Source organism: Chenopodium quinoa, unplaced genomic scaffold (assembly GCF_001683475.1).
Source record: "Chenopodium quinoa cultivar QQ74 unplaced genomic scaffold, ASM168347v1, whole genome shotgun sequence".
NCBI classification, from domain to species: domain Eukaryota; kingdom Viridiplantae; phylum Streptophyta; class Magnoliopsida; order Caryophyllales; family Amaranthaceae; genus Chenopodium; species Chenopodium quinoa.
In genome coordinates, this window is record NW_018742206.1 from 169,190 (window position 1) to 233,798 (window position 64,609).

The 64,609-nt window shown below is 37.1% G+C and overlaps 2 protein-coding genes across 5 annotated transcripts; one reads left to right on the forward strand and one right to left on the reverse strand.

Moving 5' to 3' along the window:
• The first annotated feature begins 83 nt into the window (after positions 1-83).
• Positions 84-819, forward strand: LOC110733171. Its single transcript, XM_021913186.1, has 2 exons — positions 84-359; positions 490-819. The coding sequence occupies exons 1-2, from the start codon at positions 84-86 to the stop codon at positions 817-819; spliced, it is 606 nt and encodes a 201-aa protein (XP_021768878.1).
• Positions 820-9,614: 8,795 nt separating this feature from the next.
• Positions 9,615-43,480, reverse strand: LOC110733352. Of its 4 annotated transcripts, none has more exons than XM_021913400.1 (3): positions 43,131-43,480; positions 10,404-10,752; positions 9,615-9,931 (listed from the first exon to the last, which is right to left on the reverse strand). In XM_021913400.1, the coding sequence occupies exons 2-3, from the start codon at positions 10,749-10,751 to the stop codon at positions 9,791-9,793; spliced, it is 489 nt and encodes a 162-aa protein (XP_021769092.1). In that variant the 5' UTR covers position 10,752; positions 43,131-43,480; the 3' UTR covers positions 9,615-9,790. The 4 variants fall into 4 exon arrangements, with proteins under 4 accessions (XP_021769092.1, XP_021769085.1, XP_021769100.1 ...); XM_021913393.1 differs by having other exon boundaries at positions 10,404-10,755; positions 43,131-43,479; XM_021913408.1 differs by lacking the exon at positions 43,131-43,480 and adding an exon at positions 11,771-11,805 and having other exon boundaries at positions 10,404-10,755.
• Between the last annotated feature and the right edge of the window lie 21,129 nt (positions 43,481-64,609).

Here is a 64,609-nt window from a genome sequence, read left to right on the forward strand (position 1 = left end):
CAAGGAAGTTCTATTTGCTCCCAAATGAACCTAATCCATATAGGTGCCAACAGTCCAAAAGATTCAAGGTAAAAGGCATGTTCATGGCTATCATTGGCAAGCCAATTTTTTACTCCCAAGGTCAAGTGGTACATGATGGAAAGTATGGAATCTTTCCATTTGTTTATGAGACAATTGCAAAGAAAAAAAGCAAGAATAGAGAAGCTGGAGCTGTGGAAATTAAGGCAACACAATATGTAAACAAGGAAGCAATAAGGGAAATGCTGCTTCACAATGTGATTCCAGCAATCAAAAGTAAATGGCCATCAGATCTGTCCAAGGACATTTTGATTCAGTGGGATAATGCTCGATCTCATCAAGTTCCTAGCTAAGGATGAGGAATTCCAGCATGCATGTCAGTCAGATGGGTTTAACATACAATTCATTTATCAACCAGCCCAGTCACCAGATCTAAATGTGTTAAATCTTGGATTGTTCAATACAATACAGAGCATCCAGTACCAATCATTCCCTAAGAACTTGGGGGAACTCATTGAGAAAGTGAAAGAGGCTTATGACTCTTTTAATCCAATACTAAACAAGCACACATGGATAACACTACAATGCTGCATGGAAGAGATACTGAAGCATTTGGGTGGCAACAATTTCTCCCCACCACACAAAGGGAAGAAAAGGCTGGAAAGACTAGGCCTGCTGCCTGAACAACAAGAGGTGGAGGGGGCTGTGGTTGAACAAGCTGTTGAACATTTGAACACTTTATTCATACAAACAGGGGAAGTCAATGAAGAAGATGAAGGCATGCAAGTTGATGCAGATTGAAGAACATGTCAAGCACATGGGACAGACTGCCACATATAACCATTGAAGAGCTATTAAGCAAGTGGTAAAATTGCTAGGTTGTTTTTTGTGTTTATAGTTTTACCAGTTTAAAAAATTCATTGGTTATGTGTATTTTGTGAAAATTCAAGTCATATGTTGTAAGGCAGTCTGAACTAGCTTAATTTGACAAAAGTACTACCTTTTGAAGGCTTTATTGCTTATGTTGTAAGGTTGTATTTAAGTGGTGTTGATTTATGTGCATAAATTGATGACAATATGTTTACCAAAAAAAAAAAAAAAAAAAAAAAAAAAAAAAAAAAAAAAAAAAACAAAACCACATGTAAATCCATCAGAAGCTGTGGTTTATGACATAATAGTAAATTGCATAAGTGATTTCCTCAACAACAACTTGCATATGAAGTTGTTGGAGCAATTCCAACTTATGAATTTCAAATGTCAAATGAGTCCCTTCATCATTTGGATTTGTTACACATTAAGGGACTCACACATTTCCTCACTCACACATAAAGAGACTCAGGAAAGGACTCATACATATAGGCAGCATTGTTTTTTTCTCTCTTAAAATAGTTATTGAGAACTAAACAAAAGGGACTCATAAATTTAGGCAACTCTAGGCAACACTGGTGAGGTTCTCTCTAAGCATAGTCCTTGAGAACACACATAAAGGGAGTCATACAAAAAGGGACTGAACTGCATAAACATCTTACAACATTCAAAGTAGGCTACTATTGTTTCATCACTCATCATATCACAATTCCCATTGCCAATTTGCATACATATCATCATATCATCATCAAAACCAAAACAACCAGTACATGCCTATTTATAGCAGAACAGCCATATATTCTCCACAAAACAACCAATAATCTCACAAAACAGCCATATATTCTCCACAAAACAACCAATATACTCACAAAACAACCAATAATCTCACAAAACCAACAATATACTCACAAATCAGCCAATTTTCTGACCAAAACAGCCAATACATGCCTATTTATAGCAGAACATAGACTTAATACCAAACCATATGCCCAAGTGTATGATAAATATCCATATCTTATCGTAAATAACCAAAGAGTATCATAATAGGCAAAGATCATCAGAAACAACCAATACAAGCCAATAATCTAACAAAACAGCCTATAATTAGACCAAATACAGCAAATAATCTCACAAAACAGCCATATATTCTCCACAAAACAACCAATAAACTCACAAAACAACCGATAATCTCACAAAACCAACAATATACTAACAAATCAGCCAATTTTCTGACCAAAACAACCATATATTCTCAACAAAGCAACCTTTCGACTCACAAATCAACCAATAATCTCAAAAAAACAACTAATTGCAAGCAATTAAATTAAAAAAAGTTAGGTTAGAATAGCGTTACGCTACGACATTAGTTAGGGCCAACGTTAGAAGGGTTGTATTCCCCCCCAACAGCATCATCGGTGTCCTCAAAGGAGCCAGATCTGCTCCTTTTTTTTCCAGAAACACCACCGTCGCCCTTTTCTCCAGTCACCTCTTCAACCTCAGCAACAATTGCTTTTTCATGGGACTTACCATCTTCGTTCTTCACAACATCAGCAATAGTTGCTTTTTCATTCAACCCAACCTTATTTTTGCCCAGATCTGCCAAATTCGCAACCTCACGTTTTTCATCGTAAGTAGGATCTGCAAGCTTCGCACCACCACCGAATTTCCTCTTCCTCTCAATGAAAATTACCGTCTTAACCAACTTCATCTTCCCAGTACGACGCTGACATTTGTAGGTCGCAATAACATTGTCATCTGGAATCTTCTCATTTGGGGGATTCATTTTTGGTAAAATGAAGAAAGAAAACAGTAGATCTAAAATTAGGGTTTCGAAGAACAGGAGAGAGAAAGAGGATTACCAGATTTAAAGAGGAGGAGAGAGAGAGAAAGTGACAAATTCTGGAGGGATGCGTACATTTAAAAGCTTCATCAACCATATTAATGGCAGTGGTTGAAGATGTATTGATGAGGGTAGGTGAGGAGTTGAGGTGATTCAGATCTAATGAAATGGAAAGAGGGGATGTAGATCTTTAATTTTGGTGGGAGTCATTAAATTAGATGTTTAGATTATACAAATGATTACGTTGAGTATTAGAGTAAGTTAGGATTTAATCAGTTTTTAATAAGGGCAAAACAGTCATTTGGTCAACCAAAAAGTTACCAAAAAAGGAAAAAAATAAAATTGTTGCAAATAATACTAAGCACCTATTTTGGGTAAATGTTGCAAATAACCGTTAACGGAGGTAGTACTATAAACATACTCATTGTTGCAAAAATATATACAAAACCCATAATAGAAATATACTGCTTAATGCTACAATCAATATATAATTAAAATAAAGAGTAAAGTTAAGTTACTCAATTTGAGTAACATGAATTGTTATTCAAAGGGCACGTTGGTAATTTCAGGTGGAATTAGTAAGGGCAAAATAGGGAAAAAATTTATGTACATCATTAATTGTAGAAACAGAGGGTTTGCTATTGGTGTTAAGATGTGATTTTCAATGGAGCTCACAACCAAGCTAAGGTTCATCAATGGAGAAATCTAGTGGAAGAAGACAACACCCCTACCATTTGGGGTTAACATGCCATTCTAATCTTCTATTGTTCTTAGGGTTTTTGTTTAATTCGGCAGCGAAGCCGCCGAAAATGGTTGCGGAGGAAGAAGATGATGATGGTGATCCGGTGACTTATCGGGCTTATTGTTAACCTTCACCTGCAAATTCGTACACCGTCGCTCCGTCGCTCGTGGTTTCCCTTCCACATGCGGATTCGTCAACGATGTTTTTTCGGCTGACCATGATGGCGACTCCGATGTTGGTTTGTTTGGCTTCTTGGTGAAACTTTCACGCAAAACGGTAATACATTGCTTCGCCGGCCGTGGTTCTCTTTCTTTCGATTAATGGCGGTTGTGGTTGCTTAAATGGGCTTCTTGGTGAACAATTGCTTTCTGTCTCCTGGATACTAATAAACCTAGTGATAAACTCCGTCAACAAATCGTTACCATAAAAAATTATTAATCGCGTTTTTCAAGGCAAATATTTACCACATTGTCATTTGAGTAACAGCCTTTGTTACTCATTATGAGTAACCTGGGCCAACTTGTAACACCCCCCAAATCTTCCTCTACGGAAATACTAGTACAATATGTATAATTATACCATCACTATTAGAAAAAATGTTATTTGTAACGCCCTATTAGTAACTGGTTTGAATTATGTCAGTTACAATTAGAGTATTAGTAACTGACACATGTAGAGCGGGTTACAAATAAATTAGTATTTATAACTAACATAATCAAGGTCATTTACAAATAATAAGTCAATGATAGATTGACTAACTATAAGTAAAGAGCATAAAAAAGGTCAATTATAAATAATATGTCAGACTTTATTGACCTTATTAACTGTAATGGGTTTCATCAAAGTCAGTTACTACTCGCCATTTTTTTTAAGGGTACCCGTATTCTTCTGTCTCCTCCAACCTTGTCAAACATTTAAACTTAGCCCATTTTTTCACACACCCCCTTAATTTTTCTCTCTCCGCTGAAATTCCTTTGAAGCTCCTCCAAGGCTCTAAATCTCTATTATCAAAAATATCAGCTTAGTTCAATCGACGAATGGTCGGATTTCAGATTACCCCGAAAGTGCAAGGCTAAATTATTCACCGTGCAAAGCATTATGTTTTATGAAATTTTATCGATTTTTTTTTTTTTGTAAATGTGAATTTTTTTAATTGAAATTCTATTTCTTGTTAAATTTATTGTATATGCCTAATTGCCAATTTTCTGAAAATTTATTGGTTTTTTCCTAGTTTATGACATTTCAGTGGTATCTTATCTGCTGAATAATTATGTTACTTCTTCTGAGTTTAATTTTTTTTCCTGTTAAATTTCGTGAAATTTGGGGTTGGTTTAACTGTTAATCTTATTGGAGATATCTTATTTTGTGAAATTTCATGGATTTGGATCTAATTTGAGAGATTTTAGCAAATTTTAATTCTAATTTTCTGCAAATTTTGTAGAATTTAAAGTATTAAGATGATAAATCTGATTGGATTTGCATAATATGTTAATTTAGAGTATCATCCTGATGTATGCAGAGGAGATAATTGAACCATCACTGAGTCTTCTAGCCGATGTTGATCCTTGTGCTTTCAGGTTTCTTGATGATTAAACAGAAAAATCTTAGAAGGTTTTGCATTAATACTACTACAGACCAGGGGAGGGGAGTTAAAAACATTCAGCTTGTACAAAAGATCGATTACTTTCGTGAAATGCTTTTTCATTGATCAACTCTTGTGTTTTATCTCTTAAAAGCTCTTATTTCTTCTTTAGATCTTCTTTCTTCTTTCTCTCTCTAAAACTCAGTTTTTAATTGTAATTTTATTATGATTTTCTGAGTAATTTTATACAAGTATGAATTCAAGGGAAAATCTCAACATATATATATATATATATATATATATATATATATATATATATATATATATATATATATGAACTTCAATTCCCATGTATTTTTTTTACTTCTTGTTTAATTTCCTTGCAATTTTTTTGCAGGTGGGGCTATTAAAAAAACACTTGCAGATGACTACATGTAAAACAGTGAGATGATATTAGCGGAATGGTAAAAAAAAACATGCAAAATGAATCGTCAATAGCAATATTGATCCTTCAAACGAAACCGCCACCAACGATTGCGGTTCTACACTTAACCAATAAAATAATAATAATAATAATACCCAATCCTACGTGGACACTATTTAGGGAATAAATTTTTAAAACAAAGCAAAGTGGGAATTAATTTTGATTTAAACAATTTCTAGAGAAATGTTCGAACTCTACAATCATAAACTAATTTAAACCCTATTAATATTCTAAAACCTTAAAAGATATTTTATATATATATATATATATAAAAGAGCCGTCCTATACCTTTGGTTGTGCGTGAAACGCACCAAACCAACATTAGATTTGATAATGATATGAGGATGATGATGATTTACATCATTACTTGGTGAGATGAATAGAAAAGCTGCGCAATTTTTTTAGGGTGAATATTGTAATTCCAGTGTACTTTGTCGAAGGTAATCACACGATTTATTATCTTGGAATTGTTTGATTAATTTGTTTACATTGATCTCACACTATTTTTAAAATGTTTGTGTTTTCGTATTGTTATGTGTGATATGATTTATTATTTGTACTCTTTGTATAGATGATTAATTATTATGGTATTATATGATTTTATTAGATTTGAGTATCGTGTTATTTATTTTTGTTGTATATATTGATTGTACAATTATTGCAAGAGTTTTAATGTTGTTGTTATAGGGAGCATTGTTTTATCAAGGTTTTAGGGTTGTTAATGCAGAGTATTGTTTTTGGGTTGAGATTTGATTATATTTGGGTTATTAGTACTTTTTTAGGAGTTAGATATATTGTGATCGAATTGTCATGTTATTTGGGAACTCGTGCCATTATTGAGATACTATTTATCATCAAGTTTATGTTTATTTTTGATCAAGTATGAGATCAAAAGGTTGAGAATTATTATTTTATTCTTAGTTTGAGGCTCGGCGTTATAGACCTTAGTCCTTGGCATGTTGGTAAGGAGATGGTAATCATGAGTTAAGAATGAGGTACAATCTTTATTATTTTATTTTTCTATGGTCCCCTACAGTGGGAATTGACCCGTATGTGGTCTGATTCAAGGTGTTTTCTAGTTATTGGGAATATTCAAGTTTTTATACTTGTTGGTTTTATTCGAATTACCCATGTCCAAGGCTAGGTATAGAACAAAGAGCATGGCACACTATTGGTTACGAGTTGAGTAAAGGATTATTATTATTTGAGGTTGAGTTGACAAATGTTATTTTCAGAGTACAATGTGTAATGTAGTTTCGAACTACATTGTTTAATTGAATTGATTATATTACTCTTTGTATTTTGATAAGTGGTGATTACTCAGCTTTTTGCTGACGTGTGTGTATTGTTTTGTTGTGCTACTTGTGTTTACGGCCATGTCTTTTTCTTATGGTGGCCCTGCGACGATCTATTTTGGAATTTATCCTTAATGGTGACCAGTCAAGTTTGTATAAGCAGGTTTGATCAAGTGATCGTAGCTAAAGGGAGCTCAAGTGATCGATTAGTATGCTATAACGAGTTCGTAAAGTTGTAAATAGCTCACCTAGATTTATTGGGATTTGTAAGCCTTAACACTTGACAGGTTGTTGAGTGTGGCAGTAATACCTTCGATTTAGGAGTATGCTTCCGCAATTTTATTTAAAGGTTGTTTATTTTTCCTTTAATTCTTATCTATTTTCAGTTAGTAAATCGGGGGTGTTACACCAAATGCATGCAGCCTTACCACTTGGTGATTTACTAGTTCAGAGGGAGGGTCATCTAGTGTTAGTATGTAGTTTGATGAAAATTTTAACAAGCTTTGTCAGAGTCCAATCAACATACCACATCATAGGATCGAACAATAGGTAAAGAAATGTATCCCTCTTTAATACAGAGTATTATTTTCATGTGAAGAGTAAATAGTTCCTCAATGCAACAATTAGGTATATTAATCCTTGCCTTTCAAGTAGCATTTTGTTAATGACAGTGAGAGATAAGGCATGACTATTTTTTATATTCTGGCCATGGTTATTGATTGAGTAAAAGTTGAACTAGGCTTCATAGCAATTCCATCTCATTTATTGTTCTTTTTTACTTCGTAAATCTCAACTTGCTTTGTCGTGGGTTGTAATTGTAAGGACTGTTATTACCTACTTTTACAATGATTAAGGTTCAATTAATTTGCTATTACATTTAGCTTGTGAATGCTCTATTTATAGTTTTTTGGTTGATACCTATCTAGCATGGATACTCATTCTCTAGGAGCTTGTCGTTTCTAGCACTAACATGATTAATTTCTTTCGTCTAAAAGACAGAGATTAACTTAAATTACTATTTCTATATTGGTTTCCTTTGTTTTAGAGGAATTTTAATTTACAAAAAGTTTGGCACCTATTTTTCCTTCTTGTAATTAGCAGGAAAGTGATGGTTTTATTTGATACTTTTATAGTTTAATTTTGCATCTTCCTTGGCTGTTTCTATAATTTCTCTTAGTGAGGTGAATGCTCTTGGAGTTGGGTTCTATTCTGCTTATAGCAATAGCTCTTGGTAGAACTTATTATCTATCGTCTTTGTTGGGTGCATTTGGGTGATATCCCCTATCCCACCCAACTTGATTAGTTTCATTCCGTTGTTCCTTAGCTTGCATGTATCATGAATCGTTAACCTGATTCTATTCACATAACATTTAGACACTTTTAATACTCAATGTCTTGCAATCTTCTCAAAATTAATAAGTTAAGAAATCCATTATCACTACTTGAGTAAGTCAAAACTTTTATCGGTAGAACATTTTATGATATCCCACAAACTCATATTTTGGAAATTATCTAAGATTGGTCTTTGTGATAACAATTTGGCAGGTTGGTTTTGGATGCAGGGTTCAATATTATTTCAAGCTTATTCTACAAGCACCTTCAAAAATGGTAAACGACTTATGAGAGGATGATTTCTACAAGCAATTCTCAGATTGTTCCGTTTTAGAAATCACAATAATGTTCTATTTTGTTTATTTCAAATCACCTCTTATCGCTCTGTTATTTTAGGATGACATACATTTCCTTTGTAGTTGAAAGTTGGTGACATATTTGTAATTTACAATTACATTATTTTCTATATTTTATAATTGATGATGTAGATCAATGTCGATTAAATTGGACCTTACATGGTTTAGATTAATAATTATTGTATTTATAACTGTATAAAAGTTGGGTTTATAATTTATGACGCTTCACATTAAAAAAAATGTAGCGTGGGTAATGGCAATAGGGGCATCTAGCACAATTGCCATTTTTATTTTTTTAAAATAAAATAAAATGCTATTCGTAACTGGCGTTAAGATTTGTCAGTTACTTATAATACCCTAAGGGGCCGTTTGGTTCGCAGAGAGGAATCAGAATGGAATGAAGAAAGGGAATGGAGAAGAAAGAAATGGATTCCCCTGATTTTTCCTAGTTGTTTGGTTGTGTCCAGGAAACGGAATGAACTGCTCACTGATTCCCTTTGTGACTGTTTGGTTCAAGCCAGGGAATCAAATTTTGAGTTTTTAAATTCTTTTAATTTTTGTTCAAAAATAACTTGTTATTATTTGATAAAACTTGTTTCTTCAGGAAACTTAAAGAACCTGTTTTTATTTTTTTTTTATTTTTTTTTAAAATATACCACCAAACCTGTATCGTCTTTTCCTGCAATATGAAAAAAAAACCAAAAAAACATAATATATCTCCAGATAACACCTTTTTAGCTCCATTGATTACAAATCCAAGTAATCACCTCTTGGTGAAAATAATACCAATGCAAAGTACTTGTTCCTAAATAAAAGTTCATACCAAAAGTGTTATAATAAGATTAACATTCAACCCAAGTCTTTGCTACTAATCCTTTCTAGATAAAGTTCATACCAAAAGTAGTAGCTTGTGAATAACACCTAATTGAAAACCATACATGAAACCACCACATAAGATTTAAGCATCACCATTTCCACTTCCTCGTAGAAGACTCTTAACATAAGCACTTTTTATAGCGTCGGGACACTTTGAAAATACCATGAGCTTGTTTGATTGTGCGGTTAGAATGTTAGTCACTTCAAAAACTTGGGCCGTGACACCTTCTAAATTGAAAGAGAGTAGTTCCTCTAGCACTTGCTCACTCTTTTCAACTAAATTTTGCTCTCTTTCATCCGCTCGTTGTTCACGATCATCAATGCGTGCCATTACATTTGCCATAGTGGAAAGATGAACATTCATGTCTTTCATGAATGCTTGTAAGCTAGCCAACTCATTACTTCCAGCACCACCTTTTTCTTTCTTTTGTTTTGGAAGTTTTTTCAGTCTTCATCTTTTTTGAAGGAGGAGAAGTAACGGTCTGAGTGACATTACCACTACCAGCAACTCCCTCATCATCACTTGAATCGAGTAAAACCTATGGGGGGGGGCAACAGTTTGCAAATTGTTGATTGCTTCAACAAAATCTTCAGCTGGTTTTCCAGTTGCATAATCCTTGCCATAAACATTCATGAGTTCATGGAAGTGGGGAAATGAAACTCCATACAAGTTTTTGCAGCTTGGATTTTTCTAAAAAGCACAAAAATTCCCCAAATGCTCAAGTATACAACATCATGAGGTATCTCAAACATAATTTAAATGACATTCCACATAGGTTTTTTTTTAGCTAGCACTACAAACAAAATCCTGAAATTAGATTTTTTTTTTAAAAACTAATGCACTTGTATAAATAGTTCCTGCTAACTATAGTTCCTATGCTTGCTTGTATAAATAGTCCTTCAAATCTATAAAAAATAGCAAAAATGCTAAGCATCCATAGCCATAGGAATATAAACAAAAATAGCAAGTATTCAAAATAAAAGTTCATGACCTTAAAAAAGTTATCATACCTTGCAAAACTCATCATAAACAGCCCGGTCCACAGAAACCATTTTTTTGGAATCATCCCAAACGAATCCACTACTATTTAACATAGTAGAAATAGCCCTAAACTTTGCTCCAAGTGTCTTTAGTCGAGAATCGATGTGTGGCATAGCCTTCAACCCACAACCAGGAAGAGCCTTACCTATGATCTCCTCTAAGCGAACCATGTAGTTGCTTCTGAACCCATTTTCACACTTCCAATGAGGATCAACAACTAGCTCTGACAATGCTTCTACAAGAACTTTATCTTCTCGAGCGGTCCAAAATCGTTTGTTTTTTCCCCTTCCACCTCCACTTGCACTACTTTCATCCATCCTACTAAAACATTTGAACCATATTAACATGTCAAAATAACATTGCATGTATATAAAAGTGAAATTAACAAAAAAAAATTCAATACAAGTACATAAAGGAAATTATTATAAGTCCAACACAAAATCCATGACTTGATACAACAATAAAAAAAAAACACGAAATTGAAACAAAGATACAAGTCTCAAGTTCAAATAACAAATACAATGTTGTTTAACAAACAAGAATAATATCACAAAGTAACTCTGTGGTGTCTAGCCCTCCAATCATTGAACATATTTTGGGCCATTGTATTTCGAAAATTAGTCCATGGATCGGTTACAGCAATGGAGGTTATGTATTCCACATCATCTTCATCACTAGCATCACCATCATCATCATCATCACTATCACTTTCCTCAAACAAGTCATCATCATCAAATTCTTCAAGCATGTATCTTTTTACCAAGTTATGTAATAAGGCACAAGCAAGCACAATTCGACCATGTGTTTGTAAACTAAACCAAGAAGGACTTCTAAGAATTCCCCATCTTCCCTTGAGTAACCCAAAGCATCTCTCAATCATATTTCTAGCTTTTGCATGCCTTAAGTTGAAATATTCTTCGGCAGTTTGAGGTTGACGGGGGCCATTATTCCATTCTCTAAGATGATTAAGATGCCCTCTATAAGGTGGAAGGAATCCCTCTACATTAGTATATCCTCTGTCACATAGATAATAACAACCATGACACATTTAAAAAAAAAAAATTACTCTCTTACTAAGGGCCTGTTCTCTTACGTTGAAGTTCAGTTCAGTTCAGTTCAGCTCAGCTTAGTTTAGTTCAGTTCAGCTCCTAATTTCCTTCTCTTATAAAATATTCAGTTCAGTTTAGTTCAGTTCAGTTCAGTTCAGCTCAATTCAGTTCAGTTCAGTTCAGTTTAGCTCAATTCAGTTCAGTTCAGTTCAGTTCAGCTGAGTTCAGTTAATGAGAACAGACCCTAAGTCAATTTCAAATAACGTCTACTACATCAATCAAATTACCTTTTGGAACTTTCAACCCATTAGGCCTAGAAATAACATCTCGAAGAATCCGACCATCATGTGCCGATCCCTCCCAACCAGATAAGACATATATAAATTCCATTTCAGGTGAGCATACTCCTAGTACATTCTTAGCAAGGGTACCTTTTCTAGTGCAATATTTGGATCGATCTTCACTAGGAACATTAACTAGAATCATTTTACCATCAAGGGCACCTAATGAGTTCTACAAAATAAACAATATCACTTTAAATTATGTAATAGTCTCTCTATTTTATCTCAAATTAAAGTGTTGGTTTTTTAATTTACCTTGAAATATTTCCACCTTTCATCATCGCAATCCTCTTATATTGGAGTTGGTTTCTTAAGAAGAATATCATGTAACTTTAAGATTGCTAAAAAACAACCATGAAATTGTCTACTATTAGTTTCACCACTTCTATAAAAATGTGCATCAATCATGCTATTTTTCTTATGGTGAGCTAATGTGTATAAGAAGCCCGCAACCATCTCTTCCAAACATGTGTTTCTTGTTTCATTTAATCCACCAATATCTCTAACCATTTCTAAAAGTACACCAAATGTGTATCGATTTATACGAAGATAGTTCCTACACAAAGTGTCACTTTCTCTAATCATTCTATTCAAGTTGTGCAATATCATTTTCCTTCTAGTTTTTTTTATCTAGCTTAAGATAATGGGAATTGTATATAGTTTTTCTCATTGAGTAACACATCAAATGTAGCAACACAACACAATTAATCATAGTAATTATGAACCGAATAAAGTCCCAATTTCTCTTCCTTTTCAAAGAAGTACCGATTCGAGTCATTTTCTGTAGAAAATAACATCAACAACAACATATCACTAACTAGTTTACATATCATTTATACTCAAGATATATAAAAATTTCAAGCTAAACAAATATATACATATACATGAACATTAGTATATATAAACATCAAATTAGCATTCATTCAAGGAGGAAAAAAAAATCAACAAATATACACTGTTTTGTATTTCCCAACAAAAAACAATTAAAAAAAATTAAAACCAGTAAACCCTTCTGTAGACACCTAAAAATGTCTCCCCAAAACCAAACCCGATGATGAACAACCTTTCACCGCCACTATTGGTCAGGTTCAGTATTTAATCCCGAGTGTGCTTAAAAAATTGTATTTAATTAAATTCGTATTTTTGAATAGTCTATGGATTAGTCTTGATGTGTGGTCAAAGCATAGTTTTAATTTTAGCCCAAACCTTTTTTTTATTTTACTGTTTTATTATTTATTTTGGCCCAAACTTTTTATTTATTTACTTTAGCCAAAATAATAATAAAAATCAGAAAATGGCCCAAAATTATCAATCGGCACTTAAAATGTTGAACGAAATTAGGGTTAAAAATGAATTTAGACGAAAAAGCGGACTGAAAATTCCCGCGTCACGGCAACAGTCCATCGTGTCACGGGAAACTTTCCCGTCTGACGGTGGGATTTCCTGTGACACGGGAAACCTGCTGTGACACGGGAATTTCCATGTCCTTTCCGCGTAAACCCTTAACGTGTTTTCTCCCCCGTTCATTAAATATTTCCCGCATCACACAAAATATGCACCGTGTCACAGGAATGTTTCCCGTCTGACGGTGGGATTTCCCGTGTCACAGTACACTTTGCCTTGTCGCGGGATACTTTTTTTTAGGGTTTTTATCATTTTAGGGTTCCGTGTGTTCTATCAGCACATTTTTTCTATAAATACCCCCTCATTTCTAATGTACGGGGCATCAATTAATTCTCTAGTTTTTTCTCTCTTCTATGCTCTAGCCTAAACACTAGCCTACCCTTATTCTTTCAAAATTCCTTCTTCAAGCACTCCCAGGAGTCCATACTTTACTCGTGGTTCTGTCCTTAAGCCAAGGCGTGAAAGGTAGAACTGTTTGAGGGTTTGGCCCCAAATAGATTTAATTTAATTTAATTTAATTATTGTTTTATTATTATTTCCTTGAAGTTACTAACTCGTTTATTATTTTGTAGTTGCAAACAAATAGAATCAAAGTAAGAATTATGTTCCTTTTATTTCTATTATTTTTCTAACGATTTTGTAATGTTAGAATTATTGTTAAATTGCTTCCAATATTGATGTTATTCTATTATTTTTTTATGATCACCATTTTGCATGTTTAAAGGGAATATGTAATTGAAATCACGCCTAATAAGATAATTTGGACAACCGGTTTAGGTTCCTTTTTAATCTTGTTGCTTAATTCAAGTGATTACAAATTTTATAGAATTATGTGTTGCATTAATATTCAACCAATTTAGCTAAATAATAGTTTGGAGCAAATTGAATCTTTGTTTGTATGCCTTTGAGATCGCAGGAATCACTTTTCACTATGAGAATTGAGTAGAGGCCAATACGGGCTAATGTGACTCCATGACTCACTTCGTACCATCATCCCCGATCCTCTTTTCGTGGTTCCGAACCATATGGAGTTAGTAATCTCATGGATTATGAATGGGGTGTAACCTTCACGGGTCAATCGTTGTTGCCTATCGTTGTCCCTTTATCGTGGTTGCCTTTTATGATCCGTGAACGGTTTACAAGTTCCTTAAAAACTTGTTGGCGGCTCCCTACTTTCCTTGTCCCTAATCGTATATGTCAATTCCCACTACCTATGAGTGCCAAGCATATTCATCACATGCTTTGACGTAGGCGCACTTCAAACGACGCCTACAATTTGGCGACTCCACTGGGGAGGATTCTTAGTTATTTATCGATTTGAGTGATCGGTATTTAATTAAGATGAGTGGATGAGACTTGAAAGATTCTTGAAAAATATTCCTGTGATTAATTTGGCATTTTTGCATATGCATAGACGTTTTAACGTCGCATTTAGGTCTGTCCCGTAGGAAAAATTGAATAACTTGATTGCGTACGAAGGAAAATAGGGCACCAATCAGATTTTCTGACTGCCGTGCCATGGAAAAATTTGCCGTGTCACGGTACAGTGCACCGTCTGACGGTGTGCCATACCGTGGCACGGGAATCTCTGCCGTGTCACAACAGCCCTAAAATCAATCCGGTGGCTTATTTTCTCTTCTCACAGTCAACTTCCTTCGATTTTCTAAAAAAACGTGTGTGTTCTACATGCGTCTTAGCCCCGGGGGATTTAAGCTCTATCAACCCAAAAACGCTCATGGAAATAAGGGTTCATCTGAGTTATTAAATCCACCCAAACTATAGAGTCGAGTTCGATTTCATCACGAACTCGCGGAGCCGCTCGTTGGCATACACTCTCAAGGGAGGTTGCCTTGCTAATGCGTCCAAACTCTTAACCATGGTACCCTTTTGACACCTAAAGCTTGACCAATAGTTGAACATAGATCTTGACTCTAGGTTGCGAACTTTTTTTTACATCATCGTGACTAAATGCTACATGGTTGTTTAGTGCTAACCTTTATGTGTTTACTCTTTTTGTTTAACCCATGACCGAGGGTTTTTATTTCCACATAGTAATTAGTACGGACCTAAAATCGACTAAAATCTGGAAAAATCACGAAAAAGACCTGGAACTGCGCACCGTGTCACGAAAAGTCCTGCCGCGCCAGGGTGAATAGTGCCGTGACACGGCTCTTTCTACCGTCAGACGGTAGACTGCACTGTGTCACGATAGTCAGCACCGTGACACGGTGCCCAGGAAAAGTGTCCTGTTAGTCTTTTTTCAGTTTTTGTGCGTATGTATGTGTCCAGTTTGGTGTACGGTCATAACACACGTTCATAACCTCACTTAATCACTCACATGTCGTGTTCACACACTTTTTTTCATTAGTCGTGCACCACTTTTTGACCGTATTTTTGGGTAGTCTTTTTTTTGTGTCGTTTTTTTTTTTCGGAGTAAGTCGGATAGTATCCTCCCATATTTTTTTTAAAAATAAATAAATAAATAGAATTTCAAAATTATAGATTTTTAAAAGGAAAAATTGCTCCCATTAATCTAAACTTTGCCTCGTCCGCCGAAAATAATCCTAACTTTCGTTTATTATCTATTGCACCGAACTGGGGGGGGTATTAATTTTCGTTGCTCCCAAATACCTGCAACCGGTAAATCAAGTAAACATTTCTGAATTATTTTTTTTGCACACGTGTCAACATGTAATTGGTTGAAAAATAGAAAAAAAAAATTAAAAACATAATTAAAAAAAAACCTAACAGCCAGTCCCCTTAGACAGCCCAATTCCACCACCGCCACCACCTGTGCCCCCACCTCCGACAACCCTACCCAGGTCGCCGGTACCCCTGCCCACCAAAACCGGCGAAACCTTCCTTCCCTCTCCCCGAAAACCACCCCAGCTCCGCCCTACAGCTCCAACAACATCAGATTCGCGCCGAGCAACCCCCGCAACCACCATCGCCACTGCAGTCCGAATTCCTACACCCCCAGCCACCGAAAACCTCCTCTAACACCACCCCAACCACCGAAAACCTCCTTCTAACACCACCCCAGCCACCGAAAACCTCCTTCGACACACCCCAGCCATCGAACTACTCCCCTCATTTCCCCACTCAAAACCCACATCCACCACCATATTTTTAGGGTCGAATTGCGAGATCGGGAAGGGAAGGGGTGGCTGGGCGGTTTTCGGTAGCGGGGGAGGGGTTTTCGGGGAAGGGGTTGTTTTTCCGGCGGGGAGGGGGTGGGGGTGTGGTGTTTTCCGGGATAAGGTGGGGGCTGGGTATTTTTCTTTTTTTTTTAAAAATTTTTGTTTTCATTTTAATTTTTTTTTTGAACCTATCACGTGTTGACACGTGTCTAGGTAACCTGCTACATCAGGTTAGATGACCTGTTGGGTGCAACGAAAATTAATACCCCCCAAAGTTGGGTGCAATAGATAATAAACGAAACTTGGGATTATTTTCGGCGGACGAGGCAAAGTTCAGATTATTGGGAGCAATTTTTCCTTTTTAAAAATTCATTTTTTTTTTATCCGGATGGGTTAAGGATAAGTTTGGTCATTAAAGGTGTGTTTGTTTCGGTGTCACAACACTTGGTCAAGAAGCAGGGGTAGATTGTTACGGTTCGAGTCAATACCTCAACAACCTCTTATACCAAAGAGGCGTACAAGGAAACCACCACAATCATCTCCACAAGATCCATCTCTAGCCTACTTTCAACCAATGGCTACTAAGGAAGATATCGAGAACATCAACAGGACAATTGAAATGTTGTCTAACATGATGCAAACACTCACCACTAGAGTCAACACGGTAGAGCAAGACAATCAAAACAATGTCACTGCCGCTGCAATGGACAAGATTAAGGAACAGATGAGTAAGATTTCTGAAGAATTCACTTATGTGGAACAACATGTCGCCTCTTCGTCCATAAGGGACAAGCTTCCTGAGGATTTTTCCACTGCTGACATTCCGAAGTTCAAGCCTACTGATAATCCGCTTTTCCATTTGAAGGCTTTTTCTGCAACCATGGCTCTTAAGGGAGTATATGTGACACTCTTCCCTACAGTGTTCCCTCTTTTCTTGGAGCATGCATGTCAACAGTGGTTCTACTCTTTGGAATCCAAACATGTCGCGACCTGGGAGGATGTTGCTGAAAGCTTTATGAATCATTACAAGTGTAACATTCAGGCCAAGACTTCTGAACGTGAACTCTCCATTCTCAAACAGAAAGAGAATGAAGGCTTCACCACTTACTTAAGCAGGTGGAGGGAAACAACCGTGCTCTTGGTGGATCCCCCCAAGGAAAAAGAGATGGTTCGCTTGTTCATTGCAAATCTGACTCATAAGTACAAGCAACACTTAATTTTTCTGCCTCTGAGTACCTTTGATGTTGTATACGATATTGGGATCAATATCAAGGATGAACTGATGAAGACTGCTGGTAGCAACAATAATAACAACACTTGGAAAAACAAGAAGAACGACACTCCTTCTTCTTCGTCTTCCAAGCCTAATAACGCTACCAACAATATCAATATCAATGATGTGCTGGCCCTTAATGCTCCTCCTCAAAGATTCCAAAGGCAAAGGAGGGTTTACACGCCTTTGGGAATGACTTATGATGCTGCTTTTGACTGTTTGCATGGTCAAGGACTGATTATGCCAATTGGACCATTTCCAGAACCTCGACCAGAGAATAGAACCGCTAGCTATGACCCCAATGCTTATTGCAAGTTTCATCAAGGCAAGGGTCATAATACTGAGAAGTGTTGGAGGTTGAAGGATGCGATCCAAGACCTAATTGATGCTAATCAACTTCCTGTCCCTCCAGGGGGCAAGAAGCCTAACATTCAAACAGGTCCTCTCTCTGATGCTTTGGATATCATGGGAGATGAAGTCTCCTTTAATCCATCAATACTTATTCAACCTGTGAATGAACCTCTCCCGGAAGTTGTATTTGTCTCGAGTTATGAAGAAGTGAATGGAATTTGGGATAGTGAAGATGAAGATGTCTATCTCAAGGATATAACCTGTTCATCTCTTGGCACAAGTGAAGATATTTGGGGAGACCTTGAGGTCAAGGTTCTCACCAGAAGTGGACGGTTGCAACAACCTATTCCACCGCAATCACATCCAATAGTTAATCCCATCGATCCTGTACGTGAACAACGATGTGGTCAAACAATTACAAAAGATTAAGGTGGAAATGAATGTATGGAAGCTTTTGGCCACCTCTCACGAGCATCGAAAGGCTGTGATGAATGCTCTGGTGAAAATAGGAGTTGATGATGATATGACTCCTCAAGGATTGGTTAACTTTCTCACTACTGAGTTGCCAAGTACCAACAATTTGATTTCCTTTTCTGACAAGGATCTACCCCCGGAAGGGGACCAACATAACAAGGCCTTACACCTCATTGTGGTGTGTAGGAAGATGAATGTTCCTATGAGCCTGGTTCATAATGGCTCTGCAATCAACGTATGCCCACTCTGCACTGCAAGGAAGTTGGGCATAAAGAATGAAGAACTGACTCCCTCTACTCAAGGGATTCGCGCTTATGATAATACTTGCCGTCAATCCGTGGGTACTATCATACTAAACATAACTACTGGGGCCATTGAACATCACACCAAGTTTTAGGTGGTGGACATTAAGGCCTCTTTCAATCTGTTGTTAAGACGTCCTTGGCTTCATGAGCTAAGGGCGATCCCATCATCGTTGCACTTGAAAGTGAAAGCCATAGTTGGAGGGGTTCCAATTACCATTGATGCCTCTCCCATGCACATTCAAGTTATCGACACTCCTATCGTCCATGTCGAACATGACGAAGAAGATGAAGATCTTTGGGGGTTTCCACTCGATGATGTTCTCATGATCGAAGAAGAGGAGAAGTGCCATCTCGACTTCGATCCCTATTCAAACACCAGTATTAATGCCATTTTGAAGAAGCAAGGGCGTTTCCCCGGAATGACCCTCGGACTCAAAAAGAAAATGGCTGAACTTTGGGGCCATCTTGGTGCACTCAAGAAAGATACCTTTGGCTTGGGATTCAAGCTAACAAAAAAAGAGGTGAAACAAGCCCTCTTGAAAATGAAGGCTCGCAATAACGCTCGAATCATGAAGACGGAAATGGCCATAGATCCATATCCATTAACCCTCAATGGCCAGTACATCAAAGAAGGGGAAGACTTCCCATGCTATGAATTTCCTGAGCCTTTCGTCCACGATGGGAAGCGTGAACCAGGATTTGAGATGTTCCTCGATTGTGACTTTGTCGATGAAGGCGAAAAGCTCTTCACAACTGAGAAACTGGCTAGCCCAAGCTCTAATGATCTAGGCATTAACCTTCTTTTTGGAATGGAGAAGAATGAATCTAAGCCTGTCTGCAATGATAATTCCGAGCTCATTCAAGCTGTTGTAGCAATCAAGGATTTTGACCCCTCTGAGTTAATCGTCCAGGCTGATGATATTTCAAAGGGATGACGCAAGACATTGAGGATCACTACACCAAGCGGAGAGAAGTTGGAAATAACCGCTGGCGAAGTTCCTATGTTTGATGAGTTTGAGTCGTCTGGGTCCGAGTCCGAGTCTGAGTCTAAGTCTGTAGACGAGTCCTTAGGGTCTAAGGCCGACCCTCTTTCTGCTATAGAGTCCAATCCTGTTGAGTCTTCTCTTTCTAGCCCAAATAATTCCGGTGAGGTCGCAGCTGACCTTGCCCCTCTTGATGTATTCACCGATGAATTCAATGAAATGAGTACCTTTGCTTACGATGCGTGTCATTCCCCTAGCCCTGATCAATATTGCTTTGCTAATGATAAAAATGACAAAGAAATAATAAAAGCAATGGAAGAACACGAAAATAAAACGACAGTTATCGAAGATACAGAAACAGTTAATATTTCCAATGATACGACTATTAAAGAAGTAAAATTTAGATTAACATTAAGTCAAGATGAACTCAAAGAGCTAATTAACTTGCTTATTGAATTTGTTGATGTATTTGCTTGGTTTTACCAAGATATGCCAGGAATTGACAGGGATATAGCTCAGCATACGATACCACTCATTCCAGGTATGAAGCCTGTCAAACAAAAGTTGCGCCGTATAAACCGGATGTGGCTCTCAAAATCAAAGAAGAAATCAGAAAGCAGTTGGCCGCAGGTTTCATCAAGGTATCCAAGTATCCAGAATGGATAGCAAATGTGGTTCCAGTTCCAAAGAAGGATGGAAGGGTCAGAATGTGTGTTGATTACAGGGACCTCAATAAGGCAAGCCCGAAAGATGGGTTCCCTCTACCTCACATTGACATTCTGGTCGATAACACAACAAACCATGCACTCCTATTGTTCATGGACGGCTACGCCGGATATAATCAAGTATTAATGGCTGAAGAAGATATGGAGAAACCACATTCATCACACAATGGGGTACATATTGCTATACGGTAATGCCATTCGGGTTGAAAAACGCGGGTGCCACCTACCAAAAAGCAGCCACAGTATTGTTACATGATATGATGCACAAAGAGGTGGAGGTCTATGTCGATGATATGATCGTTAAGTCTAAAGATCACCCAGGCCACATCATTGCACTTCGAAAGTTCTTTGAAAGACTCCGCAAGTACAACATGAGATTAAATCCAGCAAAGTGTGCATTCGGAGTCACGTCAGGAAAATTACTGGGATAAGTGATCAATTCTCGAGGGATTGAAATAGATCCAGAAAAGTGTGCATTCGGAGTATCATTCGTACCAACCATCCTAGTAAGCCTCCACCAAGGCACCACCCAACGAATGGAAAATTCTCTCTTTGCAAAGAAATTCTTCCAGTCTTTATACGACATGTCTACAGAGTAATTCTTCTTCATGCGGACTAGATCGTTAGGGCCATATTTTTCAATATCGTCGGGGGCTTCAAATAGTTCTAAACGCTCCATCAACCAAATCTAAAAAAAAATATATCAATCAGTCGAAAAAAAAATTGCAGATTCCACCTTGACACGGCAGAGTTCACCGTGTCACGGCAGAAGGCCACAGTGCCTGTTTTGTGTCACGGGGGCTACTCGGAGCGTGTTTTTACCTGCAGCAGTACTAGAGAGCCCTTACTGATGGCTTTCCGGTCAACTTTTTCTTCGTCAAGGCCACGAAATGTTTCTCCAAAGCACGTAGGCATAGGAGACCTCCCAGATTCTACATGTTCAAGCACGGATGCTAGAAAAGCATGTCCTACCCTACCGTTAGCAAATAAAAGCTTGCTAAAAATGCAAAAAATATATGCCCTTCTACGGTATACATGATAAGACTCAAAGACAGGGCGATTGAAATATAAATTTGCAAGTTTTTTTTCTAAGTCTACCTCATTACCACACACAATTCTATTTAAATCTGGATCTATTAGATCCAGATGGCGTTCAAAGTCTTGGTAATAAACTCACGTAAGGTAGGCATGGCATTAAGATTCCTGGCAGGAAATCCAAAGATGGCACCGAATTCCTCCGGCAGGGGACAGATTTCATCATAATCAAATTTAAAACAATGTGTTTCTTGACTCCAATAGTCTAATGCTGCCCTAAAAAAATCATGTTCAATCGCTACATGTCTCAGGGCTAGTAAACCCCTGACATGAAACAATCCCAACTCTCTTTTGTCAGCATTGGTCAAAGAATAAGACCAGTCGCGCAATGTATTATCAAAATTCTAAGACATTATTGTTGAAATATGAAATTCTAATTATTTTGTGTTTTGTAATTATGCATATCACGAATATACTGGTCCTATTTTATAGCAAAAACGCTCGGAACTACTCAGAATCTATCTTTTTATACGCGTAAACCTCACTGTTGAAGAATACGCGCCCCTTGAGACGGGAATTCCCATCGTGTCACGGGAATTTTTGCTGCGACACGACAGATTTTGCCGTGACACGGTGTACAGTGCCGTGTCGCGGCGCACACGCGTTTTTTTTTTTTTTTTTTTTTTTATCTTTTCCTGTATCTATCCGGATTTTTTTTATTGTTTTATCTTCACTGTTTATTTTTTTTTCTGTTTTTTCAAGAGTTTCATTCCTAATAAAATTCTCAACTTTTTTCTATTAATATTAATATTTTTTTTTATTTTTATCATTTTATTTTTTTTATTTTTTATTTTTTATTATTTTATTCATCATTATTATTTATTATTTTATTTCTATTATTATTTTATTTTTCTTTGGGGAAGTTATAAACCTCGTCCCATTTCGAAACATATTTAATTTGGAGTAGTTGTAAAACTTATTCAGATTTTTCTTTTCTTTTTTTTTCTTTTTCTTTTGGGGAAGGTCGGTACCCTCAAGTCCTTCACTTACTCCACTTACGTTTTTTTGTCGCGTCATTAATAACTACACGATCACACACAATGAGTCTCAAGCACACACTAACATACACTAATAAATACATAAACTGTGAATAATGTATAAAGCAAGTCATAATAAATAAGCAGCGTCAAGTGTCATCACAATATGTACAAATACAGACCCTCGGTCAAAAATCTGCAGAACTAGAAGAGTTAGGATCAGTGTCATCTCGAGCCTGTGAATATGGGAACGGTGAGCCAAAGAGTCCCGCCATCATCCGAGTACGAGGAGTAGTATCCCTACTAGTCCCTGTAACTCCAGTAGCAGTCAAACTCAAAGCAGGACCCGTCCAACTGGAAAAATGGTGTAGACTGACTCAAAGAAACAAGAATCGTCGGTGGAGGCATCGTCCCATACACTGGAACTGAAAACAAGCCCGACACTGGTGGAGGAACCCTAGACGATGGAGCTAAAAATAAGCTAGGATCCACGGGAGTCATAACTGGCCTAAACTCAGGCTGTGAAGGCTGTGAAAACGACTGTCGCTGCCACTAACCCTGACCCTGAAGGCGCTGGGAAGACTGAGGCTGCTGCCACTGAGCCTCCTAAAATGGCTGATAAATCTGAGGCTCCCATTGAGACTGAGAATGCCGATGAGCCTCGGGAGATCGTCTACCACGACTAGGCTCTCCCTCGTCCGAGCCTCTATGCCTCGAGCGCGAGAAGGACCTCTGTTGCTCCTGAAGGATACAAAATCAAAAGACATCAACAATGCAAAATAAAACAAATGGTAGAAATGGAAGAAAGTGAACATACCTCAAGAACATCGCCAGAACTGCTCCGACAACTCGCACCAGGCCGAAGCTTGATGATGTAGTACTTCAGAGCGTCAATCAGATTCATGAATCCCATCATCTCCGGGCGGGTAGGCTGAGAACAAAAACAAAGAAAAATCAGTAACAAGCGGTGTTAAAAGGGATAAATAATGCATCAAATGCTTACCGGCTCAAAAACCTCAGGCAGAGACTCCTGCGCCTGTCTGAACCCTCTAGCGCGTCAACAATATGGTCCTCGGTAATACCAATCAGCCCTGGGTAGCGGATGGATTGAGGCGGAATCTCAATCCTCCCCACACGGCGAACAGTCGTCTGAAAATACGATCGAATAATCAAGTTATTCGACTATTTATCAGAGACTAGCGACAAAACTCCTCAAAAGAAATCATACCTCAGGAAAACGGGGTGGAGGAGCCAAAGAGGGAAGCAAGTCCTGCGCATAATCACCCTCCATACGCACAAGCTCCTGCCAAAGAAAAGTGTAACGCACTCCCCTGTTTATCAGCTCCCTAAGCAAGCGCGAGTCCAGCATCGACTCCGGTGGAGACAAGGGCACCACAAAGCGATCACCACTGTGCTGACGAACGACACGCTCCCCCAGATACCAGACAAAGCGTCCGGTACCAACAAAAACAGTGCGGTACGCTGAAAGCTGCAAGGCCTTGGGGAGATTAGTCATCCCAGCCCAAGCACGATACTGGACATCAATAGCAACTTGAAAACCATAAAAAGTTGCAATGAAGCACCAAAAATAACGTCAAGATAGAATATAACAGGCTACAAAAGTAATTCTTATGCCAACAGAAGAGGTGCCTCGGCGTAGCAACCTGCGCAGCGCAGAGACAAACTCCACCCGTGACTCTCCTCGGTCACGCCAGCTGGCCCCGACAGAGAAGTCATGAACTGCTCCACGACGCCGTAGAGGGGCTAATCCTGGAAAGTACTCGTAGAACCATAACTGCAATGAAAAGTAATCTTTGAGCACATGAGTCGAACAAATTAAAATAAAATAAGAAGAGGAAAGGATCATCACCTCTACGACTCTCCATAGACCGAGGATAGTGACACGGGACTCGTCGTTCAGCTGCCTACAACCATGACGTAACGACAAGAGAAGGTCGGCATATCCGAGGCTGGCTAGTGATATACGTGTTTTATACAATGGTTTTCCCCGGTTTTACTTAGTAATTTTATATGGTTTTGAGCTCTACGGAGCCATTTCTTGCTAACAATCTCTTCTTTAGTGTATTCGATTGTTTTAGTAAGCTTTTCAGGAATATGAAGCGTTTCTAGGCAATTGGACGTGTTTTTAGTAGATTCGGAAGAGTTGATAGCCAAGAACTGCAATTTATGTGGAGTGCCCGACCGGGCATGGCTTGCCCGGGCAGACCGGGCAATGAAGAGTTCACAGGAAGAAGCCCAATTCTGAACGGTGCAACGCGCGCCCGATCGGGCAGGCTTCGCCCGGTCAGACCGGGCGATGAAGAAGTCAAGTTATGAAGATGCAATTCTGGAAACGTGTTACGCGCGCCCGACCGGGCGAGGTTCGCCCGGTCTGACCGGGCAAAGAAGGAAAACTGTCGTATTTTACGCAGCCTTCCTCCGCCCGATCGGGCGAGATCTGCCCGGTCTGACCGGGCGATGTTCAAGATTGCGCGATTTCAGCTATTTCCGAATTTCTATCTTTTGGGGGTATAAATACCCTTTTGTAATTAACTTTTAAAGAGAGTTTTTCATTAGTTTTTCTCCTTAAGCCCTAGAAAACTCTCAAGAACCCTAGTTTTATTTCCTTTAAGCAATTTCAATCTTTTAATCCCAGATTAATCAATTGTTCATCAACAATTTGAGTTCTTTCAATTGGAGTAATTGGTATTTATCTTACTTCACTCTTTTCTGATATTCACTGTTCTCTAAATATGTTTTCTTTACTGTTTCTTGTTTTTGAACTTGATTTTGATTTTATTATGATGTGTGAGTAGTTTCCTTAATCCGGGATCTTGCTAAGCTCGATTATGATTGATGTATAAAGTAGATCTTTAAATTCCCCAATAATAATCCCAATTGACATGCTTAATTGATTGTGTTTATGCCAATACTAGATTAGGAATAATTAGTATTGTTATCATCCCTTTGTTCTTATTGCAACGGAAGTTGGGTATTAACGGGATTAGGTTATTCCAATTAAGGGTTTGAAGATCATCACGGAAGTAGATGATTGAATAATTAGGAATCTAGGCATGGTGTTTAATGTCCCTTATTCGCTTGATTCCACGGAAGTAGGCTTGATAGTTAATTTGGGAAGCCATTGATAACTTGGAAGAGACCTTTGGTATTATTATTAGGGATTGCTTTTCTTCTTGTCAATTGATTTATATATTGGGGGTAGATTTATTAGTTTATCAATCATAATCGTGGTAATGCTTGATCTTGGATGCTTTAGTTTATTGATTAATATTTCCTCTAGTTAATTGTGTTATTTAATATATTAGTTGATTATTATCATCCATTATTGATTGGTGACGTGCTTAGTGATTAATTGAGTCTGATTAATTGAATGAACCATAGTCTCTTGGGATTCGATCCTTACTTGCCCTACTACACAGTTAGAAGGAATAGTTAGGTTATTTTTGTTAGGTACGCGATAAGCCTATCAAATTTTGGCGCCGTTGCCGGGGACTAACGGTTTCATATTGATTTTCCGTGATTCGTTTTTACTAAGCGTTGTTTGTTGCTTCGGCTATTGCCTCCTGTGTTTTTGATGTTCTTTGCCTAGTTCTTTGTTGTATGCAAACACGTCGCTCAGGGTCAGACGACTTAGTGCCTCTCGATTCAGAAATTGAAGCGACTGCAAGAAGACGAAGAAGTAGAAGAAGAGCAGGTAACAGAAATATGGAAGACCAAGCAACAAAGTCTCTTTTGGAGTACGGTATCCCTGACACAACAACCGGACTCCTTTCTAGCATTGTTAGACCACCTATCACCGCTCAGAATTTTGAATTGAAACCGCAGTTTATTCAATTCATATCCAATGATTCATTTGCTGGCACACCTCTTGATTGCCCAGTGAATCATATAGATGGTTTCTTGGAAAAGTGTGACACTATGAAGCTGAATGGTGTTACAGATGATGCTCTTAGACTTCGCCTTTTTCCATTCTCATTACGGGATAGGGCGAAGGAATGGTTAAGAGATGAGGGTTCTGGTTCCTTTGATACATGGGATAAACTAGTAAAAGCTTTTCTGGTCAAGTTCTTGGGACAAGAAAAGACTGCAAGATTAAGGAACGAGCTATCCACTTTCAGGCAATCAGATGAAGAATCCTTATATGACGCATGGAGGAGATTCAAGAGATTACAGAGACAGTGCCCTCATCATGGCATACCTGAATGGATGTTAATCCAAACCTTTTATAACGGTCTAACCCATGAATTCCGGATCTATATCGACGCCGCATCTGGAGGCTCCCTTTTAACTAAAAATCCAACCGAAGCAAAGGAGCTGGTTGAGAAGATGTCAGCCAATGACAACTATCACCCAGGCGGCCGAAATAGTGTCAAGAAAGGAGGTAAATTAGATGTTGATGCTCTAACTCTTTTAACTAGTTCTGTGCAGGCACTTTCAAGCAAGTTCGATAGATTACAAACTGGATCTTCTAATAATGTGCTAGAAACTTGTCAAATGTGTAATACTCAAGGTCACATCGCACCTAATTGCCCACGAAATTCGAATGAGGTATCAATTGAGGAAGCCAATGCCTTCTACAATTCCAACCCTAAAAGACCATACGATCCCCATTCTAATACTTATAATGAAGGTTGGAAGAATCACCCAAATTTCTCATACAAAAACACCCAGGCTCAGCAAAATCCACCTCCGCCCCCACCTCGAAACAACAATTATAATCCACCTGGTTTTCAACCAAGACCACCCCTAGTACAACAACCCATGCAACCTATGCAACCACTCCCTCAAAAATCCAATCTCGAACTAATGATGGAGAACTTCATCAACACCACAAATAATTCCATCCAACAGTTACAAGCCCAGAATAAGCTCATGGAAAATCAAATAAGCCAACTTGCTCATCAAGTCGGCCAATCTTCAAAAACACCAGGTACGTTTCCTGGCCAAACAGAGCAACCACAAAAGGGGCACATGAATGCTGTAATTTTAAGGAGTGGAAAACAGTTGGAAGACCTTCCCGTAAGGGAACCATCAACGATAGATATTGAGGGAATGAGTGAAAAACAGGGGATTTTGCAAAATTCTTCTTCGCCCGGTCAGACCGGGCAATGTCCGCCCGATCGGGCGCGAGAAGCAGTCGACGAAAAACAGGGGACTGTGCGAATTTCTTCTTCGCCCGCTCAGACCGGGCAAGGTCCGCCCGATCGGGCGCAAGAAGAAATTCCAGACAAACAGAAGAACATAAGCAGCTCTTCTTCGCCCGGTCAGACCGGGCAATCACTGCCCGACCGGGCGGGAGATCCAGACAGCCTAATTCCAAGGAATGATGTTCAAGAAAAGCCACGGGAACCGATCCCACCTCTCGCCCCATACATGCCAAGAGTCCCTTTCCCACAGAGGTTAGCCCAGGCTAAGTTAGAGAAAAAGTACGGTAAATTTCTAGACATCCTTAAGAAACTTCACATTAATATACCGTTCTTGGATGCAATTTCTGAAATGCCTTCTTATGCAAAGTTTTTGAAAGACATGCTATCTAACAAGAAGAAGCTTGCAGAGAATGCTACTGTTTCTCTAACTGCAGAATGTAGTGCCATTCTGCAAAACACTCTTCCTAAGAAACTAGGTGATCCAGGCAGCTATTCAATCCCAGTGAAGCTCGGAGATATAGAGATCAATAGAGCGCTATGCGATCTTGGTGCAAGTGTAAGCCTTATGCCGCTCTCCATCTGCGAAAAGCTTCAAATGGGTGAGCTAAAGCCTACAAGGATATCTCTGCAACTTGCAGACAGGTCAGTTAAATTTCCCCTCGGTATACTTGAAGATGTTCCATTGCGAGTTGGTAAATTCTTTATTCCATGTGATTTTGTTGTTATGGAAATGGAAGAAGATGCCCATGTCCCTATTATTCTTGGTAGACCATTCTTAGCTACTGCAGGTGCAATTATTGACATGAAGAATGGGAAAATAACATTTGAAGTAGGGGATGAGAAAATGGAGTATTCATTACTGAATGCTATGGGAAATCCGTCTATGGGTGAGACTATTTGTCAAGTGGATGTCCTCGATGATCTACAACAAGAACAACTTCCCCTGATCAAAAAGGAAGATGCTCTTGAAACGGTGTTGATAGGGAGTATCCATGATGAAGATTGGGAAGTAAGGGAGTACACGAGGCTACTAGAAGACGCAAAAGCTAATCCAATCATCGCTCCAGTCAAGGAAGTCCTTAGTACATCGAGTGTTGGGGAGAGTTCGACGCCTCCCGAGGTAGAGTTGAAACCCCTTCCATCTAATCTTAAATATGCATATCTTGGTCCTAAAAATACATACCCTGTTATTGTTAATGCTGAGCTTAATAACATTGAATTAGAGAAACTTCTCGCTGTTTTAAGAAAATATAGAAATGTTATTGGGTATACCATTGATGATATCAAGGGTATTAATCCCTCTTTTTGTATGCATAAGATCATTCTTGAGGACGATCATGCCTCCTCTAGAGAACCTCAAAGAAGGCTAAATCCAACTATGATGGAGGTAGTCAAGAAAGAGGTTCTCAAATTGCTTGCTGCAGGAATAATCTACCCTATCTCAGATAGTAAGTGGGTTAGTCCTGTACAAGTAGTACCAAAGAAAGGAGGTATGACAGTTGTCAAGAATGACAAAGGCGAGCCTGTTGCCACAAGAACTGTTACAGGGTGGCGGATGTGCATTGATTACAGAAAATTAAATAAAGCCACCCGTAAAGATCATTTCCCCTTGCCTTTCATTGATCAAATGCTCGAACGATTGGCTAACCATTCCTTTTTCTGTTACTTGGATGGATATTCCGGTTTTTTTCAAATCCCCATCCGCCCTTGTGATCAGGAAAAGACTACATTCACATGTCCATATGGCACCTTCGCATATCGCAGAATGCCATTCGGACTGTGTAATGCCCCAGCCACGTTCCAACGGTGTATGATGGCTATTTTCTCAGGTCTCATAGAAAATTCTATGGAAGTTTTTATGGATGATTTTTCTGTTTATGGTTCATCTTTCGATATTTGCCTTGATAATCTAACAAAGGTGCTCCATAGATGCCAGGATGTCAATCTGATATTGAACTGGGAGAAGTGCCATTTTATGGTACAACAGGGAATCGTTTTAGGCCATGTAGTTTCAAACAAAGGGATTGAAGTGGACAAAGCCAAAGTAGAGGTAATAGAGAAACTTCCCCCTCCAAATTCTGTGAAAGGAGTACGAAGTTTTCTTGGCCATGCAGGTTTTTATCGCAGGTTTATCAAGGACTTTTCAAAAAATTGCTCGACCCTTAACCGAACTGTTAGCTAAGGACGCCCAATTTTATTTTAATGATGCTTGTCTTGAAGCTTTTAACAGGTTGAAGGAAGCCTTAACCTCTGCTCCTGTTATGCAACCCCCGGATTGGGCCCTACCCTTTGAAATCATGTGCGATGCTAGTGATTATGCGATAGGGGCCGTCCTGGGGCAACGAAAGGATAAGAAATTGCATGCTATATATTACTCTAGTAAAACTCTTAGCCCTGCTCAAATGAATTATGCAACTACTGAAAAAGAGATGCTAGCTGTCATATATGCAATAGATAAGTTTCATTCTTATTTAGTTGGGTCAAAAGTGATTATCCATACAGATCATGCGGCATTGAAATATCTGATGAGCAAGAGCAATGCCAAGCCGCGGTTGTTTAGATGGATCCTCCAATTGCAGGATTATGATATAGAGATCAGAGATACGAAGGGGACAGAGAATGTCGTCGCAGACCATCTCTCTCGCCTCCTCCTTGATGAGGAGGATGAGGATAACCTCCCATTTGACGACTCTTTTCCCGCTGAGCGTTTGTTAGCTCTTTTACAGGTTGAATCTCCTTGGTATGCTGATTTAGCTAACTATCTTTCTACAGGTACACTGCCTCACGGGTACTCCTATCAACAAAGGAAGAAATTCCTTTATGAGGCACACCGACACTTTTGGGAAGACCCTTTCTTGTACAAACTATGTGCCGATGCAGTGATCAGACGGTGCATTCCCGAATGTGAGGTAAGCAATATAATTTCTCATTGCCATGACTTACCTTGTGGTGGACATGCAGGCCCCTCGAAAACAAGTGCGAAGATCCTACAATGCGGATTTTACTGGCCCACTATGTTTAAGGATGTGTACTCCTATGTCAAGGCCTGTGACCGTTGTCAACGAACGGGAAATATTTCCAAGAGGAACGAAATGCCACTCACCAACATACTCGAGGTCGAGTTGTTTGATGTGTGGGGGATAGATTTCATGGGCCCTTTCTCTTCCTCTAAGGGGAATCGATACATTTTGGTAGCCGTTGACTACGTGTCAAAATGGGTTGAGGCCATTGCTACACCAAGCAATGATGCCCGTGTGGTAAGTAAATTCTTCAAGAAAAACATTTTCAATAGATTTGGTATCCCACGTGTGTTGATTAGTGACAGGGGAACACACTTCATGGAGAGCCGATTCGAAGCAATGTTGAAGAAATATGGAGTGCAGCATAAACTTGGAATTGGCTATCACCCCCAAACCAGTGGCCAAGTAGAGGTATCAAATCGAGAGATAAAGTCCATCCTAGAGAAAACAGTTGCAAGAACGAGAAAGGATTGGGCTGACAAAATTGATGATGCACTTTGGGCCTACCGAACAGCTTACAAAACTCCAATAGGTACAACCCCGTACAGACTTGTATACGGAAAAGCTTGTCACTTACCCGTCGAGCTAGAACATCGAGCATTCTGGGCCATCAAAAGCCTAAACTTTGACGCTAAGGCCGCGGGAGAGAAGAGGCTATTGCAGTTGAATGAGCTAGATGAGCTCCGCCTCGAAGCCTATGAGAGTTCAAAGCTTTATAAGGAGAAAACAAAGAGGTGGCACGACAAGGGCCTCATAAGAAGAGAATTCAAAGAAGGAGAGCAAGTCCTTCTATTCAATTCAAGGTTGAAACTATTCCCAGGGAAACTCAGGTCAAGATGGTCGGGCCCTTTCACGGTCTACAAAGCATATCCTTATGGCACCATTGAATTATGGAACAACACCGGGGGCACCTTCAAAGTCAATGGACAAAGGGTGAAGCACTATCGAGCGGGAGATCCTATTGAAGAGAAGTCAGATATCACGTTCTCTTCCCCACCACAAACTCAATGAGGATGAATACGGTCAAGCTAATGACCTTCTAAACAAGCGCTTGCGGGAGGCAACCCGATTCTTTTTTTTTTTTTTTTTTTTTTTTTTTTTTTTTTTTTTTTTTTTTTTTTTTCTTTTCCTTAGTATTTTATACTTTATCTTTCAGTTTATGTCTGTGTTATGCTGTTTTACAGAGAGTATCAAGCTAAGCACGAAGTGGGATGTCAAGAGAGCAGTCAAAGATCGAGTTACCGCGTTTTTGCTCTTCGCCCGGGCAGACCGGGCAAATTCCGCCCGATCGGGCGCGAGAAACAAAGAGCCAAAAAGAGAATATGAAGTTAAGCTTTTCTCCGCCCGATCAGACCGGGCAATGTCCGCCCGATCGGGCGCGAGAAACAAAGAGCCAGAAAGAGAATATGAAGCTAAGCTTTACTCCGCCCGATCAGACCGGGCAATGTCTGCCCGATCGGGCGCGAGTAGCAGAATCTGAAAAAAAAAAAAAAAAAAAAAAAAAAAAAAAAAAAAGGTCCAGTCTCCTTCGCCCGGTCAGACCGGGCAAAGAGCGCCCGATCGGGCGCGACAGAATCCTGCGGGCTTAAATTAGAGATTTCAGCGTTTTCTTTTCTTCTCCATCCCTCAAACTCTCATACCCTCTACTCTTTCTCTCTCTAAAAATCCCCAATTCCACAACCCTAACTTCATCTCCCATCCAATTTCATCAAGATTCAACAATCAAATCCCTCAAATTCACCACGAAAACCCAATATTTTTGCAAAAATTTCTGCAATTCCGTCCCTCCTCCTTGTTTAACCTCAAGAAATCCCCAAGCTATCTCATCACTCACATAATTTCGGGCTCTTGATGATGTCTCAAAGGAAAAGAACGAGAAGCACACCACAACAACAACCACAATTGGACTTGGAAAGTGTACCCGGGTACCCACACGTGGTCTTCGTCCCGGAATTTCCAAACCAAAAGCAGCGGTTCATCGAGCTCTCGCGCCGAAAGGTAATCCCTACCCGATTTTTTGACCGTTCATTGCTTTCTAAGCTAGGAATAGATTCGGAATGTAAGAATTTGTTTGCAAAATTAGGAATGTCTCAATTATTCAATATGAACTATAGAACTTATGAAGATTTAACTCTTGAATTTTTGAGCTCATTTGATATTGAAAAGGGTAGGAATGGTTTGGTGAAGCATGTTGTGTATAGGTTGCTGAATAGGTCTCATAGAATGTCCTTAGAAGGCTTTGCTAGGAAGTTTGGACTTCCTTGTACCGGCTTAACCGTGCAACCTAGTAGCTTCAATTCTGGGGAACTTTGGTTTGCCATGACTGGTGAAAACATTGAATCTTTCCAGCACGCCCCTTCACACAAAATCCACCAACCAGTCCTTAGGCTGTGGACTAGATTCACTGGGTGGACTATTTTTGGTAGAATCGAACCTAATAATGTTAGGTCGGACGAGATTTCGATCCTAGGTAGTTATTTAAGGCGTGGGGATGAGGATGGAGACTTTACAATGAATATTGCACACTTGTTTGCCCTTCACCTTAAAAAGCAAGGCACCACATATACGACAATTAAATCGAATGGTGAACGCTCTAACATTCCTATCGTCTTAGGAGGCCTTGTCACTCACCTAGCACTTCGGGAAGGCTTTGATGAAGCCAGCCGATGCCCAGTGCCTGGCCCCATTACCTTAGATCAGCATTATCTCACTACTGCGGGTTGGTTATCCATAGATTTTAATAGATTTAGTTGGATCATAGGGAGAACCAACAGGTTTTCTGTGCCTTTACCTTCCCCTGCCCTAACTAAGATTATGCCTCACCAGCCCTCCTACCTTCTCCAGTTCCCTAGTGATTCGTCTACCCCTGTACCAGCTGCCCCCACTAGGACCTATTTTAGGAGAGAGTCTACCTCCTCCCCTGCTCCGCCTCCTCCTAGTGATAACGAGGCCATTATGGCCGGTATTAGGGAGCTTAGGGTAGGTCAGCTGGACCTTTCTACCCGAGTCCAGACCATAGAGACTAGCCTTCGGGAGCTTAACGCAGGCCAGCAGGATTTTCGCTTGGCTATGTATCCTGTTTATGACTACTTCTGCAGGCAAGGGAATATCCCGAGGGATGGTCCCCATCCTTCTTGGTATCACTTTCCCGGTGCGGGAGATATGGCAGGTGGCAGTGGCACAGCTGTTGGTGATGATGATGATGTCGAGGATGATGATGTTGGTGATGATGATGATGGCCCCTCCGGTTCCTTTTGAGGAGCCGTCGAGATTCCTATGCTCTCCTTACGCTGCAATGAGGCCATTGCCGCATTTAGCTTGGGGGAGTTGCTTCGTACATGTGGTACTCTCTCTCTCCTTATCTCTCTTATCTTTCTTGTTTTATTTTAGTGTAGTTATTTTAGTTTTTTTTTTTTTTTTAAAAAAAAAAAAAAAAAAAAAAAAAAACATACAAAAAATACGATCCAATGAATAATAAATCATGCTTCCCTGTGCCCCATTCATGAAAATTGTTTTAATTCTTGGTATATGATGACGAGTATTGTGGATAGGTTAGCCATGATTTGATGTTTGATTACTTGGATGTCTTAACATGAGTCAATTTTGCCCAACTACTTGTGAATATAGTGCTTGACTAGTTGATTTGGTTAGGAATGTGTGTTAGTTCCTGGTATGTCAATGAAGTTGAGTATTGGTTTATAACTTTGAGTAATGTTTGCATGACTCATTAATATGCACATTGAGGAGGACGAAGGCATTTGTTCCTCTAGGTGGCTTTCAGACGATATTAGATACATTTGTTCCCTTCTTGCTACCCATGTTGTTGCTTGTGCCCTTTTATTGTTTATTTTGCCACATTACAAGCCTATTTAAGCCCCATTGGTTACTAGTCCCAAGCTTGGCTTGGGGGAGCTAATAGTGAGTGAGGTGAGGGAGTTGTAGTGTGCATGTAATCTGCACAATTTTGGGTGGATTTGAGAAGTTTTTATTTGTTCTTATTGTTGTGGATTGAAAAAAATTGAAAATTTATTGTGCAAAGAAAAAATTCCAATGTGAGATGAAAAAAAGGGAAAAGAAAGAGCAAAAGAAAAAAATTGTTTCAATGTTCAAGTGTTCTAATTGAAGGCTGCTCAAGAAAAAAAAGGAGAGTTCAAAGTTTGTTTGTTCACTCAAGTTCTATAATTTTATATTTTGTATATATGAGTGAAATTTTAAGTGTTGGAAATTTTTAATATAATTGGATGTTTGGTGAATTTTTGGTAGAGTTGAGTTGTGTTGGAGATGATTTGGTCATTAATTCATTTTGACCTTGGTTTTATTTATTAGGATTTTGGCTCCCTTAAGCATAGCTTTACTCTTACATTTTCCCAAATATTTCCTACCTTTTATCCTAGCCTTACATTACAAGCTTTGAAGACCTTCTGACCTTTGTGCATAGAGTTGTGTGAATGTGAAATTAGTTGTTTTCCAATGCAAAGAATGATTTGATATATTTCGAGTCGACTGCTAGGTTGAGTGCTTGTTTTCTTTAAACACACGAGTGCGTGAGTTTGGGAGGGCATTGTTCACATTTAAAGGAGTTGGATGGAGAGCAATCGAGTATATCTTTTACTCGCCACATAAATGAGAGTTGAGTGTGTGAACACTAGTCTTGAATTCTATATGCTCTTGTGGTTTGCTCTATTTGACTATTGTCAGACAGGATGAGTAGTCAGATGGATTTGATTGGTTGACTTTGATGCATAACTGTCGAGTTTACCTTTAATCGTATTTATTGATTTGAATTGCTTTTGGGGTGAAGTATTGATTTATTTATTCATTGCTTTGCTTAGGGACAAGCAAAGGTTTAGCTTGGGGGAATTTGATATACGTGTTTTATACAATGGTTTTCCCCGGTTTTACTTAGTAATTTTATATGGTTTTGAGCTCTACGGAGCCATTTCTTGCTAACAATCTCTTCTTTAGTGTATTCGATTGTTTTAGTAAGCTTTTCAGGAATATGAAGCGTTTCTAGGCAATTGGACGTGTTTTTAGTAGATTCGGAAGAGTTGATAGCCAAGAACTGCAATTTATGTGGAGTGCCCGACCGGGCATGGCTTGCCCGGGCAGACCGGGCAATGAAGAGTTCACAGGAAGAAGCCCAATTCTGAACGGTGCAACGCGCGCCCGATCGGGCAGGCTTCGCCCGGTCAGACCGGGCGATGAAGAAGTCAAGTTATGAAGATGCAATTCTGGAAACGTGTTACGCGCGCCCGACCGGGCGAGGTTCGCCCGGTCTGACCGGGCAAAGAAGGAAAACTGTCGTATTTTACGCAGCCTTCCTCCGCCCGATCGGGCGAGATCTGCCCGGTCTGACCGGGCGATGTTCAAGATTGCGCGATTTCAGCTATTTCCGAATTTCTATCTTTTGGGGGTATAAATACCCTTTTGTAATTAACTTTTAAAGAGAGTTTTTCATTAGTTTTTCTCCTTAAGCCCTAGAAAACTCTCAAGAACCCTAGTTTTATTTCCTTTAAGCAATTTCAATCTTTTAATCCCAGATTAATCAATTGTTCATCAACAATTTGAGTTCTTTCAATTGGAGTAATTGGTATTTATCTTACTTCACTCTTTTCTGATATTCACTGTTCTCTAAATATGTTTTCTTTACTGTTTCTTGTTTTTGAACTTGATTTTGATTTTATTATGATGTGTGAGTAGTTTCCTTAATCCGGGATCTTGCTAAGCTCGATTATGATTGATGTATAAAGTAGATCTTTAAATTCCCCAATAATAATCCCAATTGACATGCTTAATTGATTGTGTTTATGCCAATACTAGATTAGGAATAATTAGTATTGTTATCATCCCTTTGTTCTTATTGCAACGGAAGTTGGGTATTAACGGGATTAGGTTATTCCAATTAAGGGTTTGAAGATCATCACGGAAGTAGATGATTGAATAATTAGGAATCTAGGCATGGTGTTTAATGTCCCTTATTCGCTTGATTCCACGGAAGTAGGCTTGATAGTTAATTTGGGAAGCCATTGATAACTTGGAAGAGACCTTTGGTATTATTATTAGGGATTGCTTTTCTTCTTGTCAATTGATTTATATATTGGGGGTAGATTTATTAGTTTATCAATCATAATCGTGGTAATGCTTGATCTTGGATGCTTTAGTTTATTGATTAATATTTCCTCTAGTTAATTGTGTTATTTAATATATTAGTTGATTATTATCATCCATTATTGATTGGTGACGTGCTTAGTGATTAATTGAGTCTGATTAATTGAATGAACCATAGTCTCTTGGGATTCGATCCTTACTTGCCCTACTACACAGTTAGAAGGAATAGTTAGGTTATTTTTGTTAGGTACGCGATAAGCCTATCAGCTAGCTAAAGGATCCTATCTCATTTATCCTGACTAAAGAAGGAAGATAGCAAAGGAGTGCACGCGAACTCCTATAAGGAGAAAAATTCATGGAAATGAGAATCAAAATGAAGATCCGCACTCGCTTCTCAGGTGATGTCTCCTCCATGTCAAAACCACGGGCTAGAACCGAAGCTAACTCTGACCGCCCGCTCCTAGGACCACCTCGAGACACTGGCTGGGTCCTGATATGCTGAACGATCGGACCTAACAAATCGACTGCCTCATCAGCCGCTCCCCAAGAAAGATCAAACATCTGTGGTACGACCCGGTCAGTGAAGCGTAGACCAATGATCATGCTAAAGTGCAGAGGGGCCACTATCATCTCCCCCCAAGCAAAGTGAAAGGTGTTGGTAGTATCCCAAAAATACTCCAACAACGCACGAACGACCGTCGCACCACAACCCGGGGGCTGCGAAACCCTACGATCGCCGAATAAAACTCTACTAGACCAGCTGATTCCCATAAGGCGTTCGTAGCAGTATCCCTCGTGATAATCCGATGAAGTCGAGGAATCAAATCTCCGGCTCCAGAACCGTGATGACGAAGCGTGCCGTCAACTATGACGGCAAGTGGACGATGAGAAACGTGGTTCTCAGACAAAAAACCAACTGGTTTGATGTCCACGGAGGTGGAGCCCACCTACCTCTACCCGTAGAGGCCCGAGGCTCAGACTCTAAGACGTCATCATCCATACCCTCGGGAATCGTGGGAGTGTCCTCCCAAAAATCCTGACGCCGGCCATGAGTGGAAAGGTCGCGATCTCGTTGTCTAGGCATGCTATTATAAAAATAAAAATCTAAATGCTTAGCATAATTTCCTAAGACATTTAGTTATTTTTATCGAGTTGTATTTTAATAAAAAATACCTAAATGCTTAGCATCATTTCCTAAGTTATTTAGTTATTTATTGCATTTTCTATTATACGCTAAATTTTTACCTCAAGGCTAAAAATTAGCAAAATAATGGAATTATTTATTATTTATAGTATCTAGTTTCTCCATGACGAACTAATACTATGTTCTCCTAATTGCATGATACTATGTTCTCCATGACAATGTAGTACATACACAACACAAAACATCTCTCAAAATTGCACAAAAACAATAGATCGACGCATCATGGCATATTTTACAAGATGTACAACCAATATGTCATCATTTCAAGTGCAAAAGAACAACATGAAGAACAAAGAACACCATTTACCACAAGTAGTACCAAAAATGGTGATTTGCTCAATTCTTCACCAAATCATGCAATTTTTGTCTCAAATCGCTCACAAACACGCATACATACATATAAAAGGAAATTCATGGCAAGAATTTCAACATAAACCTCAAAATCAAAAAATCCCCAAATTGATGTTTAAGGGTTTTTTTCATGTAATTACTCATTTGAAGCAAATTCGAGAAAAAATCAAGGGAAACTTACATAGATCCTTGTGGAGAACCAAAAATGAAGAAAATGGCAAAAATTTAGAGCAAAATTGATGAATATTTGAGCTCCAAAATTCGCAAAAAACGTGAAGAGAACAGAGCACATCGCCGCGACACGGTGAACCTACACCACGACACGGTGATCAGGTACCGTGTCACGGAGAGTCCAGGAGTCGACGGAGTTCCGATCAACAACAACGAGCTCTGAACAGCAGCGAGATTTTAGTGAAAAAAATAATAAAAAAAAGAAACAAAACTCACAGAACCGTCGTGACACGGGACGGAGATCCGTCTGACGGGAAACATGTCGTACGCCGGTGCGTCGTCGCCGTGGCATGGGAATCTGAGCAAATTAAGGTGAAAAAATGGAGAGGAAAAGTGAGAGCAGAAGAAGACAGAGAAATGGTGAATGGAAAAAATGGGAGCAATGTCTGATATTTAAAGCCAAAAAATGACCGTTGCACGACCCCGTTACCGTTCCACGTTTCCTGTTACTGAGTAACGATGTTCAGGCGCGTGGAACGGGGCGCATGGGATTTTTTGTGCCAAAAAAAATTCCCGCGACATGGGAGTTCATCCCGTCTGACGGCAATCCAGCACCGTAACGCGGGATATATCCACGTGGCACGGAGTTAAGGCTTTTGTCCTGCACACTTTTCGAAGCTGGCAGCGAATATTCCTGGCATTTTGACCAAAATTGCACGATTTTCCGCGCAAATTGGACAGTTAATTTTTTAGTAAAATTACGCGGAAAATTCTAACTGACGGTTGAAGGGTATCAAATTACTATTTTACCCCTAGGAGCGTCAAAATCAATTTTGTCGATATTTTAAACACCTAATATGGTCGGATAATCGACTTGAAGGCGTGAATCATCCACGGCCCACGTTCGGGGATAATCGAACCATCATACACTTGCAAAATTTCAGCGATTACAGTAGTTGTCGGCTTTCCTCAAGCATGGAAAGCGTTATCGGTGGATTTTTCTTCAAGTATAGAAAACCGCCAAGTCGGCTTTCCTCAAGCATGGAAAACATCATCGGTGGATTTCTTCAAGCACAAAATGACACCTAATTCATACTTCGACTTTCCTCAGGCATGGAAAGTATCATCCGGTAGGTTTCTTCAGGCTTAGAAAGCTACCAAATTCCTCAGTCGGCTTTCCTCAGGCATGGAAAGCGTTTCAACAAACGTCATCCGGTGGATTCCTTCAAGCATATGAAGCTGCCAAACTCATTAGCCACCGATACACTGGTGCCGGATACGTATTCTATCTTTTTACTCTTTTATCTGTAGAATTAACATTTTTCCACAGGTATTGGCGTATGCAGAGTGATTTCGGATCGCAGAACGTCTTAAATCATTCTCCGTCCCTATCGACTACGTTGACTATCGTTTTCGAAACTGACGTTTCTACAAACTCAGTCAAAGTGGGGGCTTCTGTAGACACTTAAAAATGTCTCCCCAAAACCAAACCCGATGATGAACAACCTTTCACCGCCACTATTTAATCCCGAGAGTGCTTAAAAAATTGTATTGAATTAAATTCGTATTTTTGAATAGTCCATGGATTAGTCTTGATGTTTGGTCAAAGCATAGTTCTAATTTTAGCCCAAACCTTTTTTTTATTTACTGTTTTATTATTTATTTTGGCCCAAACTTTTTATTTATTTACTTTAGCCAAAATAATAATAAAAATCAGAAAATGACCCAAAATTATCAATCGGCACTTAAAATGTTGAACGAAATTAGGGTTAAAAATGAATTTAGACGTGTTAGTTGAGACGATTAATACAAGAGGGGGGTGAATTGTATAGAGTTCCTAATGACTACTTTTTCGGATAAATAAACAATGCGTATAGGAACTTAAGAAAACACACATATTTTATGAGGAAACCTTCCAGGGCCCAACTGGAAGTAAAACCTCGACCCTACCTTAGGGATTTCAAACACAAAACACTTCACTATAATAGGGCAAACACCGAGTTACAACCTATTAGACATAGACCTTTATTTCACAAGTTCCTCACCGGACTTGCTACTTGATAGGACCCTATCCTACCCAATCTAAGCACCACACTTAGATTCACTCGTACCACCAAAGTACTACACGTACTGCTAAAGTACAAAACACTCGTACCACCCCAGTACAAAACTCACAGCCTCACCAAGAAGCTCACACAAAACTGTATGTAACACAAACTATAAATATCACCCAAATCACCCAACCAATACAAATATAAGACGCCTATTATGATAGGTAAGCAATGCACGAAATCCGAAACTAATATGATAAGTTAAAAGCTTGGTAAACTTACTCAGTTCATGCACTGTGATTTCTCCACGCATAAACTCACAAAAAAACCTAAATCATTTTGTTCTCTACTATTTATACAAGTAACACTTGTATAGAAAGTAGGTTTTCTAAAAAGATAAATATGTTAACTTGACTTATCTTTTAAACACAGTTTTAGCAAATCAAGTGAAATAAAATCTTTTCCAAAAATAAGTATAAAAAGATATTTATTAAGAAGACTTATCTTTCTTAATAAACCGACTTTAGAGAAAAATAATCTTTTTAGAAAATCTTTTCCTACAATCTATCTTTTATTATTTTCCATATTTATTTTATTTACCAAGCAAACTTATCACGTTTCTAATAAATTTCGTGCACTAACCTACTTACCATATTAACAATAATTTCTAAGAATAAAACCTTAACTATTATTGCTGCGCCACACTCTGATCATATGAATTACTTGGGCTCCAAGCGTATCAAGTTCCACCAAAGAACTTAATTGGTAGTCTTCAAGTTCATGTTAGGGAACTTAGTTCTTGTTAGAGAACTCTTCCTCTAACTTGTTTAATTTCTTCAATAAAGATCTTCTTCATGTCTTCTTAGATTCAGATGGTTCTTCAATCACCAAGATTATTCTGCACCTTGACTAATCACACACTAGTAAATCTTTATTAGATGAGTTTGCTTTTAGTTCAAGTTTCTCATCATCAAAACCATTATGCTTCAACAAGACGGAAAAGCGGACTGAAAATTATTCCCGCGTCACGGCAACAGTCCACCGTGTCACGGGAAACTTTCCCATCTGACGATGGGATTTCCCGTGACACGGGAAACCTGCTGTGACACGGAATTTTCATGTCCTTTCCACGTAAACCCTTAACGCGTTTTCTCCCCCGTTCATTAAATATTTCCCGCGTCACACAAAATGTGCACTGTGTCACGGGAATGTTTCCCGTCTTCCGGTGGGATTTCTCGTGTCACGGTACACTTTGCCGTGTCGCGGGATACTTTTTTTAGGGTTTTTATCATTTTAGAGTTTCGTGTGTTCCCTCAGCACATTTTTTCTATAAATACCCCCTCATTTCTGATGTACGGGGCATCAATTAATTCTCTAGTTTTTTCTCTCTTCTATGCTCTAGCCTAAATACTAGCCTACCCTTATTCTTTCAAAATTCCTTCTTCAAGCACTCCCAGGAGTCCATACTTTACTCGTGGTTCTGTCCTTAAGCCAAGGCGTGAAAGGTAGAACTGTTTGAGGGTTTGGCCCCAAATCAATTCTATTTAATTTAATTTAATTATTGTTTTATTATTATTTCCTTGAAGTTACTAACTCGTTTATTATTTTGTAGTTGCAAACAAACAGAATCAAAGTAAGAATTATGTTCCTTTTATTTCTATTATTTTTCTAACGATTTTGTATTGTTAGAATTATTGTTAAGTTGCTTCCAATATTGATGTCATTCTATTATTTTTTATGATAACCATTTTGCGTGTTTAAAGGGAATATGTAATTGAAATCACGCCTAATAAGATAATTTGGACAACCGGTTTAGGTTCCTTTTTAATCTTGTTGTTTAATTCAAGTGATCACAAATTTTATAGAATTATGTGTTGCATTAATATTCAACCAATTTAGCTAAATAATAGTTTGGAGCAAATCGAATCTTTGTTTGTATGCCTTTGAGATCGCAGGAATTACTTTTCACTATAAGAATCGACTAGAGGCCAATACGGGCGAATGTGACTCCATGACTCACTTCATACCATCATCCCCGATTCTCCTTTCGTGATTCCGAACCATATGGAGTTAGTAATCTCATGGATTATGAATGGGGTGTAACCTTCACAGGTCAATCGTTGTTGCCTATCGTTGTCCCTTTATCGTGGTTGCCTTTTATGATCCATGAACGGTTTACAAGTTCCTTAAAAACTTGTTGGCGGCTCCCTACTTTCCTTGTCCCTAATCGTATATGTCAATTCCCACTTCCTATGAGTGCCAAGCATATTCATCACATGCTTTAACGTAGGCGCACTTCAAACGACGACTACACCTTTGAATCGCAACAATGAACAACAAATTAACATCAATCATTATGGAGGTGGTTGATAACGTGAATAATTCCTCAAGAATTAGGAATAATGTATAAATTACCTATCAATTTATGAATAAAACAAAATAAAACGACATGATTAAGGTAGATCTAGAACGAAAATATGAATATTACGGTCGCCGGAGATCGTACCTTGTGGGGATCGGTCGGAAATAGTCGCAGGTGTACAATCTCGGTTGGTTGTCGTGGTGGCCGGAGCTCCGGTGAGGGGTGACGGTTGTTGGGAATTTTTTAGGGTAAGAGAGGAGAGAGAGAGAGAGAGTGATGGGTAATGAGAGGGGAATTGGAATGCTAAAGTATGGGGGGGGGGAATGGGTGTAAAAGATATTTGGGTAAACAAAAAAATAAAAAAGGGTAAAGGGAATGATAGATGATGACAAACAAACAACAACAAAGGGAATGAAGTCTTTCCATTCCCTTTCCCTTTGATTATACCCCCCAACCAAACGACCCCTAATTGTAACTGACGTAACTTAATGCTAGTTACGAATAATATGTTTTCTAACTTAAAAATAGACTTTTTGTAACTGGCCTTAGGTTAAGCCAGTTACAAATAATACATTATTTGTAACTAAGATTAGCCGGTTATGAATAATTTTCACTAGTTGTAACGGTGGCATTCGCAACCAACAATGCCAGTTACAAAAAGTCAATTTCGCCAGTTACAAATAGCATTTTTTCTACTAGTGCGTAGAGATAGACTTACGAGTGTTACCGCCGCGTGATTATGCAAGACAACTCAAAATACTTAACTCAATAACAAAATTTGTAGTGGAAAACTCAACTTTATTTTATTAATGCTTATAAAAATAGTAACATTGTTATGAGTATTTAAAATAAAGACAAGACCAACATCCTTAAACTATCTGAAGTAAATCTCGGGACTTCCATATGCTCATTCATGACTCCACCTGAAAATAATCAACACTGCTTACCATTACTGTAAACAGGGCGAACCAAAACAAATAGAAAATCTGGATTAGCAAAATAAGCTAAGTACAATAAGTGCAAGATAAGTAAACCCAATTTATTTGCAAACATGCTTATAAAACCAATTCCAATAATTAATCCAATAATTCCCAACTCATGATTCAAAATCAATTCTCAAAACAACTCCAATAATCAATTAAAATGATTTATAAAACCAGTTCCTCTTTTTAAAACCAATTCCAATAACTCAATAATAATGATGAATAAAATCAATTATCTTCAAAAACTCACTCTTCTCGATCTAAGTGTGCACACCCCCAAGCTAGTATCCTACTATTTCAAGGCTATTCTTGGAGAAAGACTAGGTCATACAAAGTCCATAGTCTTCAATGAATCTGCATAGTGGGATTAATATAAAAATCATGCTTGTAAATTAAAGCTTTTATAAGTAATTTAATAATTCTCAAGATATTCCTCTTTGAATAAAATCAGCCTTTATAATAAAATAACTATTAAAAAAATCCTTTTTATTTACTTCAACATGCTTTTAAATCAACCTTTTAATAAACACTTGAAAATTAAATCTTATATTAATAACTTTTCAAAATCAACAACTAGTTATTCAAACCATAATACAAACCTTTTATTTAATTCAACAACTTCTCAAATCAACTCCTGTATGTAAAAGTGATAAGTAATTCAAACCATAATTCAAAACAAGATATTAAAATCAATCCTTCAAATACATTTATTAAAACAATATTAAAATCAATACCTCCAAACAAAATTTATTTCATAAATCATAATTCAAATCAATTTAATTCAATCATCAATAAAATCATATAAAAATATGTTATTCAAACCAATCACTTTTAAAGGTATCTAGCCACCTAAATTTACCTTAATTCAAAACATCTATCAACACTTCACACTTTCAAAGTTCAATCACAAATACATCTTGATATAACATAACCATAAGGTTATCACAACATCTTTAGACATAAACTTAAATCTAATGTGCATGGACTATAAATTTTTTTTAAAAAATAATAATTTATCATAAAATTATAACTTTGAGATAGGTATTTATATTTTAGAAAACTAACCATGAAAAAAATAAAGGAATATGATTAAGGAGATTTAGATTTGCGTTAGAAATAATAGGCAAAACTTGTAGAGACCATAACCTCTTCAATATAACTCCTAACTGGGTGATTCTTAAGCCTAACCTCAAGGATTTTTCGAGAGGAACAATCTTCTTTGAAAAATTAAAACCCCAAAAACTGACAAGAAGTGCCCGAAAATTGCCTTCCAATGTATATGGGTTGATTATGTATGAAAAGAGTTGAAAGAAAAGTATGAAAAGGTTTATGGTGAAGAAAAATAAGAGAGAATAAAATAATTGGGTTTTGTGTGAAGAATATGAGAGGTACGAGGGGGTATTTATAGGCTCATGAATGAAAGAATTATGGTAGGAGAATGTAGGGAGAAGTATGGTAAAAAGTATTAAGGAATTACTTGGAGAAGAAAATAAAGAAATATAGAAAATTTTGATATTAAACTGATTAAGAAATTATAATTAAGGAAAGTTTGTTGTCATGAATAATAATATGGCAGATTACTTGGGGAATAATTAAGGAAGATATAAAGTAGGAAAATAAGATGATAAAAATATTTAGGAGATGGAGAAATAAATATAAGGAAAATAAGATATTTTAAGGAGATAATTAAAAATACAATTTACCAAAATAAATCACCCAAAATTCAACCAAAGTGGCCGAAAATTTTTGATCTTGCATAGCTCTAATTTTTCGGACCATATTAGTAGTGTTTAGGAAATTGTTTTGCTAGATTTTAGGCTTAAAAATAATTGTGTAAATAATATTTATCATATAAAATAATTAATTAAAAAAATACCAATTATTCAATAAATAAAATAACTAATAAAATCATATTTTCAACGCATAGAAAATCCAAAAATCATAGTCATTAAATTAGGAATTTTCGGCCCTTTTTAAGAAACTATAAAATATAATTTTATTTAATTAAAATATCCAAAGAATATATAAATAATCCAGTTTATAAAATAGAATAAATAATAATAAATATAATCCAAAATCTAAAAATAATAATTAGGTTTCAAAATACTTTTGGTGCCAAAATTCAAATAGTAAAATAAATTACTTAAAATACCCTTTTCAGAAAATAATAATTAATTAATTAGAAAATACGTTTCGAAAATATGGGGTATTAGACAGCTCGTGAAATAAGATACCACAAACAAAAAAATAGAAATGAAAGTGCCAAAGGTAAAAATCTCCTTCTCCTCGCAATAATTCAGCTACTCTTATAGGGCATTAATCCCCTACACATCGCACCTCATCAATGATCATCAGCAAGCCATCTTTCAATCACAGTTGTTCATTTGTCTTATGCTTCAATCTTGGCCGCATGATTTCATTTTACTTTAACAAGGCTTAGTCGCCAATGGTTCGGTCAAACTATGGGTGAGTTCGACCGAGCTTTGAAATGCTCAAATTCCTTTAATGTCACGGACTTTTTGCGATATAGAACATTGTTGAGGATCGCTCAAACCTTTAAAATTACGCAATGAATTGCTTTTATTGTTCTGTTCTCTAGCTTTAGGAGGTTACGGGTCGTTGTTTATTGATGCGTGAGGTGGCGCCTTTGAGGGTCCTAGTTGCGCAAATCGACGATTTGATGGTGGCCGAAATTGTTGCTGCTGACTCATAGTTTTCGTTGGGTTTCAATCTTTGTTGTGTTTAACTTGATAAAGAGTAAGATAGACAATGAGGGTACTATAGAGGAAGAGATGTAAAGAGGGTATGATAGAGGAAGAGAAGAGAGCGAGAGAAAGAAAGGGGAAAACAGAAGGAGGATAAAGGAAGAAGAGGAAAATAAACGAGAAGATAAATGAAATGAGCCGAGGGAGATATAGAGGAGAAACAAGTATAGAAATGGTAGAAGAGAAAATAGAGAGGAGATCTTTGAGGGGGGCACGGAGCGACAGATTTTAAAGTAAAAAGAGGAGGGGAGCTTTTAAATATTAGGTTTTTTTTAGAGAAGAAAAAATGAGGGGGCTCAAAGGTTTTACAAGTTGGTAATCCGTGTTATACAAAATGTGTTTTTTTTAAAAAAAAAATGAGACAATTTATATAAGAGAAGTGGTCTCTCTTTTAATTAAATAAATAAAAGAGAGACCATTTATATAAGAGAAGTGGTTTCTCGTTTTTTAATTAAATAAAAAAATAAAAGGAGAGAGTGAGAGACCATTTGGTTAGGAGAAGTGTCTCTCCTTTTTATTTTTTATTAAACAAAAAACAAGAGATCACTTTTTTCTAATAAGGGTCTCTTGTAGAATTCTATCTCCCTAAGATAATACCTAAGAGACCATTTATATGAAATATTTGGTCTCTTGAAACCAAGAGACCACATATTTAATTAATGGGCTCTTTTTAAAAGTCTCTTTGACCATTTTTGTAGTAGTGATATGTTTTAAATCCATAAATTGTAAGCAAACTACAAAACAAAGATACACTACATTAAAGTGTCGCATCTACAATAATTTTATATAACACAACCAAATATTTAAATGCATACACAATCTATAAACAAATACAAATTTAAAGTAATTTATAAAAAATAATTCTTTATTTTGTGAATATTCGTGCGTTGCTCGGGCAAAGAACTAGTGTGCTTACAATATTATGTAGGATTAATAAAAAAAACACTCACACACAAAATTTGTGCACTTTAGCCTTATCATGATCCTTAAAGACCAAAGATATTATAGATTGAGAATACCTCACTAAGGGAGCATTTAGTATGGATTTTTAAGGCATGAAAACGGATTCAAATAACCCACTTCGTTACTGCTTGTTTGGTAAAGGCTAAAGAGTAAAGAATACTGTTTCCTGGGTGTAATAGTTCCCCCCAATTTGATTTCGGTCGTTGATCCAAGGAAACAAAATCTGTTTCCTGCATTCAACAATGTTAACTTCTCTCATTGACTCTTTCTTCCAAAGCTCTTAGCCTCTTACTCAGCCAATCTCTCTCTTCTGAATTCGATTTCTCAACATGCTATTGTTCAAGATCTACTCGCCAAAATTGGGTCAAATAAAATCACTCAACAAAATCTCATCATTCTCACACCTCACCCACCAACAAAAAATAAAAAAAATGAATGAACTTTCATAATGATCGATGATGAAGATTGATCTGATTTGATGTTGATAATTTTGATATTTGATGGTATGCTGATTTCAGTCGATCTAGTGTAATTGTATTTTAATGATCAATAAAAAAAATGATCTAGTCATTTGATTTTTGACGATCTGCCGATTTTGGTTGTTGGATAAGAGCATTTATATTGGAGTAAGAAAAAGAGAAATTTTTTTAAGTAAGTTGAAGCAATAAAGCAGCTTGTGGTTGTGAATTGTGATTAATGTCGCCCACCAATATTTTTATTTTGCTTTCCTTTTTTAAAAAATAAAATAAAATTGTTTTCCCTTTTTTATGCCTAACAAATGGAAACAAATTGGTTGAAATAGTTTACGTTTCCTAAGTAATACGAAACAACTAGTAAGGATAACACTATAAAGGGCATTTTCCCTCCTAATTTATTTCCCTTCCGTTACCTTTACTAAGTTGATACCAAACACCCCCTAAGTGAAGTGTAAAAAATGGGGGATAGAGAAAAAATGGAAGTGGTAAAACCCTCAATAACAATTTGCCGACATTTTTAGAGCCTTCCTTTAAACAACCCTTCGATTTCTCTACTACTTAACTCTAAAAAACACTTTTAAGATACTTATTCAAAAATAATTAAATATAATATCATATCACTGATATATAGAGCCGGTCTCGCAGCCAGGCCTCAAGACAACACCCGGCATGGTATTATTGCGACACATATGATAATAAAGCAAGCGGTTTGGGTTAAATTTTTTAAGATAAAAATGTTGTATAGAGTTTTATTATCACTATACTTCTAATATTTTATATGTACAAAATTAATCATAACTTTTAATAAATTGTTATTTAGATGAAATACTACAAGAGGGAGGGTGAATTGTAGTATGGAGATTGCTAGTCACTTTTTGCGGAATTAAAAGAAACTTAACGCAATAGAGAAATATTTCAAGAGAGATTTTACGAGGAAAACTTCCTAGGCCAAATATGAAGTGAAAAACCTCGACCCAAAGGGATTTTGACTCAAAACATTCCACTAAAATAGGCCAACGACTCTGTTACAACCTATGAGAAACTTGAGCCTCTACCGAGTTCCTCAACGAACACATATCCCCAACAACTATTCCCTCTAATAGTTGCAGCTCGAAATCTTCCCTTAAAGACCTCTCTTCTCACTCAAGACTTCACTTTAAACCTTACTCTTTCTCTTTCTCTCAAGCTTCACTCAAAGCCTTCTCTACATATAAAGAACTCACTCAAGTTCTCACCCCAATACAAGAGTTCACTCAAACCCTTATTAGTTTCCCATTACAAGAGTTCACTCAAACCCTTAAACAACTCTCAAATACATATAAAAGATATAATGTGTAAAACTAATATGTTGGACACTTTGAGATGTGTAAGGAACTTGGAACCTAGAGGAACTGGCTCACCAACGTGGAGAGAAAATATATTTCTTTTCTACTGCTCTACCACTTGGGACAAACTCCATTATGGAATGATGAATCACTTAAGCTAGACAGTTTGGAATGAATGAAAACATCTCTTTTTATAGTGCTTTAAAGACAAACCCATTCATCCCATGATCTTCAATCATAATAGTAGTGCTTCCTAAATTCTAGGCATTATCTCCATTAACTCCATGAACATAAGAAGTAATGTGTAGACACCCATTTGTGTCTCCCCAAAACCAAACCCAGTGATGAGTACCTTTCATGTCGAATCATAATCGATTGAAGCGAAAGTGTGGAAAGTTTAGTGTTGCGGATAATTTTAATTTCTTTTCTCTTCTATCTGTTTTTGAAAACTTATTTTAAGAAAACAGTCAATCCAGTTTGGTTGGTCCATGATATGGGTCCAATAGTAGTGTAGTTGGATGGGGATTGCAAAGACCTTTCCAACGATATATTATAAGTCCAATTCTGATGAATATTGAGGAAGTTATGGCCAATTTACTAAACTAGGCCCGATTTGAGCCTTATATGCGGCCCAATGATCTTGAGGAGGGCCTAATATGATTTATCATTCCTAATGCAATTAGGAATGGTTTTAGTCTTCTAGATTCTTCTAGAAGGTTCTTTTCATTCCTAATTCAATTAGCATTGATAAATTGATTTTTGTTGACTTTTCAGAGTTTTAATTAAAATCAAATAGCATTTTTGAGGAAAATATACGATTTTATCCTCCAGTGCAGCAAACTTATCTGATTTTCGAAAACGCGTTAAAAACAGGCTTGGCGCCTGACTCCAGGCATTGGCACTTGGAATGACTTACAATGAAGCTTTTGACTGTCTTCACGATCAAGGTCAAGACCCTCCACCTGAAAAACGTTTTCCCAATGGGAATCAAATTCCTATTGTCGATACCATAGAGGTCGCGGTCACACTACTGAAAAGTGCCTCGCCCTCAAGGATCGTGTTCAAGACTTCATTGATTCAAATCTCCTTCATGTTCCTCCGCGCGACAAGAAGGCCAAGATTAGTAACAATAGAAACAATGGATGTAAAGGGAAGAAGAACGACTATCCTTCTTCTTCCGAAAACATCTACTCTAGTAATAGTGTTGGTACTTTCGACCTTAGTGAGATCCTAGCCATGGGTAATCGAAAACAACCGAAAAGGGAATTTACCCCTATCGGAATTAGCTATGATGATGCTTTTGATCGACTCTATGCCAATGGAATCATTACTCCCATTGGACCTATTCAAGATCCCCCACTTAAGAAAAGATTGCCTAGTTGGAATCCAAACGAACACTGCAAGTACCATCAAGGTAGGGGTCATGCTACTGAGAGCTGTTGGAAGCTAAAGGAGGATATCCAACATTTGATTGATAACAACAAGCTTCCCATACCTCCAGTTTACAAGAAAAGCGAGTGATGATAAAGCAAACAACACAAGACAAGAGGCGAGCTCCAACGACAAGATTTCATGACCTCTTTTTCTATTTCTTTTTCATTTTTTGCTTTCCCCAATAAGTCTAGCATATGCACCTTTTTATTCTCCTTAGATTTATTTTGTAGGATCATTATATATTTTCCTTTAATAAAATGAGCATTTATTTCCTTGTATATGATCATTTCATTTCATTACAAAAAAAAAAATCCATGTCGAATTGAGCACAAGGTATACCGATGATTTGAGGCACCCCTTGTAGCCACATCATATCTCCTTTCACCCTTCAATTATACATCCTTTCTTCATAAACCACTTTGAGCCTCGTTTTACGATAGACCCTTCTTTTTTTCAACCTACATATACCTAACCTTGGGATGGGATGGTGTGTAACTTATACAATCTTAAAAGCTTGAGTGATTTCAAAAAATTAAAATAGCAAAAATAAGCAAAAGCAAAAAATAAATAAAAGTGTACAAAAGGGCAAGTGTTCCAATGTCTTTGATGTGAAAATATCTTCGATAAGAACACGCCTCAGATTGCGTCTCTTATCGAGTGCTCGGTACCGTGCCTGAGAAACATGAATGGCAAGTGAGTGATAGACCGCATGATCGGGATTTCCCACACTTATGAAGATAAAACAAATAAAGAAAAAAAAAAGAGCTAAGAAACTCAAGCATGAAAATACAAAGATTCAAAAGCAAGGTTGCACACCTTGGGGGCTTATCTAGGGTCTTGAGCCTTTATCCTCTTCTTCTTCAACCTTTATCCTAACCACGTTACAACCCTTAAAAAGACCTTTTTGAGGTATACACATACTTGTGCGAGGTTCGGCTAGAGCTACGTTCGGCCTGATTCCTAACGGATACGTAGGCAACCTCACATCGAGGTGCGGCCGTAATAAACATGCATTGATATTCACATTCACACACTTACACCATGATCATATCAAGGGATTTCCTATGCTCATCTCTTTTCATTTAAAGCTAGACTTGGGGGCTTGATCCCTATATCATTAGCTTACATAGCCTAAGAGTCACCACCATTTGACTCTTTTCAATAATATTCTTTCCACACATTTAGCTCTTGTGGCTTAGCTTTAGTGTCACTTTCACACACTGCATAGATACATAACCAAATTTACTTCCCTTAGGAACCCTTTGTCATGGAATAACACAATGTTGAAGCATGCCTTGTCATATCAACATCACTCATCAATCATAATTGTCATTGCATCACGAAGTATGAAGTGCTTAGCCTCCGTGCCTAAGTTACCCAAATACTTTCATCATGGAGTCAACCATTGAGATAGCCTAGGATGGATTAATCCTTGCACCTTGAGAGATAGTATCAAACAACATTTTACTAAGCTCATTCAACATGCACCCTCCACACAAAAATGACGGAAAATTTTTACGTTTTTGCATTTTTCGAGTCGCACGATCACATTACTATGTACACACGGGTCATGAGTCACACGTGTCAAACACTTCGAGTCGAGTCAACCTCGATTCAATCACAGCGAGTCAAGTTTATACCTTGAGTTGTGTCAAGTCAATGAGTCAAGCAATGCTAAACCTTAGGTCAACCCTAAGATGATTAAAGAAATTGGCAAAGTTCTATAGTAAAAAATGAATACAGGTGCGGCAGAATAGGGAAGACCCTACTCCAATTCCCGGCGCCAGAGATATTTCAGCAGCGACAGAGCTCGAAGCCTCTCAGAAAGGTGATTTCGACCTCATACAGCAATTTCGGGTTCCTTGGTATTCCAGTTAGCCCCTATAAGCAATTTGACATGATTAAGTAGTCACTTTGATTACAATCACAATAAGTGGTAGACCTGATGAAAGATCGTCTCACTTAGCTTAAGCGCCTAAAACACTAGCTCATTACAATCGGTTTAAAAGCAAGCACTTAAACGACAATATTTCCAAATATTGATTGTCGCGCATTCTTCTTAAACGACAATTTTTCCAAGATTGGATTGCCATCTCTGGCAAAGTTTCCAAGCATGGATTTTCGTGCTCCTTCTTTATTGGCAAGTTTTTCCAAGTTCGGATTGTCATACATTCATCGGCTCGTTGGCAAGTTTTCCGAGATTGGATTGTCATACACCCAGTTCCCTATAGCAAAATTTCCTAAAGGATTGTTGTAGGTCACTATTCATCATAAATTTCGGCAAAGTTCCTCAACGTGGATTGTCATTCATTTCAGTAAGTGGCAATTTTCCCGAAGTGGATTGTCGGTCGACTTTTTTTTTTTTTTGCAAATGATCCAAGATGCGGATTGTCAATCGTGGCAATATTTTCCTAAAAGGATTGTCGCATAGCGTTGGCAAATTTCCAAGGTGGATTGCTTTCAAGAGTTATATTCCAAGACATGGATTGTCGATCGTAGCAAAGTTCTTATGAAAGATTGTTACGAAGAATTGGCAACTTTTCCAAAGATTGGATTTTGGCAAAATTTCCGAGGTACAGATTGTCGCTTCATCGTGGAAACATTTCCAAAGATGGACTGTTATGTGGCATTGACAACTTTCCCTAAATCAGATTGTCATACATCATACAAGAGTTGTGTTGGCAACTATTCCCAAATAAAATAGGATTGTCGACATACTGGTTCACAAGCAACAAAGCGTCGACGTACTGACGTAGCAGCATTAAGGATTAAAAAGCAGTGATCTTTTCGAAGACTATCAAAGCGGAAATTGGAGTCATATAAAAAAGAAGCTCTTTGTTCAGAGACGCGTGAACATATAAAAAAGAAGCTCTTTGTTCAGAGACGAGTGAACATCGAAACAGCAAGGTGGCGTTCCCTAGATTGTGGAGAGTTGTCACAAACAACTGGAGATTGTTTCAAGAGAAATAATCTTCGATAGTATTCCCTTGGACGTGGAATATTATCATAGCGGAGGAGGATCGTTTCAAGCGAAGTAATCTTCCAATTTGGAAGCAGTTACAGGTGTAGCGGTTTTCAAGCGGGATGGCATTCTGTAGCTTGCAGGAGGTCATCAAAACAAATCGCTTACTTTCAGAGACGTGTGCTCGACGGTGCAAGATACGCGTTTTCTTAACTCTTTTATCTGTTAAACTAACGCTAGTTTTGCAGGTATCGGCGTTACAAGAGTGATTTAGGATCGCAGAACGTTCTGAATCATTCTCCGTCCCTATCGCTACTTTCACTCTCGTTTTCCAAACTTGCGTTTCTCCAAACTCAGTCAAAGTGGGGGCTTCTGTAGACACCCATTTGTGTCTCCCCAAAACCAAACCCAGTGATGAGTACCTTTCATGTCGAATCATAATCGATTGAAGCGAAAGTGTGGAAATTTTAGTGTTGCGGATAGTTTTAATTTCTTTTCTCTTCTCTCTGTTTTTGAAAACTTATTTTAAGAAAACAGCCAATCCAGTTTGGTTGGTCCATGGTATGGGTCCAATAGTAGTGTAGTTGGATGGGGATTGCAAAGATCTTTCCAACGATATATTATAAGCCCAATTCCGATGAATATTGAGGAAGTTATGGCCAATTTACTAAACTAGGCCCGATTTGAGCCTTATATGCGGCCCAATGATCTTGAGGAGGGCCAAATATGATTTATCATTCCCAATGCAAGTAGGAATGGTTTTAGTCTTCTAGATTCTTCTAGAAGGTTCTTTTCATTCCTAATTCAATTAGCATTGATAAATTGATTTTTGTTGACTTTTCAGAGTTTTAATTAAAATCAAATAGCATTTTTGAGGAAAATATACAATTTTATCCTCCAGTGTAGCAAACTTATCTGATTTTCAAAAACGCGTTAAAAACAGGCTTGGCGCCTGGTGCTAGCCATTGGCGCCAATGGCTGGCGCCGATCTTGTTTTGCGTGCGCTAGACTCTGTTTTGTTTATTTTATCTTTTTTGGCTGATTTCTCTATAATTAATGTCGTAAAACTCCGTTTTCGATAAACAGATTTCATCAATTCTTATTTCAATTCACCAATTCTCACGAATTCTCATCAACAATCACCTTTCATTTGCAATCATTAATTCTCTAATTCTCTCTTAATTAATTCATCTCCCTCTTTTAAATTAGTCTTTTACATACAAAATTCCGCATTCGCAAGATCTAGAAACACCTAGCCATATTCGAAGTTGCCTTCGCCCTAGACGTGAAAGGTTATAATTTCTTAGAGTTTGGTCCCAAATCTCTCTTTTAATTATTTAATTTAATTGCTTAAGTTATTATTTTCCTTAAAGTTACTAACGTGTGTATTTTGTTATTAGAAAGAGGTACGAGGCATCAAAGTAAGTACTTTAATGGTTTTTATTGATGTTATGATGTAGAAATCATGTTTACATTGTTATTACGATATTCCTAGTATCATGTCTAGGGTAATTTTAATATTAAAAATATGATTGTTGCGATGCTTCCTATGTTCTTCCTAATATTTATGATTGTTAGTATCATGTTAGGGTTAAAGATTTGATTTTTATTGCTTAGTGACATGCTAGGGTTTGTTATTAATCTTGTTAGTATCATGTGTAGGATCTTGCTATTATTATGCTTTAATATTAACATGAACATGATTATGATTAGGAATATTATTATTATTATTATTATTATTATTATTATTATTATTTTGATGATGATTTTATTTATGATGATTATTATGATGATTATTATTTTTATGATTATTATTATCTTTAATTATTATTATGATTATATTTTTATTGTCATGATATTTATTTATTATTATGTTGCTTGATTATATTATTTTTATTGCTTGATCACGCCTTTGATGCATGTTTAAAGGGAACTTGGTACTTGTAATCACGCTTAATAAGATAATTAATAATCTTGTTTAGGGTTAATTTGATTACAATTCAAGTGATCGCCAATAATAGATTTATTTGTGCATTATATTCAACCAACATTAGATAAAAAGGTTTAGGGTTAATCCTATTGGTTGCATGTTAATTGAAAAGCGCACATGAATACGATCAGAATTAAGTAGAGGCTTATTATTAGGGAAGGTTCAATCTCTTTTAGGTTGGATTTGTACCTTCATCCCCGAACCCTTATTTGGTTCTAGACCCTATGAAGTTGACGATCTCTTGGATCGTTAAGGGGTGTAACCTTCACCCTGTGAACGGTTTTCAAGTACCTAAAACTTGTTGGAGACTCTTTTGCTCTATCTTCTTCCCTTTTGGACTCCACCGTACTTTAGTGTATGATCACAATGGGGTTCAAGCTAGGGGATTAACTCTTGAAATTTATTCCCTACATAATGGAAGACATGGATTGGAGTAAAAAACATTTTCTCCATGATCTCCTTATTTTTCTCCTGTAAAAAGTTGTTTCAAATTAAACGTGAAAAGCAATTTTTATTTTTCCAAAAACTTAATAAATAAAAATAGTAGTTACAAGAAAATAAAATACTAACCAAATCATATTTTTATCAATTAAAACCTAATTCGGAATTTATTCATTAAGAATAAATATTTTATAAAAATATTTTATCCTAAAATAACTAACCTATTTAATTTGAAATATTAAACCAATTAGAGATTAGATAGGAAACAACCTAAAACATATCCCTAAAATATAGGAGAAAATAAAGAGAATAAACTATCATTTTGACTAAAAAGAAAATCAGATTTTATTTTTAAAAACTTATCTTTTATAAATAAAACCTACTTAAAATAAATTATACCAAGTCAAAACTAATTACCTAAGTAGGTAAAGATAATGCAATGACTACTAACATGGAAAACTGACTTCTAGTGCTGTGTAAACGTGTGTTTCTCTTATACACGAATTTTAGACTCACCCGTAAGGAACCGGCTGGTCAGCAACACCCAGTTCCTTCCAGACTGAAGTTCCAATTTAGTTCCATAGGCATGTTCCAAACAATTTCTCGTGTCCAACATACTTACATGATTCCTAGAAAAATATACTCCTATTTTTCTGTCTTGCCAAAGCTTCTGTTCCTTCGAAGGAACTTCTCTTCTCTTGTTTTCACTTACTAATTGCTGCTTATTCCTTGCAAATAACTACTTCTCATTCTTCTTAGGAACTGCATACAAATTCTAACAATGCGTTTGTATGTTTAGAATCCATCTCTTTGTGTGTTCCCCCTGAGGAACTTAAGCACGATCCATACATTGTACGTTGGGAACCATCTTCAATAATGATCTAACCTGTACTCAATCATCTTCTTGCTTCATGACTTGTTCATGCACATCTCAATATACATATTAATTAGATAATCATCATTTGTTCACAATCATCAAAACCTTACAACAATTTCCCCCTTTTTGATGATGACAAATAAATGATGCTTATCACAAGATAAATAACAGAAGATGTATATATATATATTCTCCCCTTAATCATGCAAATTAGGAGCTATTGAACATATCATGCATGTACGATAAGGAACTACTCATAAAAGGACAATAACATGTTTAAAGTAAATTATATGGATGTTCATCAATATGACTTAGCTTAACTATATAAATAAATATTCAATACCCATCACTTACGAATAAATATTCAATAAGCATTTCAATTAGCACATCACATAATAAGCATCACACACACATATTCTTCCCCCTTTTGTCATTATCGAAAAGGGTATTCTTGCACACATTTATTAATTCAATTCAATCATTTATGCATACATACATAAGAGCAAATGTCACACATACCACCATAAAAATGGTTAAACACTTTGTATTCCTAAAAGTTTAAGAGACTCAATTTTCAAACTAGGATGCTACTTCACAAATTTCCAATTCACAATCCAAAGACCCAACTTCAAAACCAATGAAGGAACTTGACAGATAAGATACAAAAACAAGCAAAGATCAGTTTTGAAAGTTTTAGAGAAAGGATAATGAATATTTAGCTCAAAAATTATGAAAGAAGGTAATGGAAATATTTTGAGTAGAAGGAACTTGAGACAAATGTTGTGCTCTTAGTTTAGAAAGTTTGAGATAAGGTTCTTAACAATCATAAGAGTTTAATTACCTTCATCTCACACTCTTAAATGTTCAACGAAACACAACACACATAATTACCTTGGTATATATGTAATTACCAAGTTCCCTTCACTTCAACCACCAACCTTCCTTAAGGAACATGTACATAAGTGAAACTTGAATATTCATAATCAAGTTCTTTCAATGTCTCCTTCTGTTCCTTAGCTTTCTCAAGCTTCATGAATAAAATCCTTCATCATCTAGGAAATAAAGATTCAATAATCACCTTTTTTTTAAGGGCGTCTTTTAATTTTTTTCTTTCATTCACGTACAGTAATGAAGATAGAACTTACTCATATATTATTGAGTTCCAACACCAAATGTATGAACCACTTTGATTGGTTCCTCCCTTATTGCACCTTAGTTCCTTATAATTCTTCTTCATCTTGGAATTTATTATAGAAACTCCTCAAGCTGATTCTTCCTCCAAGACATCAAATGATAAATCACATGCACTTTAATCCTTTCACAACTTCCCTCTCAACATGTAATTTGTCCAATTCTTCATGTATCATTGAACCATAAAAGGGGATGAATTTAACTTAGAGCACATGGGTTGTGTGAAAATAGAGTAGGAGGATATGAATGAGCTAAGGGAAACATAATGAGAATAAGGATCTTCGAAGTTATGTATATGTAAGATATGAAAATGATAAACACAAACCATAACACAACACGGACACACAACATAATGTTGTAGAATAATGTTGTTTTCGAAGATGAATGGTGTGGATAATTTGAAAGTTGGCAAAAAGATAGGTTCCTCCCTCTAGAAAATATAACCATATGAGACAAAATAATTTGGGAATGTACTTGTCTTGTTCCATCAAAGTTTCTTCCATTGTTCCTTTGGCAACTTAGGATTTTTGTTTTTGACTACATCCATAATTTTCAACGAGACCTTTGAAACTTTTAGGCAAGTGAATATGTCTTTTACAACACAAAAATTAAGTGTGACACATTAAACTTAAATGTATGTATGTATTTTACTTCATTTATAATGTGCACAAGAAACCACACTTGACAATTATAAGAAAGAAATATGTATATATGCTCATGCCAAACTTCAACATATTTTATTCCTTAAAACAGTCCATACTTTACTAATTAGGTGAAATCGTGAAAGCTTAAGAAAGAGATTCCACATATTCAAACATCATATTGCAAGTTCCTTAATAAATACAACACTCAATTCAAACATCAACTATGCAATATCGTGAATATAAGAGGACATACCTCAAATTATATTTCACCATGTATCACAATAAATTAGCAATGGACCAAAATTTGATGGCTAAGTTACGAGTTCCTTAAGGATTCATTCCATCCTCTTGATGCACTCATATCCGATGTGAACATTCACTTTTGACTTGAAACTCATTAAGTGACTTTGATGCCACTGGCCATCTTTCTTTGGAAGTTCCTTGTCATATTTTTGTCGATTAGTCCACCATGCCTTTCTTTTATTTTGGATGCTGATCCAAAGAGAAATTGAGTTCCCCATCATGCTTTTACATGGTTAGAAATCCCTTGCAGAAAGATTTGTTAGTTGCATCAAACATATAAACAATATAAATATGTACAACTAATAAACCAATAAGTTCCTCTTGAAAATAAAAAAATTAACTTTCAGATTAGCTTCAAGAGGGAACTTGAATAATCTCCTATGCCATTGAGTATGAACCTGCTTCAACACTTAAAGATTTGTTAGGTTTATAAATACCGCAAAAAGATTTAGGATTTTCAAATCCTAAAGGTTGCTCCTCATAGAAATCCTTAATTAGAATATTTAGAAAATTCATATTAGACATCTATTAAAAACAACTTGATTCCCATGTAAGCACGCAGCAAAATAAATGATATACAATCAACTCATTATTAGCTATAAAAATACGAATCTGACAAAGTTCCTTGATGTAGGAACTATGCTCATATATGTTCATAAACACTTATTAAATGATTTTTGGTGTTTCTGAATAAGTTCACAATTCTGTACCTTAGCTAATTTCTTTATACCTTGTTGGAAGGCTTCATGTGTTCCTTGGTCAAGATATGCTCTAATTTCCTTCAAGGAACCAACACTTTATGATACGTTGGAGTTTAAGGAACTACATGACAATGTAGCTAATTGATGTTGCTTCATAGAGTGACATAAATCTGTAGAAATTCCACTAGTTTCAAGGAACTAATGATTCTACACTAAATTCTCTTTAACCTACATGATGGGAACAAACATGTTAGTTTCATAAAATTTAAGGTCACTCAATGCACATTAATACCTTGTTGTAACATGTACATGTTTCACACGTGGAGGTGCAGCATAAGAACACCACCTTACTACTTCTGTTATCAAACTTCCCTTTTAAAACGAAGGGTGTCTTGTTTCTCAAAGGTCTAACCATTTCCTTGTATATGATACAACAAGTAGCATTGATAACTTTGTAGTGATTTCATTGAGATCTTGTAATTAACACTTTATTCCTGCACAAATCATTAAATTTCAAAGGAACTTGGTTCCATAAATGGTTAGATCTTTAATATAACATTTGATTACTGCTTAATCACTTAATCCCTCATAGAAAAGATAACAAAAATATAATCTTTATTACATTCTAAGGTAAGTGATTGAATAACAATCATCAAATATAACCAAGACATATCTCTTTCAATCCCAACTTTAAATACTCAAGGATTCACACAAATCCAATTGAATTAGGTCCAACAGGTTTGTGTTCCTTATCATTATTTAGCTTGAAAGAAGATAAATTAGACAAAATCACTGACTTTTCATACTTCACAAACTTATGGTAAGGAACTTGATATAAGATAAAGTAACAACCAAGTTCCTTGACGTTTATCAAGTATGTAAAACCAGCAAGTCAAATATATGTTTGAAACACAGAAGAAATCATTTTCAATAAATCCTTGAAATGTCAGGTTATTGTAAGGAACCAAATTGTGACCCTCATACATAGTATGAGTTCTTTCTTCGATTCCCTTTCAATATGACACTTCTAGTTTTATAGATGATGAACTATTATTGGTAAAACAAATAAAGTTACAAAACTTTAAAAATATCGTAATGTCCTTCATGATCTCGAAAGAATGTTCACAATGGAGAAGGAACTTAACTTACCAACCTTTTAAGTTAATACCAAAACTTGAATTGAATTTCCTCCATCGTAGGCCATTAGTGAGAAAACTTTTGTCAAGCCTTATATCACATGTTAAGAGCACCCGCTGTCGAGATACCACGAGTTGCTCCCCCTCACTAGATATCGCCTTCTTTACCATGTTCCTCTTGATCTCAAACTGGAACATGTTCCTTTGGTCCTTTTGGACCATTCCCCATTCTCTTGGGTTCTTTTATCATGAGGAATTGAATGAGTTGATTTGATCTTCAATGTTTTAACACCATATCAACCATGGATCCTCATATCTTTCTCATAAGCATAAGACCTGTAATTTAAGAAATGATTTTGTGCAATCTTAGAGTTTAGTAGGTTAGTGAATAATAAGACATAAAAAGCTCAAATCATAAGATTCCAACTAAGTATACTCCCTTAAGAATGTCATCCCATATTTAAGTCTAGCAGTAGACTTTTGTACTTCCAATATTTTTCTTAGAAGTCATCATATAGTACGTACCGACATCCTTTGTAGAGAATTGAAAAAGAAATTTACGATTTATTTTTAGGAATCAAAATCAGCAGGAACTTAAACCGAAACTTGTATATTATAAATCTCGACAACTTAATGTAAAGTTGTGTCACTTCCATGTTGTTGGTTCCTTCCTACATTCTTAGATTCACCAAGTTCCTTCAGATCAACGTCCAAAGTTCCTTGATCCAAAAACTTTCTTTTTATGCATTTATTCACATTAGGAATCAACCTACAAGACAATCATTATTAATTTGCACAAAACTTAAAAGAGAAGTTAGTTTCCATCATGAAAACGATGTAAGTCAGCTTCTCTAATATAATCTTTTACAATTATGCATTTATGATAATGAATATTGGTTAGCACAATTAAGTAAAAGATAAAAAAAAAAGGTAAACAAATGCAGATCTAGACTTATAAGAAGACGTAAGAGCAACTTACCAAACACCGCCTACAAAAAGTTTCATCTTTACATACTAGCTTCTTATGAAGAACTATAGTGAGAGGAACTTGTACATGTGTCCTAATATACAAGAAGCCAGATCATCTATCATCTTAATAATTATAGGCTTCTTCCTCTCATATACATTCTGCAAATAAGATTACCCCTGGGTCTTTGGAACCCAAAATAAATTCAAGTTCCTTCTTGTTAGTAATAGTAGTCAAAATCAATATAACTACTTCTACAACCAAGAAACAACATGTATCTATATAATATATATTCAAATCATTCAAGATACATGGAAAAACTATTTCTCTGACATATAATCAAAATTTTCGTATACTAACAAGTCAGGAAAATAAAGTTCCTTTTGATAGGAATCCAAGTTTGTTGTTCCACAAGATGTGTTTCTTGAACTACTTCTAATCAATCAATTCTTTGTGAATAAATATTCAAAATGGAAATCTAACATACTGACTTTTAAACATACTAAAAATCAGAATAGATGTTTATCCAAAGTTGATAAAAGAATTCAAAAGAATTAACATGACATCAAGCAAAAATACAACAAGGAACATGCTTACACCAATGTATGCATACAATGAAGAAATCAAAGACAGAATACTTACCTCAAAAGTATGAGTCTTTGAATACCTTTCACTTCTCCATAAAAATTTAATCTTCATGTGTTTTTAGGAACAATGTAGGGTTGAGTTCCTTCCTTGAATTTTCTTGTCCGTACTCATCTTAGCCAAGACCTTGCTCGTCAGGGTTGCCTGCTTCATCAAGAGCTCCGGCTCTAATACCAACTGTTATTTAGATGAAATACTACAAGAGAGGGGTGAATTGTAGTATGGAGATTGCTAGTCACTTTTTACGGAATTAAAAGAAACTTAACGCAATAGAGAAATAGTGCAAGAGAGATTTTACGAGGAAAACTTCCTAGGCCAAATAGGAAGTGAAAAACCTCGACCCAAAGGGATTTGACTCAAAATATTCCACTAAAATAGGCCAACGACTCTGTTACAACCTATGAGGAACTTGAGCCTCTACCGAGTTCCTCAACGAATACATATCCCCAACAACTATTCCCTCTAATAGTTGCAGCTCGAAATCTTCCCTTAAAGACCTCTCTTCTCACTCAAGACTTCACTCAAAACCTTACTCTTTATCTTTCTCTCAAGCTTCACTCAAATCCTTCTCTACATACAAAGAACTCACTCAAGTTCTCACCCCAATACAAGAGTTCACTCAAACCCTTATTAATTTCCCATTACAAGAGCTCACTCAAACCCTTAAACAACTCTCAAATACATATAAAAGATATAATGTATAAAACTAATATGTTGGACACTTTGAGATATGTAAGGAACTTGGAACCTGGAGGAACTGGCTCACCAACGTGGAGAGAAAATATATTTCTTTTCTACTGCTCTACCACTTGGGACAAACTCCATTATGGAATGATGAATCACTTAATCTAGACAGTTTGGAATGAATGAAAAAATCTCTTTTTATAGTGCTTTAAAGTCAAACCCATTCATCCCATGATCTTCAATCATAATAGTAGTGCTTCCTAAATTCTAGGCATTATCTACATTAACTCCATGAACATAAGAAGTAATAGAAGATATGGATTGGAGTAAAATACATTTTCTCCATGATCTCCTTATTTATAACTCAGTGTTATTTCTATCATAAAATGCGTTTAAAAAATTTCTTTATAATGAGATCCATTTATAATATATTTAAGGAAAAATACACTTTAATAATGCCAACTATAAGCGGTTTACTTATAATAATCCCAACTAAGGTTTAGTTTTTAATAATCCTAACTATGAGGTTAGTTTGCCCCTAATAGACCCAACCGGTCATCAACCTAATATAGCAGGTTGTTTTGACACATGGCATTATATAAGTGGTTAAAAAACAAAAAAAAATTAAAAAAAACCTCTCCACCCTACCAGCCGCCACGCACTCCATCCCCCTAGCCCAGTCGGGATCCGCCGCCACCACGCCGGCAACCTCCCTTGTTCCCTACCACCTACCGAAAACAACCATATTTTCCAGCCTCACCCCCGAAATAACCACCTTTGTCTTAAACCAACCTCTGCCATCCCCGAAACCACCACCTTTCCCATCGCTAGCTTGCTCGTGAAACCTTCATTCCGGCTAGCTTTATCAATTGGAAACCCCAACCTCCCTCGTTATCTCCTTTTTCCAGCTAGCTTCGCTCGCGAAACTCCCCCGCAACGATTTCCCCCTCCCCTACTCCCAAAAACCCCTCTCCCGCGCCGATTTCCCCTTCCCCTGCTCCAGAAAACGCCTCCCCTACGCCAGCTTATTTCAATTGTTGAGGAATTAGGAGATGCCGAGGTGGTTTTAAGGAAAAGGGGATGGTAATTTAGAGGGAAGAGGGAGGGTCGATGCTGGGATGGTTGTAGATCGGTGG

What these genes read in the sequence shown, in the direction of transcription:
- LOC110733171 (XM_021913186.1), top strand. Translation starts at nt 84, where the DNA reads ATGGCTATCATTGGCAAGCCAATTTTTTACTCCCAAGGTCAAGTGGTA. An exon ending in ATAATGCTCGATCTCATCAA is followed by an intron (nt 360 to 489) that starts GTTCCTAGCTAA and finishes AATACAATACAG; the next exon opens with AGCATCCAGTACCAATCATT.
- LOC110733352 (XM_021913388.1), bottom strand. Translation starts at nt 10,799, where the DNA reads ATGCAATGTTATTTTGACATGTTAATATGGTTCAAATGTTTTAGTAGG. An exon ending in TTTATGATGAGTTTTGCAAG is followed by an intron (nt 9,932 to 10,403) that starts GTATGATAACTT and finishes CCCCCCCCATAG; the next exon opens with GTTTTACTCGATTCAAGTGA.